The sequence below is a fragment of the Oncorhynchus masou genome, chromosome 5, assembly GCF_036934945.1.
Source record: "Oncorhynchus masou masou isolate Uvic2021 chromosome 5, UVic_Omas_1.1, whole genome shotgun sequence".
NCBI classification, from domain to species: domain Eukaryota; kingdom Metazoa; phylum Chordata; class Actinopteri; order Salmoniformes; family Salmonidae; genus Oncorhynchus; species Oncorhynchus masou.
Genome location: NC_088216.1, coordinates 59,454,958 through 59,527,046, shown reverse-complemented (window position 1 = coordinate 59,527,046; position 72,089 = coordinate 59,454,958). Strand labels below are relative to the sequence as shown.

General features: G+C 41.5%; 1 protein-coding gene and 1 pseudogene across 3 annotated transcripts; both read right to left on the bottom strand.

Annotated features, from left to right (window-relative positions):
• Positions 1-22,882: 22,882 nt before the first annotated feature.
• On the bottom strand, positions 22,883-33,352 carry LOC135539985 (glycoprotein-N-acetylgalactosamine 3-beta-galactosyltransferase 1-B-like). Of its 3 annotated transcripts, none has more exons than XM_064966266.1 (6): positions 33,282-33,352; positions 33,022-33,083; positions 32,830-32,925; positions 32,009-32,271; positions 30,566-31,230; positions 22,883-24,352 (listed from the first exon to the last, which is right to left on the bottom strand). In XM_064966266.1, exons 4-6 carry the CDS (start codon positions 32,235-32,237, stop codon positions 24,035-24,037), a joined length of 1,212 nt encoding a protein of 403 aa, XP_064822338.1. In that variant the 5' UTR covers positions 32,238-32,271; positions 32,830-32,925; positions 33,022-33,083; positions 33,282-33,352; the 3' UTR covers positions 22,883-24,034. The 3 variants fall into 3 exon arrangements, with proteins under 3 accessions (XP_064822338.1, XP_064822337.1, XP_064822339.1); XM_064966265.1 differs by having other exon boundaries at positions 33,194-33,339; XM_064966267.1 differs by lacking the exon at positions 32,830-32,925 and having other exon boundaries at positions 32,972-33,339.
• A 10,320-nt stretch (positions 33,353-43,672) lies between these two features.
• On the bottom strand, positions 43,673-59,199 carry LOC135529517 (protein OS-9-like; annotated as a pseudogene).
• Positions 59,200-72,089: the final 12,890 nt, after the last annotated feature.

Below are 72,089 nucleotides of genomic sequence, written 5' to 3'. Positions count from 1 at the left end.
GAGGTGACATTCAAAACCGCCTTGCACACTCTTGACTGCATCTAGCTGATATAGGGGGTACTTGTTAGTTCAACAGTTGCAAACGAGAGTTTGCACAAATTCAGGTATGTTTATCCCCGTTTTGTTCCGTTTAAGAAACGTTTTTCAACAAATTAGGCAGAATGAATACACCCCTGATCACGCGTAAATGCAGTTCACTCTCAAAATAGCCACGTTATATTCATTCTCTTCCCTTTGCTTGTGGACTTCAATGCATAACACATCAGTTGTATGTGACCAGGTGAAAAAACCTTTCCAAGCCAACCGCTACACACAGCCTACTGTATGTACATCGTTAGCTAAAGTAATGTCATAGTCAGCATAGTGTTGGTGTTTCATACTGGAGAGGGAATGCAAAACAACGACGCTGGACAGAGTGGAATCAGGTGTATCAAAAAGGCCGTTTATTGGTCAAAGATATCTTGTCCTGCCGTTTATCGTGCACGGACCTAACCAATGCGACTCTGTGAAGAGTCAGAATAATTAGGCTGCTCAGCCAGAGTTTACAGCAGAATGTATACACAGAATAATGCAGGTGGAGTCTCGTCGTGTTGGTCTTCTGACTGGTCCTGAAGAGTTGGAGGCGGGCCTTGCACTAGCCAGAGCGGGCCCCATTGGTGCACAGTAAAGTCCTTTGCTCTTGGCACACGACCAGTAGGGGGGGTAGAGTGTGAGTGTACAGTGCTTTGTGAGATGTGTGTGTGTCCAGGAAGCGTGGATATTGGTAATGTCTGCTTTAGGCTCAGGTGTTTCCTGTCTTTGCAGGAGTGCATGCAGGGTTCAATGTCAATGAGATAGCTTGGCACTTCTAAGCTCGTTAGTGTTGCAGGATGCTCTTTGGAGTTTTACAGGGGAGTAATATTTGCGTGATGGCAGCTGTGTGTCCTTCGGATAATCATGTTATTGCACACAGGCTCTAGACTTGGCTGAAGACACTGGGCCCAGAGTTATCTGAGGGCATCCGGTTTAACCAGAGCTTTGGTCTGCTAGTAACGCTATATATTGATGTCAGAAGGTGAATTCACCAATTTGTAAGTCGCTCTGGATAAGAGCGTCTGCTAAATGACTTAAATGTAAATGTAAATGTAATATTAGATTATTTATATAACAAAAGCCAATAAAACTAATGCGGTAGTAAACTCGCTGCAATCATGCAGTAACTTAGTGTACATTCAGTAAGCAATTACACCGGCAGGCCCTGGAGTCAATAAATAAGTAATACCAAAAGCTTACCTTGACTTGGAAGAGTTCCAGTGACGTGTTGGAAAATCATAGCCACCGAGCTAACACAGCATCCCTGTAGCAAGCTGCATTTTCTAGCTAATTAATTGAATGTGAAAAAAATGACACACTCTCGCTCCCGCTATTTCTCTCTTGCGTTTCCTTCATTTTGGAAGAAATGAATATGTTCAAAACTGTTCAAATATTGTCTTTCACTCTCTTTGGAGTCAACTACTCACCACATCTTATACACTGCAGTGCTAGCTAGCTGTAGTTTATGCTTTCAGTACTAGATTCATTATCTGATTTGTCATGCCCCGGTCTTAGTTATCTTAGTTTTCTTTATTATTTTGGTTAGGTCAGGGTGTGACATGGGGGATTTATGTGTTAACCTAGTCTAGGTGTTTTGTATGTTTATGGGGCTGTTTCCTTTCTTGGTAGTTTGTATGTCTATGGTTGCCTAGATTGGTTCTCAATTAGAGGCAGCTGTCTATCGTTGTCTCTGATTGGGAACCATATTTAGACAGCCATATTCTGTGGGTACTTTGTGGATGGTTGTCTTCTGTCTTTGTGTCATTGCACCAGATAGGACTGTTTCGGGTTTCACATTTGTTGTTTTGTATTTTGTAGTGTTCTTGTTTATCGTCTATATTAAACATGTTGAACAATAACCACGCTGCATTTTGGTCCTCCTCTCCTTCAACGGAAGAAAACCATTACATGATCCTTTGATTGGGTGGACAACATGTCAGTTCATGCTGCAAGAGCTCTGATAGGTTGGAGGACATCCTCCGGAAGTTGTCATAATTACTGTGTAAGTCTATGGAAGGTGGAACCATGAACCTCCTAGGATTTTTATTGAAATCAATGTACCCAGAAGAGGACGGAAGCTAGCTGTCCTCCAGCTACACCCTGGTGCTACGCTACAGCGTGCTGTTGAGGCTACTGTAGACCTTTGCAAATAGTGTTTTAATCAGTTATTTGGTGACATGATTATATTTAGTATAGTTTTATCTAAAAAAGTATAACTTTTTAAATGTTTTACAATTAAATATTTTTTGAAATTCACTGAGTAGGATGGTACATCCCTTCCTCCACTGAGGAGCCTCCACAACCTTGGTTGTATACACATCTTAAAAAGGTAGTTTGTAAATGTGTAGAATGTCTTTGTTTTGGGTCCACCATGGCAAGTTAACTTATCAATTAGACAGTCACAAAGGATTTTCTTCTGAGTGACTGATCAGGACATTGCACTTTCCATTCAGCATCAGGCAACTTTGATGTAAGCCTTGATCACACCTGTAGTGACCACTTCTATCCGTCACGCCCATTGTTGTGTATCCATTCTTAACTAGAAACAGCACCAGGCAAAAGTTTGGACACACTTACTCATTCAAGGGTTTTTCTTTATTTTACTATTTTCTACATTGTAGAATAATAGTGAAAACATCAAAACTATGAAATAACACATATGGAATCATGTAGTAACCAAGAAATTGTTAATAAACAAATCAAAATGTATTTTATATTTAGCCACCCTTTGCCTTAATGACAGCTTTGCTTCACCTGGAATGTCTTGAAGGAGTTCCCACATGCTGAGCACTTGTTGGCTTCACTCTGTAGTCAAACTCATCCAAAACCATCTCAATTGGGTTGGGTGATTGTGGAGGCCAGATCATCTGATGCAGCACTCCATCACTCTCCTTCTTGGTCAAATAGCCCTTACACAGCCTGTAGGTGTATTGGGTCATTGTCCTGCTGAAAAACAAATAATAGTCCCACTAAGCGCAAACCAGATGGGATGAAGTATCACTGGAGAATGCTGTGGTAGCCATGCTGGTAAGGTGTCCCTTGAATTCTAAATAAATCACAAACAGTGTCACCAGTAAAGTATCCCCACACCATCACACCTCCTCCTCCACGCTTCACGGTGGGAACCACACATGCGGAGATCATCTGTTCACCTATCATCTGTTCACCTACTCTGCGTCTTACAAAGACCAAAAATCTCACATTTGGACTCATCAGACCAAAGGAGAGATTTCCACCGTTCTAATGTTCATTGCTCGTGTTTCTTGTTCCAAGAAAGTCAAATCAAATTTCATTAGTCAAATGCGCCGAATTCATGCAGTTAAAAAAACAACAACTAACAAGTAATTCAAGGGCAGCAGTAAAATAACAATAGCGAGACTATATACAGGGGGTGTACCAGTACAGAGTCAATGTGTGGGGGCACCGATTAGTTGAGGTAATATGTACATTTAGGTAGAGATATTAAAGTGACTATGCATAGATGGTAACAACAGAGAGTAGCAGCGGTGTAAAAGAGGGGGGTGTCACGCCATGACCTTAGAGATCCTTATTCTCTATGTTTGGTTAGGTCAGGGTGTGACTCAGGTGGGAAATTCTATGTTTTCTGTTTCTTTGTTTTTGGCCGAGTGTGGTTCCCAATCAGAGAAAGCTGTCTATCGTTGTCTCTGATTGGGGATCATACTTATGCAGCCCTTTTTCCCACCATTAGGTTGTGGGATCTTGTTTTCTGTTTAGTTACTGTTGCCTGACAGAACTGTGCATTTTCGATTTTGTTATTTTGTTTGAGTGTTTTTTTTAAATTAAAATCATTAACACTTTCCACGCTGCGCCTTGGTCTACTCTTTCTACCATGAACGAGAGCCGTTACAGAAGATCCCACCAAAAATGGACCAAGCAGCGTGGCCAGAAGGAGTGGACATAGGATGATATCCTGGATGGAGAAGGACCTTGGACGCAGGCCGGAGAGTATCGCTGTCCAAGGGAGCAGATGGAGGCTGCGAGAGAGGAATGGCGATGATACGAAGAGTTAAGTCAACGACAGAAGCCTGAGAGGCAGCTCCCCAAAAATTTTTTGGGGGGACACGGGGAGATTGGCGGAGTCAGGGTTTAGACCTGAGCCAACTCCCCGTGCTTACCGTGGGGAGCGTGTGACCGGTCAGGCACCGTGTTATGCAGTGATGCGCACTGTCTCCAGTGCGCATTCACAGCCCGGTGTGCTCTGTGCCAGCGCCCCGCAGCTGCCGGGCTAGGGTGAGCATCCAGCCAGGACTCGTTGTGCCAGCTCTACGCACCAGACCTCCAGTCCGCCTCCACGGCCCAGTATATCCTGCGCCGGCTCTATGCACTATGCATCCAGTGCACCTGCACAGCCCAGTGCGTCCTGTGTCAGCGCCCCGCACTTGCCGGGCTAAAGTGAGCATTCAGCCAGAACGGCCTGTGCCAGCTCTACGCTCAAGACCTCCAGTGTGCCTCCACGGTCCAGTATATCCTGTGCCAGCTCCATGCACCCGGCTTCCAGTGATGATCCATGGCCCAAAGCCTCCAGTGATGATCTATGGCCTGAAGCCTACAGTGATGATCCATGGCACGAAGCCTCCAAATCAAATCAAATTTATTTATATAGCCCTTTGTACATCAGCTGATATCTCAAAGTGCTGTATAGAAACCCAGCCTAAAACCCCAAACAGCAAGCAATGCAGGTGTAGAAGCATGGTGGCTAGGAAAAACTCCCTAGAAAGGCCAAAACCTAGGAAGAAACCAAGAGAGGAACCAGGCTAGGAGGGGTGGCCAGTCCTCTTCTGGCTGTGCCGGGTGGACATTATAACAGAACTTGGCCAAGATGTTCAAATGTTCATAAATGACCAGCATGGTCAAAGAATAATAATCACAGTAGTTGTCGAGGGTGCAGCAAGTCAGCACCTCAGGAGTAAATGTCAGTTGGCTTTTCATAGCCGATCATTAGTATCTCTATTAGAGGTCGACCGATTATTATTTTTCAAAGCCAATACCGCTACCGATTATTGGAAGACCAAAAAAGCCGATACCGATTAATCGTCCATTTTAGTTTTTTTACATTTATTTGTAATAATGACAATTACAACAATACTGAATGAACACTTATTTTAACTTAATATAATACATCAATAAAATCAATTTAGCCTCAAGTGAATAATGAAACATGTTCAATGTGGTTTAAATAATGCAAAAACAAAGTGTTGGAGAAGAAAGTAAAAGTGCAATATGTGCTACGTAAGAAAGCTAACGTTTCAGTTCCTTGTCTTCAATATTCCCAGGTAAGAAGTTTTAGGTTGTCGTTATTATAGGAATTATAGGACTATTTCCCTCTATACCATTTGTATTTCATTAACCTTTGACTATTGGATGTTCTTATAGTCACTTTAGTATTGCCAGTGTAACAGTATAGCTTCCATCCCTTTCCTCGCTCCTCCCTGGGCTCGAACCAGCAACAAAACGACAACAGCCACTAGATCGAAGCAACGTTACCCATGCAGAGCAAGGGAAACAACCACCCCAAGGCTCAGAGCGAGTGAACTATTAGCGCGTGCTAACTAGCCAGCCATTTCACTTCAGTTACACCAGCCTCATCTCGGGAGTTGATAGGCTTGAAGTCATAAACAGCGCAATGCTTGATGCACAACGAAGAGCTGCTGGCAAAATGCACTAAAGTGCTGTTTGAATTAATGTTTACGCGCCTGCTTCTGCCTAACACCGCTCAGTCAGATACTTAGATACTTGCATGCTTGTATGCTCAGTCAGCTTATATGCAACGTAGGACACGCTAGATAATATCTAGTAATATCATCAACCATGTGTAGTTAACTAGTGATTATGATTGATTGTTTTTTATAAGATAAGTTTAATGCTAGCTAGCAACTTACCTTGGCTTACTGCATTCGCGTAACAGGCAGTCTCCTTGTGGAGTGCAACGAGAAAGCGGCAGGTCTTTATTACGTTGGACGAGTTAACTGTAAGGTTACAAGATTGGAACCCCCGAGCTGACAAGGTGAAAATCTGTCCTTCTGCCCCTGGATGAGGCAGTTAACCTAATTAACTTAATTTAACTAATTATGTGACTTCTGAAGGTAAATGGTTGCACAAGATCTTATTTAAGGGCTCCACCTTTCCATTTGAAACTTTTTTGTGTTTTTTGAAACAAGTAATTTTTTTCATTTCACCAATTTGGACTATTTTGTGTATGTCCATTACATGAAATCCAAATAAAAATCCATTTAAATTACAGGTTGTAATGCAACAAAATGGAAAAAACGCCAAGGGGGATGAATACTTTTGCAAGGCACTGTATCGTGCACCAGCTGTTATTTACAAGAATAAGTAGTCCGCCGCCCCTTGTCTTACCAGACGCCGCTGATCTATCCTGCTGGTACAGCGTCTAACCAACCAGCTGCATGTTGATAGTGTCGTTGTTCAGCAATAACTCTGTGAAGCATAAGATATTACTGTTTTGAATGTCCCGTTGGTAGTTTAATCTTCTGCGTAGGTCATCTATTTTATTCTCCAAAGATTGCACATTTGCTAGCAGAATGGAAGGAAGTGGAGGGTTATACAATTTATGAGGCTGGTAACTCTAATGAATTTATCCTTTGCAGAAGAGGTAACTCTGGGTCTTCCCTTCCCGTGACGGTCCTCATGAGAGCCAGTTTCATCATAGCGCATGATGATTTTTGCGACTGCACTTGAAGACACTTTCGAAGTTTCAGATTTTCCATATTGACCTGCGTCTTAAAGTAATGATGGATTGTTGTTTCTTTTTGCTTATTTGAGCTGTTCTTGCCATAATATGGACTTGGTCTTTTACCAAATAGGGCTATTTTCTGTATACCACCCCTACCTTGTCACAACACAACTGATTGGCTCAAACGCATTAAGAAGGAAAGGAATTCCACAAATTAACTTATCAAAACACACCTGCTAATTGAAATACATTCCAGGTGACTACCTCATGAAGCTGGTTGAGAGAATGCCAAGATTGTGAAAACCTGTCATCAAGGCATGTGTGGCTACTGTGGTATATTAATTTCTGTATTACCAAAGAGAGAGAGAGAGAGAGAGAGAGACTTCACACACCAGTCAGAGTTATACTTAAACTACACCTTTAATAATAATTAAGCTTTGCAATAGCATTTGACTTTCAACAATTCACTATCTCTAATTAATAGTTGAGAGTGTCAACATAATGGCACCAGATCTTTTATAGCAAACATCCACCCCCCTAGTCGACATGACAAACCACAGATAATAGGAACTGTTCAAAAAGAAAGACTTTTACTTGAGAGAAGAGTATCCCATCGCCAGATAGCATTCGCTATAAATTATCATTTAGTTTGGTCTCCAAGATGAGGTTCTAATCTTGTTCCTGGTCCTTCATAGTACAAAAACACCAACTCATCCAATGGCATATATCAATTGTCAACTCTAGATACTCCCATCTCAAGTAAAACCCCTACTCCTGGACAAGCTCACTGAGGGGAGTGAGCCTCTAGGTCATAAACTATCTCAAGATAAGTGCAACATCAGAGGTGACATACAATGGTTCCAGACACTGCCATACACCTCCCCTCAATGGGAAAAGGAGGGAGTGACTGGCGTACAGACAGGGAGACAAGTAATTGGTTCCACATTAATTATGCCATCCCTTCACATGGTTTAAGAATAGGTAAAGACACATTCACATAAGAAGATGATGTTCCATTCTGTCCTCTTCTCTTTCTGATATTCTGCATAGCACCAGAGATGTGTGAAAGACAAGCCTGACCTCTCCCCTCTCTGGGCCCCAAGTGACTGAGCCCTAGCTGAGAAGGGAAAAGTGCAACTGCCAACACTATAGTCCAAAGGGATACATTCTAATGACAAGTATCTCACATAAGCATATTATGCAAATAAAACATCTTATCTATGTTACCCAACTAATTCTGAATCATCCACCACACTACTTTGAAGAATCTCAAATATATTTTGATTTAACAATTTTTTGCTTACTACATGATTCCATATGTGTTATTTCATAGTTTTCTATAATGTAGAACATTGTAAAAAATAAAGAACAACCCTGGAAAGAGTATGTGTCTCCAAACTTTTGACTGGTACTGTATAGAAATGTAATTACATCCAACACAATGTTAAAAAACAGAATGCTTCCCATCACAAGATCACACAACTAGATGTGAGCTTGATGTGATCCCAACACTGCCACCAATGTAATGAAAGAAAATGAAAGCTGCAACAGGGAGTCTAACCAGAACTTATATGTGGAAAAGTGAACTCTAACACCTGTTGCCTTGAAAGTCTAGTAGGCCTCTGGGCAGAGGCAGTAGGCCTACAATGCTGGCATATGCTTTGTTACAATAGCCTAAGTATATAACATGATTGACACAACTGTAATAATCATCATGAAATGGCCTTGGAAGTGCCATAAGTGGAAGCCAACATAATTCCTCATTTTACGTTAACTTGTTTAACTGCATTGATATGGCTCTTTTTGATCACAGTCCAGACTTGTTATCGTTGCAAATACCATGCAGTTGCACCAGGGGAATTTAAACCAAAGATTTTATGTTGCAAGTGTTTGGTTTCTCTACATTTATTGATTAATTTATTTCCCATCATGAAAATGTAACCCTATTCCCCAATCAAATATGTTCATCGATACCACACACAAAAACACAGACAACTACAGCTTTTTCTCCAATCTGTTGGTTAACCCTACAAAGCTGACATAGCACCAGTATCCCAAAGTATTAAGCGAAAACAAGCATAGAAAACAGCATTGGCATTAATAATAATACTAATAAATGTAAGGCTACTATTACATTCTAAGTATTTTGGTGACAAACTGGTTGATTAACAATATTGGGTTGTTATTTTCTGAAAGGCAGTGTAGAACACCTTTGCCCAAAATGCATTGCTCCAATAAATAATAAAATATTGTTCTGAAGTTTGCCCCCCAAAAATGTATTTTCCTATGAATGATGTCGCACCCGTTTTATTTGTATTTTCCTACGAATTAAGTCACACCAAATGTGTGTATTTTCACACAAATTAAGACCCACAAAAACATACCAAAATCTGCTGAAATACGTTTTGCACATATTTGCACAAATTGAGTGTGAGATTGTCTTGCAGATAGAATGGTTGTTTTTATTGGGAATATTCAAATTAATATTTTTCAATATTACTTTTTTTTTAGACAGAAAAATATTTCTGTTTTGTTTCTGTTTTTTCTCCCATTCTTCTCTGCAGATACTCTCAAGCTCTGTCAGATTGGATGGGGAGCATCGCTGCACAGCTATTTTCAGGTCTCTCCAGATATTTTTGATCAGGTTCAAGTCTGGGCTCTGGCTGGGCCACTCAAGGACATTGAGACTTGTCCCGAAGCCACTCCTGCATTGTCTTGGCGGTGTGCTTAGGGTAGGTGTCCTATTAGAAGGTGAACTTTCGCCCCAGTCTGAGGTCCTGAGTGCTCTGGAGCAGGTTTTCATCAAGGATCTCACTGTACTTTGCTCCGTTCTTATTTCTAATTTGTCTCCCAGTCCCTGACTCTGAAAAACATCCACACATAATGATGCTGCCACCACCATACGTGAGGAGGAACTCTTTGCCATAGAGTTCAATCTTGTTTTCATCAGACCAGATAATCTTGAGTCCTTTAGGTGCCTTTTGGCAAACTCCAAGCTTGTTGGCATGTGCCTTTTACAATGGAGAGGCCACTCTACCACTAAGGCCTCATTTGGTGGAGTGCTGCAGAGATGGTTGTCTTTCTGGAAGGTTCTCCCATCGCCACAGAGGAACTCTGGAGCTTTGTCCGATGGTCACTGTCAGCGTGACCATTGGGTTCTTGGTCACCTCCCTGACCAAGGCCCTTCTGCCCTGATTGCTCAGTTTGGCCTGGCGGCCAGCTCTTGGAAGAGACTTGGTGGTTCCAAAATTGTTCCGTTTTAGAATGATGGAGGCCACTGTGTTCTTGGGGAACTTCAAGGCTGCAGACTTTTATTTTGGTACCCTTTCCCAGATCTGTGCCACGACACAACCCTGTCTCTGAGCTATACGGACAATTCCTTCGACCCCATGGCTTGGTTTTTAATCTGACTTGCACTGTCAACTGTGGGACCTTATATAGACTGGTGTGTGCCTTTCCAAATCATGTCCAAGCAATTTAATTTACTACAGGTGGACTCCAATCAAGTTGTAGAAACAGCTCAAGGATGATAAATGGAAACAGGATGCACCTGACCTAAATTCTGAGTCTCACAGCAAAGGGTCTGAATACTTATGCAAACAGGTATCTGTTTTTTTATTTTTAATACATTTGCAAACATTTCTAAAAACCTGTTTTTGCTTTGTCCTAATGGGGTATTGTGTGTAGATTGATATAACACATAACACATATGGAATCGTGTAGTAACCAAATAAGTGTTAAACAAATCAAAATATATGTTATATTTGAGATTCTTCAAAGTAGCCACACTTGACTTGAAGACAGCTTTGCACACTCTTGACATTCTCTCAACCAGCTTCATGAGGTAGTCACCTGGAATGCATTTCAATTAATAGGTGTGCCTTGTTAAAAGTTAATTTGTGGAATTTCTGTCCTTCTTAATGCGTTTGAACCAATCAGTTGTGTTGTGACAAGGTAGGTGTGGTATACAGAAGGCAGCCTATTTTGGTAAAAGACCAAGTCCATATTATGGCAAGAACAGTTCAAATAAGCAAAGAGAAATAAGAGTCAATCATTACTTTAAGACATGAAGGTCAGTCAATCCGGAAAATGTCAAGCACTTTGAAAGTTTCTTCAAGTGCAGTCGCAAAAACCATCAAGCACTATGATGAAATTGGCTCTCCTGAGGACCGCCACAGGACAGGAAGACCCAGAGTTACCTCTGCTGCAGAGGAAAAGTTCATTAGAGTTACCAGCCTCATAAATTGCAGCCCAAATAAATTCTTCACAGAGTTCAAGTAACAGACACATCTCAACATCAACTGTTCAAAGGAGACTGCGTGAAGCATGCCTTCATGGTCGAAATGCTGCAAAGAAACCACTACTAAAGGACACCAATAAGAAAAAGAGACTTGCTTGGGCCAAGAAACCCTAGCAATTGTCACGCCTGCTCTGCTGCCCTTCATTACGCACACCTGTCACCATCATTACGCACATCAGAGCTCATTGGACTCACCTGGACTCCTTCCCTTAGTTGATTGCCCCGTCTATAACTGTCTGCTTCCCCGTTTGTTCCCGGTGTCTGCATTAATGTCGTTATGTGTTAATTTCCAGACACTGTCCTATCATGTTCCATCCATGTCCGTTGATAATTCAACGTTCACTCTCTGTACAAGCTTTTCGTCTCTACCAGCATCGATCCTTACAGCACTGGACATTAGAATGGTGGAAATCTGTCCTTTGGTCTGATGAGTCAAAATTTGAGATTTCTGGTTCCAAACTCTGTCTTTGTGAGATGCAGAGTAGGTGAACAGACAATCTCCGCGTGTGTGGTTCCCACTGTGAAGCATGGAGGAGGAGGTGTGATGGTGTGGGGTTGCTTTGCTAGTGACACTGTCTGTGTTCTATTTAGAATTCAAGGCACACTTAACCAGCATGGCTACCATAGCATTCTGCAACGATATGGCATCCAGTCTGGTTTGCGTTTAGCCTCTCTAGGGGGTGTGGATGCTAGCGCCGCACCTGGCCAACATCCAGTGAAATTGCAGAGGGCCAAATTCAAAAACAGAAATACTCATTATAAAAGTTAATGAAACATACAAGTGTTATACATGGGTTTAAAGGTAAACTTCTTGTTAACCTGTTGAAACTCTGGGGGCGCTATATCATTTTTGGATAAAAAGACGTGCCCGTTTTAAGCGCAATATTTTGTCACAAAAAAATGCTCGACTATGCATATAATTGGTAGCTTTGGAAAGAAAACACTCTGACGTTTCCAGAACTACAAAGATATTTTCTGTGTGTGCCCTAGAACGTGAGCTACAGGCAAAACCAAGATGAAACGGCATCCAGGAAATGAGCAGGATTTTTGAGGCTCAGTTTTCCATTGTCTCCTTATATGGCTGTGAATGCGAGAGGAGTGAGTCAGCCCTTTCTGTCGTTTCCCCAAGGTGTCTGCAGCATTGTGACGTATTTGTAGGCATATCATTGGAAGATTGACCATAAGAGACCACATTTACCAGGTGTCCGCCCGGTGTCCTGCGCCGAAATTGGTGCGCAAAAGTCAGCTGCAAGCATTTTTCCACAGAATTCAGAGAAGAATGCAGGCTTCCACGAACGATATATCAATGAAGAGATATGTGAAAAAACAACGTTTGCCATGTTTTGGTCGATATTATGGAGTTAATTCAGAAAAAGTTTGACGTTGTAGGTGACTGAATTTTCGGTTCGTTTCGGTAGCCAAATGTGATGTACAAAACGGAGCGATTTCTCCTACACAAAGACGCTTTCAGGAAAAACTGCACATTTGCTATGTAACTGAGAGTCTCCTCATTGAAAACATCCGAAGCTCTTCAAAGGTAAATGATTTTATTTATTTGGTTATCTGGTTTTTGTGAAAATGTTGCGTGCTAAATGCTACTCAAAATGCTAAGCTAGCTTTGCATACTCTTACACAAATTAGTGAATTGCTATGGTTCAAAAGCATATTTTGAAAATCTGAGATGACAGTGTTGTTAAGAAAAGGCTAAGCTTGAGAGCAGGCGCATTATTTTCATTTTATTTGCGATTTTCAGAAATCGTTAACGTTGCGTTATGCTAATGAGCCTGAGGCTTTAGTCACGATCCCGGATCCGGGATGGGGAGTTTCAAGAAGTTAATCCAACCACGGTGTCAGGTTTCAAAAAGGCTTCACGGCGAAAGCATACCATGGGATTATCTGAGAACAGCGCCCAGCAGACAAATCATTACAAACAGTTCCCAGCCAAGTAGTTACACAAGTCAGAAATAGTGATGAAATGAATCACTTACCTTTGATGACCTTCATGTGTTTGCACTCACAAGACTCCCATTTACTCAATAAATGTCTGTTTTGTTCGATAAAGTCCATGTTTATATCCAAAAACCTCCGTTTTGTTAGCGCGTTTTGTTAAATAATCCACTGTCTCAAACAAGATCCGGTGAAATTGCAGAACGTGAAACTCAACAAAACAGAAATTCTCAATAATAATAAATATACATAAAAGATACAAATGTTATACACCAGCTTAAAGATAAACTTCTTGTTAATCCAACCGCTGTGTCAGATTTCAAAAAGGCTTTACGGCGAAAGCAAACCATCGGATTATCTGAGAACAGCGCCCATAGTCCCTCTGAGACTATCACAGTGCAGGTGCATTTATACGGAGACTTGATTACACACAGGTGGATTGTATTTATCATCATAAGTCATTTAGGTCAACATTGGATCATTCAGAGATCCTCACTGAACTTCTGGAGAGAGTTTGCTGCACTGAAAGTAAAGGGGCTGAATAATTTTGCACGCCCAATTTTTCAGTTTTTGTTTGTTAAAAAAGTTTGAAATATCCAATAAATGTCGTTCCACTTCATGATTGTATCCCACTTGTTGTTGATTCTTCACAAAAAATACAGTTTTATATCTTTATGTTTGAAGCCTGAAATGTGGCAAAAGGTCGCAAAGTTCAAGGGGGCCGAATACTTTCGCAAGGCACTGTATTTATTCTCACAGTTTGACACATTGATGGCAACACACACAATACATAGCGTGTCAAATGTAATACCCACGGACACAGATAAGACAGAATACTGTGAACAAACGCACACACATTACGGCACACATAAAATACCTGCAACAGAACAGGGAGATAGAATACCTCGGTCTTCATTAACAACAAGATGCATTACGGCCCTATGCAAACAATGGCTCACACACACACACATGCAGTGTTAAAGTGAATGATTTCCCCTATGTAGACAGGTCAGCTTCCATTTGGACAAAATTCAACACACTCATTCCTTATGGGACAGTTGCAGCTGCTTGTTACAATCTTATTTTAACTGTCTTTTATGTTTTTATCTCCTTTCAACTAAACTAACTGTAATCCCATTATATTTTGATAGCCACATAATAATCACAATTTTAAAATTATGTTGGTATTACTGAAGTGTTCACCTTGAGATGTTCTAATGATGACACAAGTACCAAAAGTACTTGTTAAATTGTCCAATTCACACACTTATCAAGCGAACATCCCTGGTCATCCCTACTGCCTCTGATCTGGCAGAGTCACTAATCACAAATGCTTTGTTTGTAAATTATATCTGACTGTTGGAGTGTGTCCCTGGCTACCTGTAAATAGCATTTTTAAAAACTAGAAAACTGAGCTGTCTGCTTTGCTTAATGTAAGGAATTTGAAATTATTTATATTTTTACTTTTGATACTTAAGTACATTTAAAACTAGGTGTCTTTCACATTTAATTGAGTAATTTTCTATTGCGGTATCTTTACTTTTACTCAAGTATGACAAAGTATGAAAATACTTTTTCCACCACTGCATATATACAAAAGTATGTGGTCACCCCTTCAAATTAGTGGATTTGGCCACACCCATTGCTGACCGGTGTATAAAAATTGCACACCGCCATGCAATCTCCATAGACAAACATTGGCAGTAGAATGGCCTTACTGAAGAGCTCAGTGATTTTCAACGTGGCATAGGATGCCACCTTTCCAACACGTCGGTTCGTCGAATTTCTGACTTGCTAGAGCTGGTCCGGTCAACTGTAAGTGCTGTTATTGTGAAGTGGAAACATCTAAGAGCAACAACAGCTCAGCCGCGAAGTGCCTACACAAGCTCAAAGTTTGGTGGAGGAGGAATAATGGTCTGGGGCTGGTTTTCATGGTTCGGGCTAGGCCCCTTAGGAAAATCTTTACGCTACAGCATACAATGGCATTCTAGACAATTCTGTGCTTCCAGATTTGTGGCACCAGTTTGGGGAAGGCCCTTTCCTGTTTCAGCATGACAATGCCCCCGTGCACAAAGCTAGGTCCATACAGAAATGGTTTGTCAAGATCGGTGTGGAACAACTTGACTGGTCTGCACAGAGCCCTGTTCTCAACCCCATCGAACACCGTTGGGATGAATTGGAACACCAACTGCGAGTCAGGCCAAATTGCCCAGCATCAGTGCCCGACCTCACTAATGCTCGTGGCTGAATGGAAGCAAGTCCCCACACCAATGTTCCAACATCTAATGGAAAGCCTTCTGAGAAGAGTGGAGGCTGTTATAGCAGCAAAGGTGGCACCAACTCCATATTAATGCCCATGATTTTAGAATGAATGTTCGACGAGCACATGTCCACATACTTTTGGTCATGTAGTGTGTTACACAACATTGTGATTTAAACTTATTATGAAAGAGAACTAATAATGCAGAATGGGATAGGGGTCTCTCAGGGAAAACACACACGCGCAAACTAATAAACCAAGGTTAGGGAGCTCTCAGAGGTAACTGTCTCACACAGCACCGAATTGATAAAAACACATAAACCAATAAACCAAGGTTAGGGAGCTCTCAGAGGTAACTGTCTCACACAGCACCGAATTGATAAAAACACATAAACCAATAAACCAAGGTTAGGGAGCTCTCTGAGGTAACTGTCTCACACAGCACCGAATTGATAAAAACACATAAACCAATAAACCAAGGTTAGGGAGCTCTCTGAGGTAACTGTCTCACACAGCACCGAATTGATAAAAACACATAAACCAATAAACCAAGGCTTAGGACGTGATTGAAGGTGACGTACGTTATTTGATGAGGAGTGTCTTGCATTTATTAAACATTGTTAATTTGTAGAAGAAAAATACATAATTGGTTAAAGAAGAGAGAATTGAAAATAAAGTGATTGGGGAGCTCTCTTAGGAAATGCAGGTGGTTCAGTAATCCTGCGTTAGACTGATTTATCAGTTCAGTAACATGGTTACCTTGATTAGGGTTTGACCGTGGGATGGCAGCTGTAGAAAACATGTGTGGTTAGCATGCTCTCTCATCATGTGTGTGTGTGTGCACATTCGTCCATGCCTGTGTGTTTGTGAACAACTTCAGGATGGTATCCTTCGGATATATATTCCTGCGATGGAGAGAAGCTTACTTGTTCATATAATTACACCCTGTCACTCTGCCCTAAGGGTAAATGGATTTAAACCCAGGCATAATCCATATTCTGAACAGAGTATAATTACGTTAGTGAGGGAAGGCAGCAGGGCGGTTATGGATGGCAGTTGTCAGTTGTGGTAGAAAAGCGGTGAGACCAGTCATCAATGTTGTTGGTGTGTGGAAGTGTTTTTGCTCCCTGTTATGTCTGACAACCTGGTGACAATGTGGGAACAGCAGCCTCCTGTCCTCAGGAAACACAATACATGTAGAACTGAGGAAGAGAGTGCACACACACACTCACAAAGACAATGTATCATACAGGTTCCCAGACTCACAAAGAAAGGGAACATGTACTTTCTCTCTCCATCTCCAAAGACAATTTACACACACGTGCTGTTTAGCGTGTTGGTAACACATCTCCCCCGGCAGAAGTCATTCAGGTATTATTTCCAGCCGCCTCTAAAGTAATAAAACTCTTGTCAAACACTAATGCGCTTAGGGCCTGAGTGACTGTTACATAAATATAAAATTGAATAGACTTAGCAGTGAGAATGGAAATGCAACACGGCACTGTATCATGCAGGTAGTCTATCAACATACTTTAGGTAGTTGGCAGCCTTTTTAGGCATTATCATCCAACAATGCACTGATAAGTAACATTGAACAATATGTCTTGTTCAAAACATAATTAGGAAAAAGTTAGTCTCAGTTCCCAATGACTCATAAGTAATGACAAATGTTTTCAATGAACCCGCCCCCCCAACCCCGTTGTCCAATATATCTGCCACATATAGAGACAGAGACATCAGAACCAGAAGCACAGACACATCCACCCACAAGACGCACCCCTCCCCCCCACGCACACACAGACTCATCAAACCTTTATGTGAAGTGTGATAAAGATGATAAAATGTTATTTCAACAGACATACAATCACAAGGCTTTAGAATGGTTAGCTGCACCATTGTTCTCAATGCGAGGAAAGTTGGGTGCACACTGGAGAGACTCATGCTGCCACAGTCAATGGTTCAATCAACTGCCCTCAATGGTCTGATCAAAAGTGGTTCCTTCCATCTCAAGACTGCAGAAGGCTAGAGTCATTACTGCTCCCACCATTCAATCATTTGCTCATTTGCCTGGAAATGTCAGGGCCATGCACTCAAAATATTGACACCCTTTCACTTCGTTGAGACAAATCCGAATAAACATTGATGAAAAGATTGAAATATTGATTTCATCAAGCTGAGATTGTTTCTTATTTTAAAAAACGGTGCCCTCAAACCCACACTACCTCTCCCTCTTATCTGAACACAGTAAGAGAACAGAATTCAACAATAATTTTCTAGCAGCATTCTTAACCAACTCATTTTGAGACTGCAAATATATGCAGTGAGCTCTATTGTACCTGTAAGGCTCTATATTGACCCCATCAATCATGTTTATTCATCATCCACTGACATCAACATAATTAGAATGATTTCTGGGTACAAAATACTTTTACTCAGAGGTATGATATTTACTGAGAGGATAATACAGGATGCATAAAAAGACGTTTAGGTTGACAGCATCTGTTCAAAAAATGGACACTTTTAAATGTGTAATTTAACAATGTCTCTTGACACATCCAGATATTGAATATAGTGTACTGTAAATGCAATGGCTTGGGACTGATGGAATGCAGTAAACCACAGCATTACCAGTGCAATTGAAAAAATGTAATGGGTCTGGAAAATCGTATTGCAATTTTCACTTCTGTAATTCTCAAGTTAACTGTTAGTTATTCAAACAGTAGCCTACCATTGTGGTAAAAGGTCATGAGCATTGCTAATTGCTGTGGTTATAATCAAATGTCATGCACCTGTTACTAAGTATGATGAGAGAGAGAGAGAGAGAGAGAGAGGGAGGGAGAGTGGGAGAGAGAGTAGCTGGTTGAACCCCGATTGGCAAATGTGTGCTCTCCTGTACCTATAATAATTGAGCAGATATTAGGAGAGAGATCGTGGTGGAATTTTGATAGGCAGTGGACATTTCATTGTCCTTGTAGAACATAGGAGGGCTACATGTTGGAAGCATCAGGTCCTCTGTCATCAACATAAGATTGAACAAATATCAATAAGGTAAGAATTTTTGATTAACATACATTCTTGAGAAAAAAAACTTTTACTTTCAGTAATTATTTGACCGTTTTGTATTTCTTTTTACATGTCAAAAAGACAGTCAAATTCATGTCTTGTCAAAACATAGACATTCCTTCTAGACCTTTTTGTTAGTCTACAAGTAACTGTCACTAAGCTATAGCCTATATATGCCCATGCATTAAATATGTCTAAATGAGTGAGCAGGCAAAGTGTACGCAATAAACGTTCTAGAGCACGGCAGTAGACTATATACATAATACTGTATGTATATGACTAAAAGTAAGATATGCCTACATTGCATTGATTGTTCAGGTCTTTTGTTGCCAAACGTCAATAAATGTGTTCTGATATTTAGTGAATACTGTGATCTGATAGCATCCAGTGATGTGATTTTTTTCTCTCAGTATTTATTAGTGCAATATAATTGGGGGGGCTTGGAAAATACTTCCCGTACTTTGTATAATAAATTCAGCTATTATGTCATGTTGAGAAATAATTGCTAAATATAAGTCTGGATTATTTTTTTTACCATTACTTATTTTAAAATGGGTCCATTTTACAAAATGCATACATTAATACAAAAAATGTCCCAGTACAAATATTTGCCTATTAAAAGATACATTTTACGCATCCCGTTTCTCATGGTTGGCATTTCTCCTACAGTTTACACTGTATTCCACCTGGACAGCATGATGGGAAACAGCTGGGCACTGGCCATTTGACTTTACTGGTTATCCTCATCTCATGTCCAATGGAGTCAGACTGTGGAGAGGAATTCTACAACTCAAAACTGCAGGTATATACTGCTCTAGTGTCTATATTAAACAGTTACAGTTCATATAATTAAATCAGTCAATGCAAATTAATTAATTAGGCCCTAATCTATGGATTTCACATGACTGGGAATACATTTATGCATCTGTTGGTTACAGACACCCTTGAAAAAAATGGGCCTGAGGATCTCATCACAGTATTTTCGTGCATTCAAATTGCCAAACGATAAAATGCAACTTTATGCTTACCTATATCATATACCTATACCATAACCCCACCACCACCATTCACAACGTTGACATCAGAAAACCGCTCGCCCACGTGACACCATGCACCAGGTCTGCGGTTGTTAGGCTGGTTGGACGTACTGCCAAATACTCTAAAACGACATTGGAGGCGGCTTATGGTAAAGAAATTAACATTCAATTCTCTACCAACAGTTCTGGTGGACCTTCCTGCAGTCAGCATACCAATTGCACGCTCCCTCAACTTGAGACATCTGTGGCATTGTGTTGTGTGACAAAACTGCACATTTTAGAGTAGACTTTTATTGTGCCCAGCATGAGGTGCACCTGTGTAATGATCATGCTCTTTAATCAGCTTCTTGATATGCCATACCTGTCAGGTGGATGGATTATCTTGGCAAAGGAGAAACACTCACGAACAGGGATGCAAACAAATGTGTACACAAAATTTGAGAGAAATCAGCTTTTTGTATTTATGGGACTTTTCAGGAATACTTTAGTTCAGCTCATGAAACCAACACTTTACATATTGCATTTATATTTGTGTTAAGTATATGTATTAAATTTCTATGGATATGTCTGAGGTTTTGCCCTTTCCTCACAGTTGAACTGGTTCATGTAGTAGCTGGTCTGTATATTAATTTCACAAAATAATTCTAAATCATCTGAGTTCTTTAATGATACAAACAATCTGCTCTCCCAGTTCAGACAAGACTACCTCAGCGGTGATTTAACTCATTCCAAGAGGTACAGCGACATCGACTATGACACCTTTGTGGGTCTGATGGGTAGGAGAAGTGAAGGTAAGAGTCTGGGATTCCAGGGTCCAAAGAGAGCCTTTGTATTCTGTCACCGGTAGCAGGTTCTTCCACAGTATACATGTTATGGATGACCGTGTGCCCACCATCTAGAAATGTTATCAACTTTTTAACATTTTATTTGTGCGATAGACAGTAGGTTTATCTAATTCAGCAAGTCTGTGACTAAAACGTCTGAAAATGAATTAATATGTAGCATTGTGCAGTGGTAACATACTGTAATATGTGATCATCTTATTTCTAGGTGTAAATGTTCTACGGCCACAAACAGTACAATTTTATGCAACGCCTTTTGATGAAAATGTTCCATACAGTGGGGCAAAAAAATATTTGGTCAGCCACCAATTGTGCAAGTTCTCCCACTTAAAAGGCATAATTTGCAAATAAATTCATAAAAAAATCCTACGTGATTTTCTGGATTTTTTCCCCCTCATTTTGTCTGTCATAGTTGAAGTGTACCTATGATGAAAATTACAGGCCTCTCATCTTTTTAAGTGGGAGAACTTGCACAATTGGTGGCTGACTAAATACTTTTTTGTCCCACTGTATGTAATTATGTTTTTAAAGAACCAAACTCTTTTTCTGTAGCAGACATGGATGGTGTCTTTCTCGGCCTCCTGGGTCACAGGAGCTCCAGGTCAGGTGAGTAACTACCCCCTGGGCAAAACACTGATTCACCCAGTTTTACATATAAACAACAAAAACCTTTAATGTAATTGAATCAACGTAGAAAACTGATTGGATTTTTTAAAGTCATCAACATAAGTATTTTTTCACCCAACTAAATCCAATGACATGAATTGTTCTGTTGATTTCACATTGAATTCAGGTTAGTTGACTACCAAATGTAAATCAAAAATAGACCTTTAACTGATGTCTGGGCCCAGTGGGTAGCTACTGTACACTACACAGAGCAGTTGCTGGGAAGAGACGGAAAGCAAAACCTGGAGACAGTTTGCCCTCCAGTGACACTTTGTGGAATTACCAAATGCCAAAGTAGATGACTATTGAACGCTGGGGAACGTGTTTCATAACTAAGCCTGTTTATCTTGTTGATCTGTGCGTGGTGATAGCCATTCCTCAGCACTGAGGAGAGGAATACCCACAGCCAAGAGGAGGAATTCTCATCAAGAACGGGAGACTGAGGCACTAAGGAGTTTTACATGAAATGACCACACCAAACATTACAAAAACAACACTTAAGTCATCTCAGTGATCGAGACCCATATACATGTTAGAGACCATTATGGTCTAATATGGAGTGAATTGAATATTCATAAATGAATTCTCTAACAGAAAGCCTCCAAGATTGTACCAGTTATCAGCCCTGTGCAAGCTGGAATGTTGTGCTACTGCTTAGTGCTGCTCTGTCATCTTACTAGATCTGACCACAGTTTTGTTCTCCATTTTTTCTACTTACCATCTCTCTGCTTAGATTTGCACCCGGTGTGTAGGGTCCTGCTTCGTCTACTACGCCGGACTGTATTCACATCATTCATCCAGAGTTCCTCTAAATAGGATTTACTAAGAAACCGTAGTCTTGCCGTGATGCCACTATGCTTATTTCTCACCACCACGAGAGGACGATTCTGTAAACATACATGTAACATATTGCAAACTAATGTAATGTTAATTCTATATTTTACAATATGTTACCTAATGTATTACAACCATGTCTAAGTTATATCAGATTAAGGGTCATATACCGTACCAGCCTTTGGTAACCCCTAGAGCACCTCTGTCTGAGATATCATTTCACACACAGTCAATAAAATCAGCCTCTGATGAGATTAGACATACACAGCTGAGTAAAATTATGCCTTTGAGAACATACTGCAAAGTATGGTTATGACACAAGCATATGGTCACTGCCAACATAAACAGATACAGTTCTATACACACAGTTCCCTTTTACAGGAATGTGAACTATATAGCAGATTGTAGGATTGGGTTGCTTGTACCAACACACACACAGTTAAGAACAAATTCTTATTTATAATGACAGCCTACCGGGGAACAGTAGGTTAACTGCCTTTCTTCAGGGGCAGAATGACAGATTTGACCTTTCGGTTACTGGCCCAACGCTCAAACCACTAAGCTACCCTCCGCCCCAATGAATGGTGACATTATACAAGATTGATGCCTTTGTGGTTGAAGGAGTGGAGTAGACCTGCCCCGCACCTTTCACACTGACGCATGTGACTAACGTCATGCACCGTTTCCCCCCCCATAAAGTACATTCAGACTTGACAGCTCCAGAGCTATTCAAAGTCTAGGACATATGCCAGTTGGGTGACTAAGATCTCTGAAGTAAAGAACAGGACTTAGTTATTTGATCAGCGTTGTGAAATGACGGCTCGTAAGGTGAACAGGAAGTAGATAGGACAAGAAAGTGAGGAGGATACTTCCAAGTCATTCTTGTTTGAAACAGGTTTAAAATACAGAATAAAATCTTACAGCATACATGCTGATTTGGTTTACTGTTTAAGTTACAATGGCGTCTGCCATGTGACAAATGTCAATACATCTATACAGGCCCTCTGTTTGTATAAATGGTGTCTGACCAATATACAGCACCACGTACAGGATGTTAAGTTAACACGTCTATAAAACAGACATCAACCAGTGAAATACAGGGCTATAGTCCCATTTGAACTGAAGATGAAAAGACAAGACACCCTGTGAGTTTGGTTTGAGGTGATCAATGAGTCACTTTGCTCAAAAAGTATAATATACTAAAAGCATACAGAATAAGAATATGGTATCATAATACAATGAAGACTCATAAAAATTAAAACAAATTCAGTCACCGACATCAGTTAATGACATCACACACACACACCAAACATTGTCATTTCCCAGAAAACTCTCCCCTAAAAACTCTTGAATCATCCTATCCATAACATATTTAAATCAAACAAATAAACACAATATTATCCAATCAAACAGGGTGCAAAAACTGTTCTCTAGAGATCGGCTAACTGAACATGCACAGGTAGGTTCAAGCGACATGTCCGTCTTGTTTTTAGTCACAGTGCAGTTTCAAAATGTGCAACTAACGTTGCACACAATCATGCTTCACAAGGCACAAGCTACTGGGGCTGATTGAGAGAGAGTCTCCCAGGTTTAAAGTGACCCTCTCTCTCGTTACCACTCTTCAACAGTATGTCTGAAAGACCTGGTCTTCTTATACAGACAATATTTTATACAGGTATAAATAAAAACACAAATCTAAGACCAAGTTTGATTTTCAACTCCTAGTAGCGTAGGTTGATTAGGGTAGGGGAAGCTGATCCTAAATCCTTTCTGATAAATCTAGTTCATCTAGTCAGCTCAATGTTCAAGCGAGGGCTGTGAGGACTGGTCAAACTGGTTAGTGGGGAGTAGCAAGATGAACCAGTCCAGTAGGAATCTCCTATAGGAACATTGACCCAGGACCACTCACCAAGTCATCCTTTAATTATTTGACGATGCCTTAAGAGTGGTCCAAGAACTGAAGGAATTAAAAGAGGTATTTGAAACAACAATCATGTTAAAGATCTTAAAAAATTGAAGGGCTGTTGACATTTCAACATGGAGGCTGTGTGGTAAACACAAGGACAAAAAGAAAAAAAGGGGATGGTTGGTGCCAGTAACAACCCAACCAACAGCCAGTCACACATTCTTCAACACTGACACAATCCTTCACAACAGCACACTTCTTTGGGAGGCACCACAGTTGAATCTTTTCACCTCTGTAAAAATGTGTGCAAGTGCGTCCATACAGATGCATATGCACACATGCACGCTCAAAAGCAACCATTAACACACCTCGCTCTCAGATACACAAGGCTGCTACTGCTTGTCAACCTGTGCAGCAGCAGGTGGATCCTTCTCTGCTGCAGCAGGAGGCATCACTTCCTGTTTCCTGTCTGTCCTGGACGGACTCTCCACCTTCGCCAGTGGCCCCCTCTGGTTGGCCGGCTGCTCTTTGGAGTGTCCACCCTCTGACCTGTCCCACGCCTCATTCTTGTAGCCCAGGGGGGCCGGGGGCTGGTAGCGGTACCTGTAGCCAAAGGCACGCAGGTGGTAGGCGTAGTACTCCAACAGGTACATGAGAGACGCGTCCACATAGTGGAAAGACACAGACAGGTCCGAGCAGCAATTTGGCCCCTACGGGACAGTACAGAAGACCAGGGTTAGTGCCAGGATGGGGAAAGGAAAAGGGGGGGGGGGGTACAGACAGTGAGAGAGGCCCAAGGCTCAATTTAGCATTACAACAACAAACTGGACAGGGGACAATGATTCATCTAACAGTTTAGTAGTAAAACTAAAATGTAGTAGTCGTATCATGTCAGTAAGTCAAAAACAGTGTGACCCTGCAAGGAGCTAAATTATGGGGTGTTCAATCAAAAATGGATCTTTTGACCAATGGATAAAAATAATTGTTAAGATACTGCTAAGAAAGGGTCCAAACCTCATGTCTTTATCATAATTCGTTCAACATTTATTGGAGTTTTTACCCTTGTAGAATGGCCAAGTTTAAGGAGACTAAATCCATGTAGGCCAGAGATACATTTTTATTTTAAAAAAATAAGAAAAAATAAAAAAATTCAGGAAAATAGTATTGCGTCAGCAAGGCTGGATGCTGTGCGATTGAGACAAGACATTTTCATGTTTTAGTATATACTTTTCATATTAAATGAGAAATTCCTGTCCCCCCCCCAAAGATTTCTCAGAAAAACAAGCGTCTCTGAAAAGTCAGAGCATACCGCAAGCTTTTAATTTTTCCAAACGATTTTACATTTAAACTGAACAAAAATATAAATGCTACACGTTAAAAGCTGTTACTGAGTTACAGATGAAATAATGCATTTATTTCAATTGACAGATTACCTTAAGGCCTACTCTATGGATTCACTGCTGGGAATACAGCTATATTTGGAAAGTATTCATAACCCTTCACATTTTGTTACGTTACAGCCTTATTCTAAATAGTCCCCTCCCCCTCTTCAATATACACACAAAACCCCATAATGACAAAGCAAAAACAGGCATTTAGACATTTTTGCAAATATATTTATCTTGACTAGCCTCCTAGTCCATGCAGCTGAAAAACATCCCCAAAGCTGCCACCACCATCCCTCACCTGTAGGGATGGTACTGGCCAGGTGATGAGTGGTGCCTGGTCTCCTCCAGACGGGACACTTGGCATTCAGGCCAAAGAGTTCAGTATTGGTTTCATCAGACCATAGAATCTTGTTTCTCATGGTCTGGGAGTCCTTTAGGTGAATGTTGGCAAACTCCAAGCAGGCTGTTCTCCCTTTTACTGAGGAGTGGCTTCCATCTGGCCACTCTACCATAAAGGCCTGATTGGTGGAGTGCTGCAGAGATGGAACTCTGTCAGAGTGACCAACGGGTTCTTGGTTACCTGCCGGACCAAGGCCCTTCTCCCCCGATTGTTCAGTTTGGCCGGGCAGCCAGCTCAAGGAAGACTCTTGGTGTTTCCAAACTTCTTCCAATGAAGAATGATGGAGGCCACTGTGTCCTTGGGGACCTTCAATGCTGCAGACATTTCGTTGGTACCCTTCCCCAGATCTGTGCCTTGACACAATCCTGTCTCGGAGCTTTATGGACAATTCCTTTGACCTCTTGGCTTGGTTTTTGCTCTGACATGCACTGTCAACTGTGGGACCATAGACATGTGTGTGCCTTTCCAAATCATGTCCAATCATTTGAATTTACCACAGGTGGACTCCAATCAAGTTGTAGAAATATCAAGGATGATCAAAAGAAGATGCACCCAAGCTCAATTTCAAGTCTCATAGCAAAGGATCTGAATACTTATGTAAAATAAAGTTTATTTTATACATTTGCAAACATTTCTAAAAACATATTTCTGCTTTGTTATAAGACCCGTCCCGCCTTACATATATAGGGTCCTTGACTACAAATTAACAATATAAATACACACATTGAGTTTTAACTACTGTGGAACAATATTTTCTAGTCTAGGCCTCTTATAAAGAAACTGTCTGAGAAATGTGTGAGTTCAGGGTGTCTGTGAGAAGAGCCTAAAAGATAAAAGATATATATTCCACTATAAATCAAAATTGGGGAGTGGACATTTAACTTCTACACAAACAGAGTTTCAGTGTTATCTAAAAGTGTAGCTGTGGATGCATGGGCTTGGTCTCATGAGTAGAAGGTAATGATGTAGGCAGTGACATCACTAAGGCTGGACTTCAGGTTTAATAAAATAACTTGGGACTTGACTATTTTGCAGAACATACGTTTTATGTTCCTGTTGTCAACTTTTTTATTTTACCTTTATTTAACCAGGCAAGTCAGTTAAGAACAAATTCTTGTTTTCAATGACTGCCTAGGAACAGTGGGTTAACTGCCTGTTCAGGGGCAGAACGGCAGATTTGTACCTTGTCAGCTCGGGGATTTGAACTTGCAACCTTCCGGTTACTAGCCCAACTTCTGTCTGTAATTGAATTAAACGTTTTTGAATTATTTAATTAAAGATAGTCATAATGCTAATTTCACCAATGAGCCAGTGATTGACAAGGAAACGAACCCCAACACTATCACAATTCCAGTGGGTCAGAAGTTTACATACACCAAGTTGACTTTGCCTTTAAACAGCTTGGAAAATTCCAGAAAAAGATGTCATGGCTTTAGAAGGTTCTGATTGACAACATTTGAGTCAATTGGAGGTGTACCTGTGGATGTATTTCAAGGGCTACCTTCAAACTCAGTGCCTCGTTGCTTCACATCATGGGAAAATCAAAAGAAAAATCAGCCAAGACCTCAGAATTATTATATATATCTTTTTTTTAAAGACCACCACAAGTCTGGTTCATCCTTGGGAGCAATTTCCAAATGCCTGAAGGTACCACGTTCACCTGTACAAACAATAGTATGCAAGTATAAACACCATGGGACCACATAGCCATCATACCGCTCAGGAAGGAGACGTGTTCTGTCTCCTAGAGATGAAGATACTTTGGTGCGAAAAGTGCAAATCAATCCCAGAACAGCAGCAAAGGACCTTGTGAAGATGCTGGAGGAAACAGGTACAAAAGTATCTATATCCACAGTAAAACGAGTCCTATATTGACATAATCTGAAAGGCTGCTCTACAAGGAAGAAGCCACTGCTCCAAAACCGCCACAAAAAAAGCAAGACTACGGTTCGCAACAAAGATTGTATTTTTTGGAGAGATGCTCTCTGGTCTGATGAAAGAAAAATAGAACTGTTTGGCCATAATGACCATCGTTATGTTTGGAGGAAAAAGGGGGAAGCTTGCAAGCCGAAGAACATCATCCCAACCGTGAAGCACGGGGGTCGCAGCATCATGTTGTGGGGGTGCTTTTCTGCAGGAGGGCTGGTGCACTTCACCAAAGAGATGGCATCATGAGGGAGTAAAATTCTGTGGATATACCGAAGCAACATCTCAAGACATCAGTCAGGAAGTTAAAGCTTGGTCACAAATGTGTCTTCCAAATAGACAATGACCCCAAGCAAACTTCCAAAGTTGTGGCAAATTGGCTTAAGGACAACAAAGTCAAGGTATTGGAGTGGCCATCTCAAAGCCCTGACCTCAATCCGATAGAACATTTGTGGGCAGAACTGAAAAAGCGTGTGCAAGCAAGGAGGCCTACAAACCTGACTCAGTTACACCAGCTCTGTCAGGAAGAATGGGCCAAAATTCACCCAACTTATTGTGGGAAGCTTGTGGAAGGCTAACCGAAACGTTTGATCCAAGTTAAACAATTTAAAGGCAATGCTACCAAATACTAATTGAGTGTATGTAAACTTCTAACCCACTGGGAATATGATAAAAGAAATAAAAGCTGAAGAAAATCACTACTATTATTCTGACATTTCACATTCTTAAAATAAAGTGGTGATCCTAACTGACCTAAGACATAGAATTTTTACTAGAATTAAATATCAGGAATTGTGAAAAACTGAGTTTAAATGTGTTTGGCTAAGGTGCATGTAAACATCCGACTCAACTGTACATACTACCTCAACGAACCGGTGCCCACATACATGGACTCTGTACCGGTATCCCCCTGTATATACTGTCACTATTGTTGTTTTACTGCTGCTCTTTTAAACTACTTGTAACTTTTATCTGTTATCGTCTATTTTTATTTTACCTGCATTGTTGGTTGGGGGCTCGTAAGTAAACATTTAAGCATTTCACTGTAAGGTCTACACCCGTTGTATTTGGCGCATGTGACTAATCAAATTTGATTTTAACAGCGATAAACTAATTTCTTCACAGAATTTGAGAAATAAGCTTTTTTGGCATATAGAAAAATTTTCAGCTCTTTATTGAATCTTATGAAATATGGGACAAACACCTTACATGTTGCGTACATATTTTTGTTAAGTGTAATTCTGCTTGTCAGGTTCAATTTTGCGACCCGCGGAAACAACTTCACAGATGACCACAACAACAAAAAAATCAGTCTCTGCAGGAAGCAGCACTGCTCTGTCAACAGAGCGCTGTGTTTATTATCGAATGTATTAGGTTAGGAAATCCAATGTTTTAATATGAATGTTAGAGAGACCCCACTGAACAATCCAGAACATGAAGAAACAATTTGTCTTAGTAAAATGGATTTTATAACATGAGAAAGTGAAATTGCATCACTAAAGCATCACACCCACTCTGGGCAGTGATTGTACACCCTCAAATTACACACTTATCTAGGAACACAATCAGTCCCCTGTCCTTCCCTCATCCCGTTCAACCTGTTCCAGTTTTGGTCAATAAGGATATCTCATGAAATGCTGTACAGAAGACCAGGTACAGTACTAAAGCAACCAGTCACATAGTCAGATCCTACTGACAATGAATAGCCTACACATGGCAAAGCAAGGAATAACTGGTAGTTATTTTGTACTTATTTTTTTAACCCCTTTTTCTCCCCAATTAGAATCTTGTCTCATCGCAACAACTCCCCAACAGGCTCTGGATGTGAAGGTCGAGTTATGTGTCCTCCGAAACATGACCCGCCAAACTGCACTTCTTAACACTTGCACACCAGCCGCACCAATGTGTCAGAGGAAGCACCGTTCAACTGACAACCGAGGCCCGCCTGCAAGCGCCCGGCCTCCGCAAGGAGTCGCTGGAGCGCAATGAGCTAAGTTAAGCCCCCCCGGCCAAACCCTCCCCTTAGCCGGAGAATGCTGGGACAATTGTGCACCTCCCTATGGGACTCCCGATGACAGCTGGTTGTGATACAGCCTGGGATCAAACCCAGGTCTGTAGAGATGCCTCTCGCAGTGCAATGCAGTGCCTTAGAGCACCTTGGGAGGCCCAACTGGATGCTTTTTAAACCATATCAAATCCCAACTCAGCAGGAGTTGCTTTTCATATTTGTATCATGATAAAGCTAAGGTGAATGATAGCCTTAAAAAGGCTTTACCCACCTTATTAACTGGCCACATTAGCAGGGATAGCAACAGCACTGGCAAAACTGGTTTCACTAGGACATATCTGGTGCTAGGCTGGGTCTATTCAGTAAATAGTCCATGACGTCTACCACTAGGGCTGTGACGTCATGGAATTTTGGATGACTAATTGGCCAGCCAAATGACCACAGTTACCATAATAACCATTCAAATAGCACAACATATACACACACATACATTTTCTTCACTCCTGACCGCATGCGTTGCCTTAAAAATAATATATTTGTATTTTAAGTGCTTTTCACCATACCCAAAGTAACTTTACATGCACAAGAAAATGTGCAGGATAAAAAGCAATACAATTACATTAAAATCAAATGAATAGAACGGGCATCGCCATTCAAGTCAATGATGGCATAATGGGTGGACTGGCGGCCATTACGAGTGTACCCATAGGAGCAATGCAGGAAGTAAAATATGTGCTGTGATCTATTGATTCAACTGACATTACAAAAAAAATGCATTCAATTGCATGAGCCACATCAGTTTAACATTCTACATTACCATGGAAATTATTGCATCACATTACTGTCACATTTCCAGGGTTATAGGATCTAAGCCCGTTCTATTCCCTCATAGCTATTTCATTCTATTATACTTTGGGGTTCCATGGTTGCCATGGCGCCACGAGGAATCCTAGGCAGAGAGCTCCTGTACAATTGTAAATATGGTAGTTTTAGGTCTTTTTATGGGATTTTTTAAACTAACTGTTTATGACTTCTTGAGTGTTAGAGCTACAATATCCAATGGTTTAGATCCATGGAGTTGCTGGACACATGGCAAGTCCGAATGTTACTGCAAATAAATGCATATTGCCTAATATTGAACTAAATCACATTTAAGCCTCTAACTTATTATTCAACACAACAACAGCCTCCAGGTACTTACCTCTGAGATGGGGTAGTAGCAGTAGCTCCAGTACCAGAAGCTCTTGGGGAACTTGGAGGTGAGGTGCTGCTCAGGGACAAAGGGGTGGAAGGTCTCCCTGAGGACGGTGTCTCTTGCATCCCCGGCCACCACCCCCACCTTCTCCATGCACTGGCCCATGGCCAGGTCCTCCACGTGGGTGGTGTGAGTGCACACCTTGGTCTTAAAGCCATCCACGAACCTCTTAAGGGCCTCTTTGCTCAGCACGTAGCCTGCCCCGCCGCTCATGTAGCCCTGCTTGGTGTAGGGCTTAAACCTGCGTCCAAAGTAGATGGGCTCCTCTGGCGTGTGGTTGGCCAGCACCCAGCGCAGGTTGTCCACGACAACATAGGTGTCGTCGTCAGCCTTAAGGAACCAGTCGGCCTCGTCTCCATGGTTCTCCAGGGCGTAGTGGAAGGCCCGGATGGTCTTCCAGTAGAGCTGGTCGCGGCCTTCCTTGGTGCCCAGCCCCACAGTGGGGAAGTCAGGGTCGTCCACAGAGCTCATGAACACCACCACGTTACAGTGGCGGCTCCAGGTGTTCTTTACGTGACGGGCCTTCTTCTGCAGGTTGTTAGGCCCTGTCATCACCCAGCAAAGGATGCGCACCTTCTTGTACAGCTCGTCTGCCATGTGGCTGTCCTCACCTGAAGGGGGGGGGCATTTACTTTTTTGCACTTGATTATCCATCAGTCTGCATGTCTTCAGATCCAACTGCTCAGAAACAAAGACCCCATTGTTCTAAATAACATGGATGATAAATGCCTTTTTCCCCATTTAAAGCGTATTTAGGAATATATGGAAATACCGCCTAAAGGCACAGCATGATCTAATGACCAATTAGGTTACTGTTGCACTCTGTATGAAGATAAACAGTAGAATGATGTCTGAACATGAAACTGCTAATGTTTATTCTAAGAAGACAAATGCATAACAATTAACATTGCCCTGGGCTATTGTAAATATGTACATATGTAAAATTGTGTTGAGTCACGATTTTACATTACCATATTCACACTGTTGTTTCTAGAAGAGTGCACAAACAGAACATAGGCCTATACAGTAGTAAAATGTGTAAAGCAACCCATGGTCATATTTACTTCTTCAACCCAACCCTAACACTTTGTTCCAAAGGTGGCTTCTGTTAACCGATTGACCAGATAACCAGGAACTACCATCCACTTCACAGCCTCAACTGAAGTCTTAACATGCTTAACAGATAAGGATGTGCTAAGCACATAAGTACATGAGTCATGACTCTTTATAAATGCATTTATATTTGAGATCTCAACCATAAATGTATGTAACGTTACCAGCTCAGTGGCTCTATTTGACATCTGTCAAGATTAGAAGATACATACAATCATGACAAGCTTAGTGTTAACCCCTGGCTGTTAAAACTACTCTCTCCTTCTGGCACTGTACCTTTGTGGTGGGGGTGGTTGAGATTGAAGAGAGCCGACCTCTCCTTCTTCCAGTTCTTGCTGTCCTCCTCCAGCTCACGTAGCTGAGCCGCTGTCTTCTCCAGGCCATCGGGCTGAGAACGTGTTGAGAAGGTCCTCTCGAACCACACCTGACGTAGGAACACATAGAGCGTACAGGTCCCCACCAGGAAGCCTATGAGGAAGGCAAAGCGCGAGCCCAGCGCCTTCATGACGAACTCAAACAATGTGCCTCAAGCTGAATCCCTATTTCAAGAGTCAAGACAAACAAGAGAGGCAGGGCGTGTTAACTTTGAGCTGGGTTTCCCAAACTCGGTCCTTTCCCCCTCTGGGTGTACATTTTGAGTGTACATTTTGATTTTTGCCCTAGCACTACACATCTGATTCAAATAATGAATTAATCAAACTTTGATTATTTGAATCAGCTGTGTAATGTTAGGTGCACGTTTGGGAACCCCCCACTGTTTGACAGGCATGTACAAATGAATGCCATCTATGCTGGGCACTATGCAAAGAAATGGGTGGGTGATTAGTATATGGTGTGTACATTATTGGAGTAGAGAGAACTCATCATTAGTTCATTTAGCTGACTACTTTCATTGTAGCGAGATGTATGATAATGTAAACAGCAAGCCAATACATGTTAGATGTGATCTCAAATAAAAATACAACTACGCTAGCTACATAGCTGACCTTGTCACACTTTGTTAACTAACAAACAAAGTGTGGGAGGGTCAGGCTGTTGGCTACTAACAATACGTCTAGCGGAAATGTCAAGAGAAATTGGTGGTTAGAGGCCCTTACCACTAACGTTACTTGAACACCATTGCGGAAAAGTCCCTCTCTTGGGTCCAGTTGAAAAGTGGGGAAACTGTGGCGCGTGTCATGTTAGGGAGCCATCTGCTTACGAGTAAAACACAATCTTGTCAAAAACAAATAACGTTACCACTTGGCGTTGAAGGGATGAAAACGGTCTTCTCTTGGAATATTATTTACTTAGCTAGCTCTGTGGGTTTGGTAGCTAGCCGCATCTCACTTCATCCGTATCATCCAGCCAACTATGGATTAGAAATAGCGAAACGAGACATCAATTCCAACTGTCATCCGAAACCAATACTGATTCTCTAAGAGTATCCGGTGTCTTTCATATTATGTCAAAATAAACTACCTTAGCCACAGGCTCAACTTCGATGTAAAAGCAGTATGATCTTATTGAGGTGTAAAACGCTTCTTTACGGTGGCTGTATTGCACTTACAGGAAACGCCAACATTAGCTTCTGATGCGCAGGCCCACAACACGAATCTGAAGTCATTGACTGCTTAATCCTTTGCCTTGTCTTGCCTTAGTCCCCGCCCTTTAAATACTGTTAAGTTTCTATTGGATCATTGCATGTACACGGAGCAGGCACAACCAATCATTGGATGGCATCAGAGCACTTATTCGGGTGCTAGAGCTGTAGCAAAAAACAGTAGGCACGTTCGTTTTGCATGGCCCGATGCCCCGGGTGAGTGGAGATTACACTTTACGTACCAATGTAATTGTTCTCTAAACTGTAAAGGTCTCTAAACTGTATAAACTCCACTCAAAACGAACTAGCCCAATGACTAGACAAAGCCATCGATGAGGTGACATCATTCATTCCTATGCGAATGGTGTCAGGGAACGATACTCTGCCCAGACATTACTGACGCATACCAGATCTTACAACGCCTGGATAAGTATTTTAAGTATCAGCTAATCACATATGTTATAGCAGTCTGTCAGTCGCTGACGTAGCACACAGCCATAGGTTGATGCATGCAACGTCTGAGCAAGGGGAGCGTTGCAGGCTAACTCCGTGCTGCCTCCTCTCATTGAATAACTAAAGTTGAAGGCCGAATGGGGAACTGCAGGCTGCCATGAGCAACTTTTTGTATTTATTTTACTAGGTAAGTGTAGAAAAGGCCCATGGAGTTCGTGGAATAATCCTTTAATTCATTGCCATTTACTCAGCTGGGCCAGGGGCGCTTTAATTAGGTCAGGTGGAAATGTCCGACAGATCTCAACTCCATAAAAGGAGGAAATTGCCATCGCCTGATCTCGCTGCTTTCTCTTCCTTAACTCCATCTGATCCAGAAGTTTTGTGCGTCCATGAATCCACGACTCTGTTACCTTTCATCTGAACTATCTGTTGCGATCCGGAGATGGGCCATCAGTTATTGTTTATAGTTATTACCGCGGAGCGCGGCTTGGAGCGCACGCTTCAAACATATTGTGAATTGTCAATGATCACGGTCCTACGGATCCTCATCGGCCAATAATGCAATCGATATGGTTCATATGTATTTCAATTAATTATATGTACACATGAAAACAATTGAAAGAGTGAAATGAGAAACGTCATTGTTTGCTAAGTGATCGACTTTGATAATGGGATTATAGATTGAATAACCATTCACTGTTTGTATTTTTTCATGATTTATGAAAAATAGTTACGAGCCGAAATGACTCACGGATGATTACTATTGACTTCTTAATGAACTGGACTGTTGAACTCCCTAAATTATGTTAATAATGAATGATATGATCTTTGATTGGATACATGTTATTTGTTTCCTTTGTGATGCAGCACAGACTACTCTGTACATATACCACTTTATGGTTAAAGGAATTCCTGCCTCAGTCTCATCCGTTCCTCTGACACGTGACCACCTGTTCACCTTCACTGTCAGTCATCCTACCTTTCCAGCTACCCACACAGATTCCACTAATCTTTCAGTAAATTTGTAAATAAGCGCGCGCTAAATAGCTTTTCAATCGGTGACGTCATTTGCTCTGAGACCTTGAAGTAGTAGTTCCCCTTGCTCTGCAAGTGCCGTGGCTTTTGTGGAGCGATGGGTGACGATGCTTCGTGGGTGTCAGTTGTTGATGATACCCTGGTTCGCGCCCGGGTATGGGCGAGGGGACGGTCTAAAATTATACTGTTACAATAGCTTCCACAAACTACTGACTTTAACAAATAGTAGAAAAAGTGTTAGGGTTGTTGACAGAAAAATAAGTAGTTTCCTCAAACTTCATATAGGCCTATCACTTGAAATTACTGAGAGAATTCCTCAAAACATCAATAAACACTATGGCATATCTTGCCCAAGTATTTTCTAATGGTCTTTATTTTAAATTGGCAAGGTATGAATATACAAAGATTTTACAATGCAGTTCAGACTTTTAGGGAGGGTGTTAATTTGGTGAATTTAACATTGAACAAAATTGAATCTGTTTGATATCTTCACTCAATAACACCCCCCCCCCAACAAGGAAGTGTGTGTGTATAATGATCTTAACGAAATATAAACATTTTCCCCTCACATGTTCAAGCTAAATTATTTAGATTTTTCTAGCTCAGTTTGAGCATGGCGCGTGTAACACCAGGGTTGTGCGTTTGATCACTGGGACTACCTACAGTGGGGAGAACAAGTATTTGATAAATTGCCGATTTTGCAGGTTTTCCTACTCACAAAGCATGTGGAGGTCTGTATTTTTATCATAGGTACACTTCAACTGTGAGAGACGGAATCTAAAACAAAAATCCAAAAAATCACATTGTATGATTTTTAAGTAATTAATTTGCATTTTATTGCGTGACATAAGTATTTAATCACCTACCAACCAGTAAGAATTCCGACTCCCACAGACCTGTTAGTTTTTCTTTAAGAAGCTGTCCTGTTCTCCACCCATTACCTGTATCTGTTTGAACTCGTTACCTGTATAAAAGACACCTGTCCACACACTCAAACAGACTCCAACCTCTCCACAATGGCCAAGACCAGAGAGCTGTGTAAGGACATCAAATCAAATGTATTTATATAGCCCTTCGTACATCAGCTGATATCTCAAAGTGAGGGACAGAAACCCAGCCTAAAATCCCAAACAGCAAGCAATACCGGTGTAGAAGCACGGTGGCTAGGAAAAACTCCCTAGAAAGGCCGAAACCTAGAAAGGAACCAGGCTATGTGGGGTGGCCAGTCCTCTTCTGGCTGTGCCGGGTGGAGATTATAACAGAACATGGCCAAGGTGATCAAATGTTCATAAATGACCAGCATGGTCCAATAATAAGGCAGAACAGTTGAAACTGGAGCAGCAGCACGGCCAGGTGGACTGGGGACAGCAAGGAGTCATGTTAGGTAGTCCTGAGGCATGGTCCTAGGGCTCAGGTCCTCCGAGGGAAAGAGAGAATTAGAGAGCACACTCAAATTCACACAGGACACCGAATAGGACAGGAGAAGTACTCCAGATATAACAAACGGACCCTAGCCCCCCGACACCATCTACTGCAGCATAAATACTGGAGGCTGAGACAGGAGGGGTCAGGAGACACTGTGGCCCCATCCGAGGACACCCCCGGACAGGGCCAAACGGGAAGGATATAACCCCACCCACTTTGCCAAAGCACAGCCCCCACACCACTAGAGGGATATCTTCAACCACCAACTTACCATCCTGAGACATGGCCGAGTATAGCCCACAAAGATCTCCGCCACGGCACAACCCAAGGGGGGTGACTCAACCCACTCAAGTGACGCACCCCTCCCAGGATGGTATGAAAGAGCCCCAGTAAGCCAGTGACTCAGCCCCTGTAAGAGTTAGAGGCAGAGAATCCCAGTGGAAAGAGGGGAACCGGCCAGGCAGAGACAGCAAGGGCGGTTCGTTGCTCCAGAGCCTTTCCGTTCACCTTCCCACTCCTGGGCCAGACTACACTCAATCATATGACCCACTGAAGAGATGAGTCTTCAGTAAAGACTTAAAGATTGAGACCGAGTTTGTGTCTCTTACATGGGTAGGCAGACCATTCCATAAAAATGGAGCTCTACAGGAGAAAGCCCTGCCTCCAGCTGTTTGCTTAGAAATTCTAGGGACAATTAGGAGGCCTGCGTCTTGTGACCATAGCGTACGTGTAGGTATGTACGGCAGGACCAAATCAGAGAGATAGGTAGGAGCAAGCCCATGTAATGCTTTGTAGGTTAGCAATAAAACCTTGAAATCAGTCCTTGCCTTGACAGGAAGCCAGTGTAGGGAGGCTAGCACTGGAGTAATATGATCACATTTTCTGGTTCTAGTCAGGATTCTAGCAGCCGTATTTAGCACTAACTGAAGTTTATTTAGTGCTTTATCCGGGTAGCCGGAAAGTAGAGCATCGCATCACTGTTTTGTCCGAGTTTAAAAGTAGAAAGTTTGTAGCCATCCACTTCCTTATGTCTGAAACGCATGCTTCTAGCGAGGGCAATTTTGGGGCTTCACCATGTTTCATTGAAATGTACAGCTGTGTGTCATCCGCATAGCAGTGAAAGTTAACATTATGTTTTCGAATGACATCCCCAAGAGGTAAAATATATAGTGAAAACAATAGTGGTCCTAAAACGGGACCTTGACGGACACCGAAATTTACAGTTGATTTGTCAGAGGACAAACCATTCACAGAGACAAACTGATATCTTTCTGACAGATAAGATCTAAACCAGGCCAGAACTTGTCCGTGTAGACCAATTTGGGTTTCCAATCTCTCCAAAAGAATGTGGTGATCGATGGTATCAAAAGCAGCACTAAGGTCTAGGAGCACGAGGACAGATGCAGAACCTCGGTCTGATGCCATTAAAAGGTCATTTACCACCTTCACAAGTGCAGTCTCAGTGCTATGATGGGGTCTAAAACCAGACTGAAGCATTTCGTATACATTGTTTGTCTTCAGGAAGGCAGTGAGTTGCTGCGCAACAGCCTTTTCTAAAATTTGAGAGGAATGGAAGATTCGATATAGGCCGATTAGTGTTTTATATTTTCTGGGTCAAGGTTTGGCTTTTTCAAGAGAGGCTTTATTACTGCCACTTTTAGGGATAAAATTGTAGACCTGCACAAGGCTGGGATGGGCTACAGGACAATAGGCAAGCAGCTTGATGAGAAGGTAACAACTGTTGGCGCAATTATTAGAAAATGGAAGAAGTTCAAGATGACGGTCAATCCCCCTCGGTCTGGGGCTCCATGCAAGATCTCACCTCGTGGGGCATCAATGATCATGAGGAAGGTGAGGGATCAGCCCAGAACTACACTGCAGGACCTGGTCAATGACCTGAAGAGAGCTGGGACGACAGTCTCAAAGAAAACCATTAGTAACACACTACGCCGTCATGGATTAAAATCCTGTAGCGCACGCAAGGTCCCCCTACTCAAGCCAGCGCATGTCTAGGCCCATCTGAAGTTTGCCAATGACCATCTGGATGATCCAGAGTAGGAATGGGAGAAGGTCATGTGGTCTGATACAAAAATAGAGCTTTTGGTCTAAACTCCACTCGCCGTGTTTGGAGGAAGAAGGATGAGTACAACCCCAGGAACACCAACCCAACCGTAAAGCATGGACGTGGAAACATCATTCTTTGGGGATGCTTTTCTGCAAAGGGGACAGGACGACTGCACCGTATTGAGGGGAGGATGGATGGGGCCATGTATCGCGAGATCATGACCAACAACCTCCTTCCCTCACTAAGAGTATTGAAGATGGGTCGTGGCTGGGTCTTCCAGCATGACAACGACCCGAAACACACAGCCAGGGCAACTAAGGAGTGGCTCCGTAAGAAGCATCTCAAGGTCCTGGAGTGACCTAGACAGTCTCCAGACCTGAACACAATAGAACATCTTTGGAGGGATCTGAAAGTCCGTATTGCCCAGCGACAGCCCCGAAACCTGAAGGATCTGGAGAAGGCCTGTATGGAGGAGTGGGCCAAAATCCCTGCTGCAGTGTGTGCAAACCTGGTCAAGAACTACAGGAAACGTATGATCTCTGTAACTGTAAACACAGGTTTCTGTACCAAATATTAAGTTCTGCTTTTCTGATGTATCAAATACTTGTCATGCAATAAAATGCAAATTAATTACTTAAAAATCATACAATGTGATTTTCTGGATTTTTGTTTTAGATTCCGTCTCTCACAGTTGAAGTGTACCTATGATAAAAATTACAGACCTCTAAATGCTTTGTAAGTAGGAAAACCTGCAAAATCGGCAGTTCCTGTCAACATGACTGTTCCTGTCAACATTTTGTTGACAGGAACAGCTGAGCTCCAATAACTATTTCTGAGAAATAACTTCTCAAATGAAAATAGGATAAGTATTTTTGGGTTTGCTGTACATGGCATCAAACCAAAAAAAATCTGAAACATAAAATAACAGTTTTAAACATTCATGACAGTTGACAAAATGTACAACTTTCCAGAACCATTTCTCAACTTTTAAAGTGCTACAAAATGTATATGGAATATGATGAATGTTTCATCAAGCATGTCAATTCTACAATGAACAATTGAAGAGTTGTATAAGCTTCACTAAATTACACTGGTTCTCATTTAAATATTCAAACTGTGGTTCAACCTCTAAACCACAACAGCATGTGGTTCTCACTCTTTTTCAGGTTTCCAAATCGGCATTCTTTTTCAATAAATGTAGAATGACTAAACAATAAAATATAACTGGTGAACAGAACCCTCCTTTTGCAAACATACTGTATCATTTTGTGACGCCAAGTGTAAATACCAGGTGAATTCCTCCATTGCATCACTCCCGGCAATAATTTCCTCACACTGTAGAGCAGCAGATAAAAACACAGTGGCGTAGTTATAAGCACTGCTGTGTGGCTACACAAGGAGAGGGCATCATACTTCTGTAGAAATGTCAAGTTAAACCCCATTCAGTCCAAGCCTTAGATACATTTTCACAGGTGCATATTGCCAAGTCCATTGTGTTTTTCCCACCCTCCTCTCAACCCAACTAGCAACAGACATTGAAATAATGCCCCTTTTCAGCCATCACATTGAGGAGAGAAAACAAAACCTGACACCATTACACCACCACAGCTGAGACATTTGGATTGGTTTGTGCAAGGCACATAAGGGTGCCTGATAGGGACAACACATTTCTAAGTGTGGGAACAGGTGTACTTGTGGACACTGGTGCTTCCAGTGGGGCCCAAGGGGCAGCTGAGACTTAGCAGTGAGTTCAGAGTTCTGACAAGGGCGAGGGACACTCCCCGCACCTAGCCTCAACAGGTGCTTGGTTCCCACGATGCGAGTAAACATCTCCCCAGAGCTCATAACTCCACATCGTCTGAGACCGGTGCAGTACTGGTGTACTGGGCCTCTTCTGGTCTCTCCCCATACAAATTTGTAGTTGTTTTCCAACTCCTGATGTCTCTTTTGCTCCTTGTAAACTTCATCTGTTCCCCCTGTCTGAGAAACATCAAGGAAAGAACAAAATAATAGCACACATTTACTCTTTGAAAATGTTGAACTGCTTAACTCTTCCACTTGCTTATCTTGGTTTTGATAGCACTCTTTGAACCCAATTAATGAAGAAAATGTCTTTACAGATATCTTTCAACATATTCACTACATGACCAAAAGTATGTGGACCCCTGCTCATCGAACATCTAATTTCAAAATCATGGGCATTAATATGAAGTTGGTCCCCCCCTTTGCTGCTATAACAGCCCCCACTCTTCTGGGAAGGCTTTTCCACTAGATGTTGGAACATTGGTGCGGGAACTTTCTTCCATTCAGCCACAAGAGCATTAGTGAGGTCAGGCACTAATGTTTGGGGTTCCAATTCATCCCAAATTTGTTTGATGGGGTTGAGGTCAGGACTGTGTAGGCCAGTCAAGTTCTTCCACACCGATCTCAACAAACCATTTCTGTATGGACCTCGCTTTGTGCATTGTAGCATTGTCATGCTGATACAGGAAAGGGCCTTCCCCAAACAGTTGCCACAAAGTTGGAAGCACAGAATAGTCTAAAATGTCATTGTATGCTGGAGGGTTAAGATTGCCCTTCACTAGAACTAAGGGTCCTAGCCCAAACCATGAAAAAAAAAACCCAGACCATTATTCCTCATCCACCAAACTTTACGGTTAACACTATGCATTGGTGCAGGTAGTGTTCTACTGGGATCCGCCAAACCCAGATTGGTCTGTCGCACAGACAGATGGTGAATCGTGATTAATCACTCCAGGGAACGTGTTTCCACTGCTCCAGAGTCCAATGGTGGTGAGCTTTACACCACTCCAGCTGACACTAGGCATTGCGTATGGTGATCTTATGCTTGCTTACGGCTGCTCGGCCATGGAAATCCATTTTATGATGCTCCAGACGAACAGTTCTTGTGCTGACGTTGCTTCCAGAGTCAGTTTGGAATTCGGTAGTGAGTGTTGCAGCCGAGGATGGCAATTTTTACACGCTACATGCTTCAGTGGTCCCATTCTGTGAGCTTGTGTGGCCTACCACTTTGCGGCTGAGCCATTGTTGCTCCTAGACATTTCCACTTCACAATAACAGCACATATAGTTGACCGGGGCAGCTCTAGCAGGGCAGAAATGTGACGTACAGACTTTTTGGAAAGGTGGCATCCAATTCAATTCAATTTCAATTCAAGGGGCTTTATTGGCATGGGAAACATGTGTTAACATTGCCAAAGCAAGTAAGGTAAACAATAAAAATTAACAGTAGACATCACACATACAGAAGTTTGAAAACAATAAAGACATTACAAATGTCATATTATATATATATATATATACAGTGTTTTTACAAGGTACAAATGGTAAAGGACACAAGATAAAATAAATAAGCATAGATATGGGTTGTATTTACAATGGTGTTTGTTCCTCAGTGGTTGCCCTTTTCTCGTGGCAACAGGTCACAAATCTTGCTGCTCTGATGGCACACTGTGGAATTTCACCCAGTAGATATGGGAGTTTTTCAAAATTGGATTTGTTTTCGAATTCTTTGTGGATCTGTGTAATCTGAGGGAAATATGTCTCTCTAATATGGTCATACATTGGGCAGGAGGTTAGGAAGTGCAGCTCAGTTTCCACCTCATTTTGTGGGCAGTGAGCACATAGCCTGTCTTCTCTTGAGAGCCATGTCTGCCTACGGCGGCCTTTCTCAATAGCAAGGCTATGCTCGCTGAGTCTGTACATAGTCAAAGCTTTCCTTAATTTTGGGTCAGTCACAGTGGCCAGGTATTCTGCCGCTGTGTACTCTCTGTGTAGGGCCAAATAGCATTCTAGTTTGCTCTGTTTTTTTGTTAATTCTTTCCAATGTGTCAAGTAATTATCTTTTTGTTTTCTCGTGATTTGGTTGGGTCTAATTGTGCTGCTGTCATGGGGCTCTGTAGGGTGTGTTTGTGAACAGAGCCAGTCAAAAGTTTGGACACACCTACTCATTCATGGGTTTTTCCTTTTATTTTTCTTACTATTTTCTACATTGTAGAATAATAGTGATGACATCAAAACTATGAAATAACACATATGGAATCGTGTAGTAACCAAAAAGGTGTTTAACAAATCAAAATATATTTGAAATTCTTCAAAGTAGCCACACTTCGCCTTAACAGCTTTGCACACTCTTCACATTCTCTCAACCAGCTTCATGAGGTAGTCACCTGGAGTTCATTTCAATTAACAGGTGTGCCTAATTTGTGGAATTTATTTCGTTCTAAATGTGTTTGAGACAAACAGTTGTGTTGTGACAAGGTAGGGGTGGTATACAGAAGATAGCCCTATTTGGTAAAATACAAAGTCCATATTATGGAAAGAACAGCTCAAATAAGCAAAGAGAAACAACAGTCCATTACTTTAAGACATGAAGTTCAGTCAATCTGGAACATTTCAAGAACTTTTCAAGTTTCTTCAAGTGCAGTCGCAAAAAACATCAAGAGCTATGATGAAACTGGCTCATGAGGACCGCCACAGGAAAGGAAGACCCAAAGTTACCTCTGCTGCCGAAGATAAGTTCATTATAGTTACCAGCCTCAGAAATTGCAGCCCAAATAAATGCTTCAGAGTTCAAGTAACAGACATAGGAAACTGCGTGAATAAGGTTGTCATGGTTGAATTGCTACAAAGAAACCACTATTAATGGAAACCAATAAGAAGAAACTTGCCTGGGACAAAAAACACGAGCAATGGACATTAGACCGGTGGAAATCTGTCCTTTGGTCTGACGAGTCCAAATTTTAGATTTATTGTTCCAACTGCCGTGTCTTTGTAAGATGCAGAATAGGTTAACGTATGATTTCCACATGTGTAGTTCCCACCATGAAGCATGGAGGAGGAGGTGTGATGGTGTTTTGCTAAATCACTGTCTGTGATTTATTTAGAATTCAAGGCAAACTTAACCACCATTGCTACCACAGCATTCTGCAGCGATACACCATCCCATCTGGTTTGCACTTAGTGGGACAATCATTTGTTTTTCAACAGGACAATGACCCAACACAGCAAAGCTGTCATCAAGGTAAAGGTTGGCTATTTTGAAGAATCTAAAATAAACAAATCTAAATGTAACACTTTTTTGGTTACTACATGATTCCATATGTGTTATTTCATAGTTTTGATGTCTTCACTATAATTCTACAATGTAGAAAAAAATAAAAAAAATAAAGAAAAACCCTTGAATGAGTAGGTGTGTTCAAATTTTGGACTAGTACTGTATGCCAGCAGTGACAGTGGAAAATAAAATCTAACGACATGAATCCAGCATATTGAAGCTTTTCTATAATTTCTCTTCATATAGGACTGTCAGTATGCTGATATAGCCTACAGCGGTTTTAATCTCCCTTGAGCATTGAACCTCAAATCTCCAAAGGTACTGAATATGGGATGGAACAAGAAATGAATATACACAGAATGTAGATGTTTGAACTATGAACACATAGACCCATGCCCAGTGAGTGGAGCCTTTGGCGGAGAGCCCAGTTACCTGGCAGTTGGGGGGCCAGGCTGGGGCTGCCCCTGGCTGGGTTGTTGGCCTTCTGGCCTCCCTCTGTCAGGTGCTCTGCCTCTGTGTCCCCAGGCCTCTTTGTCCTCTAAGCGGTTCAGCAGCTTGTCCAGAGTTGTCTCAAGAGTGCCTGAGTGTGGTCAAACTCCCCCTTCAGACCCTCTGTGTCCAGCTCCTGCTGAGCCTAGAACACAGAGAGAAGCCCATCAAGTCAAAGGAAGACAGCATCATTGAGCCTGTCAAGTAAATATGACTGAAATAATATCAAATATTAAAGATGTCCCCTAGTCATTTTTTAACTTTTCCTCCTGAAAAGTGATTTCCCAAGAATAAATACAGTAAAGTACACACTAAAGGGTAACAAAATATGGGCATTCAAGGAGTTGGTTTGACAGGAAGTCATGATGTCAACTGGCCTCCCCCCTTGCTTGAGCAGCAATGGAGAACAAAAGAGGAAAGGTCTACCTGGACCACCTATTGAGCTGTGCCTTTTAGTTAAGGAAATCAGGTGTTAAATGAGGTGAAAATGAGACAAAATAATACTGTTCATTTAGATGTCCATCTATCTCACATGTTTGGCCCATAATGTGACTGAGCACTCAATAACTTTAAACAAATCCTTCCAGACAATCACCTGTTCTACTACATAGAACCATTTACAGACTGTACACGTATCTGGCATCTCTAGCGTCTGTCCGCACCTCATCTATGATGTTGTCAAACTCCTTTTGCATTTCCTTTTTCATCTCCTCGATGTTGGCAGAGGGCACCGAGAGGCCAGCTATCTCTTCATCAAACTGCAGCAGGAGACGCTCTTCTTCATCCTCATCCTCGGCTCCATGTCTCTCCTTTTGCTTCCTCAGTACCTCTCTTTCGGCTTCATTTTGTGCTTTCTGAAAGGGAAGTCAAATAACCATATTGAAATTTAAATACACAAAAATGTCACTGCATTATGAATCCACGGCTATGGGAAAAAGGTAACTGTTCCATAGCCTGGCCTGAAGGCGGCCCCAACCTTTCTGTTGCTCTCTTTTAAATGCTGCACACATTTCATCAGGCCTGCAGGGTCTGTGATGACCTTGAAGTTGAATGTTTCATCTCCAAAAGCTGCGAGGAATCAAAAACACCTGATAGAAATTAACCAAAAGGATGACACTTCAAAGCATCAGATGTGATATTGTAGTGAGTAGTGTTTTTAAATGCCAACATAATACATTACCATCCTCTGTGACCTCATTATCTGTGAGCTGATTATCAAAGGCATCCTCTCCCGCCTGTCAAAACAGAAAGCGGTTGGCACCATCCTGTGGAAGACTAAAGTTGAAAGATATTATGATCACTGACTGTGTGTACCTGATGCTCTGAAGTGTGTCAGTTGCTGTGGTACCCCCTGGATTTGCTGTGGTACCCCCGGTCAAAATCTCATCAAGAGACTTCAGCTCCTCTGAGATCTGCTCCACTTTATGTTTTGTGTCCGCTGAACATGAGAGCAATAGAGAGAAGCAAGGTTACATTATTCCTCAGGGCTTGTGAAATAAAATATTTAGCCAGGCTTCATATCACGATATATGAAGAGTAAGCAGCCTTCCACAGACCTCGATCCTGCCTGATTACTCACAGACTTGGGCCTTGACATAGTCCATGTACTGCTTGGTGCTGGGGGCTGGCTGGCACACAATGCCCTGGGGCTTGGCGGTGGAGGGCGGACACAGGAAGGGGTGCTGGCAGGTGCGGGTGGTGTGGACCGTCAGCACGTAGCGACAGGACTGGGGCTCGTCCACACGGGCCACGTAGTCACCCGACCCCTTCTCACACACAAACTGAAAAACACGGACCACAAAAGATCAGGGGTCACAGATTGTCAAGGAGTCACACCAGTCATATCTGATGTGTTTGCAGTTTTACATATTTATTCAATATTTATTTAATACAAAACAGGTTGTTCAGGTTATTGCAATCTTAAAAAAACGTCTCTCACCCTGACTTCAGTCTCCCTGGGGCTCCCGTTCAGGTCACATTTGGAGTCGTTGACATAGCTCTGACTGTGGTAGCGCTTCAACCTGTGCTGCTTGGAGGCCTGGGAGGGAGAGGGAAGGATAGAGAAAAGGAGCTTTATTAGTGTGTGTATTACACTGGTATACACACACTCGTTGGTATTGATGCAGTACAGCAGGCTGTAATTTCAAAAGAGAAAGATCATTTTTTACTGAAGATGGTATTTGCCAACTCTTACACTACATGACACCACAAAAGTATGTGGACACCTGCTCGTCGAACATCTCATTCCAAAATCATGGGCATTAATATGGATTTTTTTAAATATATATATATTTTTTATTGAATATCCAAAACATACAATATACTTGTAGTGAAGCTGCTCAACAATTACACCACACCAGTCATCCAACAGACTCCCATTCGGAGCGACACGCAGAAACATCTAGGGTCAACACCCTGCTCAAGGACACGTCGGCAGATCTCCCACAAGGTCCCCCCAAAAAACGGGGACCCTCCGCTCTCATGTTCAGCGGACACAAAACATAAAGTGGAGCAGATCTCAGAGGAGCTGAAGACTCTTGATGAGATTTTGACCGGTGATGAGGGGACAGTGGATGAGCAGACAGACGAGGAGTCAGCGACAAGACCCCCCCCCCCCACTATTTACATATGTGTGTGTCCGTGTCTGTTTTATTTGAATGAGAGTGTACACATGCATATACACAAACATCAGCCTTAAGCAAACCGGCATTAGCTGTAAAAACACAGCCCCTCAGTTTTATATTGACTATTTTTTTCACTTTACCTTTGACCATCATTCTATCTCCCGCCCAGCAACTCTACTCTCACTTGTCTCCAATTCCACATCCCAACCCTCAGCTTCCCTCAGCCCATCCCACCTATCTCTGATGGCCACCCTCTTCGGATTTCTATGCAACATATCTCTCAAATATGCTGTGATTATTTTTTACGTACAATTTCAATCTAATCGCATAGAATCCACAGATTGTGAGTTGAAGATAAATACTTTTACTAAGAGTATTAGTAATTGACTGACCCGGTCTCTCCAGATCTCCTAACAGTACTGTTTCTAGGGTCAATTTTAGATCAATGCTATGCATTGTCAGCCATTCCTGAACCTGAGACCAGAAACAGGCTACCTGAGGGCAATACCAAAATAAATGGTCTATTGATTCTGTATCCTCACAACAAAATCTGCAGAGCTTCAATGATTTTATGCCCCAAATGTTGTTATATATCAAATCATATACCCTGTACCATGGAATCGGTACATCAAAAATTTCTTCCCAACTATTTTGCAGTCTGTATGGCACAAGTTATCTTGTTTTAATAATAGTGAAATCAGACCTTCCTGCAGAGTACCTGACAGACTACCATTTCTATAGGAGTAGTTAAAACAATCTAACAATGGAGCTTTTAGTATTTCAAAAAAGGCTTGATATACCTCTACCGGTATGCCATCGAGCCCTGGGTTTTTTTCCAGACTGAAAGGATTTAATAGCCTCAAAGTTTTCCTCTAAATTGGCTTTCACACTGATTTTTCTGTACATTTGTTTAAATGTTCCATTTTTTTGTATTATTTGGAAATAATTCCTTACCGTAATCTTCATTCAGTGGGAGAGGAGACCAAAAAGAGAACATCTTGCTTAAAATATATAGCTTCCTCTTTCAAAATATCATTCGGAGAATCATAGATGACTCCGTCTTCAGTAACGAATTTCTGCAAATTATTTTTGTTAGTGTTCCTGTGATGGAGATTGAGGAATAATTTTGTGCATTTTTCTCCATATTCCATCCAGTTTGCTTTATTTTTGTAATAGATTACATTAGATCGTTCTTGAATAAGTTCAAGTTATTTTTGTTTGTCCTCCTATCTCTGTAGTATTGTTTTTATTGCCATCTACCTGTACAATTAGTTCATGTATTTCCCTTGTTAGTCTATTCTCTTTAGCCAGAAACTGCTTTTTTATTATTGATGAATACTGAATTGAATGACCTCTGAAGGTACATTTAAAAGGTATCCCAAACAATAAGTGGGTTTGCTGTTCCTATATTCTACTGGAAAAATTCAGTTATAAATGATTTTGTCTTATTTTTAACTAAGTTGTCCTCCAGTAAACTTTGATTAAATTTCCAATATCCCCATCCACGTAGAAATGTTATAAGAGTTATGTGAAGGCCAATTAAATGATGATCCAATTGCATTCTGTCTCCTATTAAACTTTTTTAACCTTTGAGGCAAGAGAGAAATAGATAATTCAAGCTAAGTCATCATGAATACTTTAAGTCTCCTCCATGTATATCTCATTAGGTTGGGGATTTTAGTCTCTAAATATCCACTATTTCTAATGTGTCCATAATGTGTGATTTCCTTAAGGGCACAGTGATAATAGTTTGTAGAGTGATTTCCTTTATGTTCCAATGAGGTACTTAACACTGTTTTAGTCTCCTACCATAATGATTTGATCATTATTTTCAAAGAAGTATGGATCATCCCGATTTGGACCACAGATTATGAGACAATTCACTTTCATTTAAAAAAGGATCTACCTTCCTTGCGAATCATTCCTAACTATTTGCACATTCAGATTGAAATTGTTGCTAATTAATATCACACTTTTTGAGTTCCTTTGTCCATGACAGAAATAATTAAAAGTTACTGCCATCAGAGGTATTATGACAGTCCAAACTAGAGCTTTGAAATGTCTGATATTTAGATAATTTAAAAAATAGGTTCTAGCAATATGTTTTATTCCCTTGCCTGTTTGCCTGTAAGCCAATGCCACAAATGTTTGAAAATTGAGACAAGATATTATGTGTGTCTTATATCTGAGTAAGTTGATGTGTATGATATTGGATGTGATTTAGTGAGAGTGTGTACGATGTCTGTATAAAAGTAAGACTATGTGTGACAAATAAATAATAACTCAGCCAATTTGCATGTTTGAGTGTCTATGTGTGTAACATGTAGTGCGTATAGCCTTAATATTCATGATGATAATTGTAATCCAGAGAAAAAAGAGAGGAGAAAAGAGAGAGTGAGAAGAGAGCGAGATTAAGTGTGCATGTATTAGTCCGTATGTGTAAGTGAACAGTAATATGGAGTTGGTCCCCCCTTTACAGCTATAACAGCCTCCACTCTTCTGGGAAAGCTTTCCACTAGATGTTGGAACATTGCTGCAGGGGATTTGCTTCCATTCAGCCACAAGAGCATTAGTGAGGTTGGGCACTGATATTGGGCGATTAGGCCTGGCTCGCAGTCAGTGTTCCAATTAGAGGTAGACCGATTATGATTTTTCAACGCCGATACCGATTATTGGAGGACCCAAAAAAAAGCCGATACCGATTAATCGGACGATATTTATTTATTTGAAATAATGACAATTACAACAATACTGAATGAACACTTATTTTAACTTAATATAATATATCAATAAAATCAATTTAGCCTCAAATAAATAATGAAACATGTTCAATTTGGTTTAAATAATGCAAAAACAAATGTTGGAGAAGAAAAAGTGCAATATGTGCTATGTAAGAAAGCTAACGTTTCAGTTCCTTGCTCAGAACATGAGAACATATGAAAGCTGGTGGTTCCTTTTAACATGAGTCTTCAATATTCCCAGGAAAGAAGTTTTAGATTGTAGTTATTATAGGAATTATCGGACTATTTCCCTCTATACCATTTGTATTTCATTAACCTTTGACTATGGGATGTTCTTATAGGCACTTTAGTATTGCCAGTGTAACGGTATAATCTTTGCTCGCTCCTCCCTGGGCACGAACCAGCAACACAACGACAACAGCCACCATCGAAGCAGCGTTACCCATGCAGAGCAAGGGGAACAACTACTAGAAGGCTCAGAGCGAGTGACGTTTGAAACGCTATTAGCGCATGCTAACTAGCCAGCCATTTCACTTCGGTTACACCAGCCTCATCTCGGGAGTTGATAGGCTTGAAGTTATAAACAGCGCAATGCTTGACACACATCGAAGAGCTGCTGGCAAAACGCATGAAAGTGCTGTTTGAATAAATGTTTTCGTGCCTGCTTCTGCCTAACACCGCTCAGTCAAATACTTAGATACTTGAATGCTTGTATGCTCCGTCAGATTATATGCAACGCAGGACACGCTAGATAATATCTAGTAATATCATCAACCATGTGTAGTTAACTAGTAATTATGATTGATTGTTTTTTATAAGATAAGTTTAATGCTAGCTAGCAACTTACCTTGGCTTACTGCATTCGCGTAACAGGCAGTCTCCTTGTGGAGTGCTACGAGAGAGAGGCAGGTCGTTATTGCGTTGGACTAGTTAACTGTAAGGTTGCAAGATTGGATGCCCCTGAGCTGACAAGGTGAAAATCTGTCGTTCTGCCCCTGAACAAGGCAGTTAACCCACCATTTCTAGGCCGTCATTGAAAATAAGATTGTGTTCTTAACTGACTTGCCTAGTTAAATAAAGGTATATAAAAAATACATTTAAAAATAATAAAAATTGGCAAATCGGCGCCCAAAAATACCTATTTCCGATTGTTATGAAAACTTGAAATCGGCCCTAATTAATCGGCCATTCAGATTAACCGGTCGATCTCTAGTTCCAATTCATCCCAAAGGTGTTCAGTGGGGTTGAGGACAGGGATTTGTGCAGGCCACTCAAGTTCTTCCACACCAATCTCTACAAACCATTTCTGTATGGACCTCGCTTTGTGCACGGGGGCATTGTCATATTGAAACAGGAATGGGGCTTCCCCAAATGGTTACCACAAAGTTGGAAGCACAGAATCGTCTAGAGAATGTCATTGTATGCTGGAGAGTTACGATTTCCCTTCACTGGAACTAAGGGGCCTTGCCCAAACCACAAACAGCCCCAGACCATTATTCCTCCTCCACCAAACTTTACAATTGGCACTATATATTGGGGCAGGTAGTATTCTCCTGGCATCTTTTTTTATTTCACCTTTATTTAACCAGGTAGGCTAGTTGAGAACAAGTTCTCATTTGCAACTGCCAAATCCAGGTTCGTCCGTCGGACTGCCCAGATGGTGAAATACGATTCATCACGCATTTCTACTCCTCCAGAGTTCAATAGCAGCGAGCTTCACAACGAACAGTTCTTGTGCGGACGTTGCTTCCAGAGGCAGTTTGGAACTCTGTAGTGAGTGTGGCAACCCGAGGACAGATTTTTTTTATTCGCTACGCACTTCAGCGGTCCCGTTCTGTGAGCTTGTGTGGCCTAGCACTTCATGCTGAGCCGTTGTTGCTCCTAGACATTTCCACTTCACAATAACAGCACAGAGTTGACCGGGGCAGCTCTAGCAGGGCAGAAATTTCACAAACTGACTTTTTGGAAAGGTGGCAGACTATGACGGTGTCACATTGAAAGTTACTCAGTGGATATTATGGATATTGAATGGCTGTTTGCTCGATTTGTATACACCTTTCAGAAACGGGTGTGGCTGAAATAGCAGAATCCACTAATTTGAAGGAGTGTCCACATACTTTTGTATATACAGTGTATATTCTCCTGAGCCCCCCCCCCCCCCCCCCCCAAAAAAAAAAAAAAACAAGGACAAACGTACATTACAGTCAATGGGTATAGTAGTTAGAAAACATAGTTGCGGCATCTGGGTGTCCACTACAGAGGACATTTCTTGATGAGAACTGATGTCCACTAGAAAGGACAAAATGAATTGCTGGGCCTCTGGAGGATATCAATTTATAGACCATGGACATCCTACTAAATTACCAAATTGCATAGAACATCACAGTGTGAGTCTCAGGGGAGAGTCACTTAAGCTGAAGGAGTCAAGTCAACAGGCTCACGATGTTCTTTCCCTCATGTCATCAACCTGAACAAGGTACATGCTGTGTTCCAAAACTAACAAGCAGCCCGTACCTTCCAAGCACTCACTCCAACTCTACTTGAACTACAGTACAATGGTTGAAAAATAAAACAAGAAACAAACCGAAACAGCTTGAGATTTTTCTGTAAAAATAAATGATATTGGTTCATGCAACATGCTCATTTCATATTTGCCAGCAAGTATACATCGAAAAACTCTTTAGTCCTATGTATGAGAAGAGTACACTACAGTAGCACAACAAGGTATGTCAAAATGCTATGGAGGGGAGAGGGGAGGTAAGCTGCATGCAACAGACAAACAAACATTTTACCTTGGCTGTTTCATTGTTCCAGTCAAACTCTGAATCATAGTAACCTGGGAAGAAAGCATCCCCTTTGACACCTGTGTCTGTGGAGAGATAAAAACAGACCCGATAATTAGAGGCATGACCAAAATCTAAATAGATAAAGTAGCGTCAGGTAGGTGACACCATGTGATGCAGCAGCACTTGACAGACAGGTCAACACCAGAGTAAGTAACGAAAGTAAAAAGGTGAAAGTGTAAACAGTGAGTACAAACAAGAAGGATCCAGCTGTTGCTACTTGTTCTGTTAACATTTTTCTTGGCCTAAATAGTTGTTGAAAGTAAGTCTTACCCTCAAGATGTTACTGTCTAATGTGTTGTCCATAGCAGAACTCATATGTCCACCAGTCTTTCGTCTGCAGTCATAAAGAATGACAACGTTTTACTTCATATTACATTTCATATCCATGTTGAGTGGCCTTCCAATGCTAGATGAAATAGAATATAGACTGCTTTATATGGAGAAGTTGCATTCTGTTCCCTTCCTCTTACAATCACATGATCATCAACCAGACATCTAATTCTCATATGTGTATATAGTCTGTCCAACTCAAACTCTGGTAGATTACAAGTCCAACCTTCAGATTGACCTCTTCATCAATATACAGTAAAGTGAGGTAGCATGTCACAATTTGGTTAGGGAATGCAAACTGACCAATCAGATAAGCACGATTTGAGATTTAACTATCAATACAAGTTGCACAACTCCTTGCAAAAGCATCCGCCTGGGCAAATATATGCCCTTTCATTTCCTTTAAAGCATCACTTTACTTATAACTGTCTGCAATAGTTCTGGTGTAGAGAGGCCTGAAAACAGTTTAGATGTTGATGCAATATGAAGCACTGCCGTCTCTACGCAGTGATTTTGTATTCCTCCCCTTAGTCTTCTGTGGTTTGTGTCTGACCTTCACGAGGCAAGGGGCAGTGTGCATAGGCTTGAGCAAGTCTGGGATGCTTGGTCCGCTGTAGCCTTGGGAGTCAGGCTCAGAGGCTCGGTCCTGATGAAACCTCACTGTCTGGGCTGGAAGGCGGCATTCATACATCTGCTTGTATTTGCTGGACACAAGCATGATTTTGTCTATCTTAGACTGCAATGTGGGAAACATGACAATGTTAGATAAAACAGACTGTATTACATCAGTTACTCTTGTATTCTCCTGTAACATTACTTGGAAAATAGCAAGCTAGTTAGCTAATGTTAGTTAACTAGCTAAGCAAGAAGCCTATCTGACAGCTGTCAACTTGAAACTGCGTTTTCTTCTAAACGATAGGGCCAGTTAGTTACATATTAGCGGGTAGCTCAACAAGCTGTATAGGGTAGAGCCCTGCACAGACATGAATTGTAAGCCTGAGTTCTACCCCTGCCAGTGACATTTAGGCCCTACCCAGGTCCGATTGCTTCTGCCAAATTTAAGGCCCGGTCCAAAATCATAACTTCCTCCATTAGTAAATCCATTAGCTGCTCCTCTTGGTCTTTCACTAGCTCCCTGCGTGCAACTAGCTCTGCATGCGCTCTGCTCTTGGCGGCTCTGAATCTGTGAGTAACCATAGCAACAGCTCTGCTTGGGATACTCTGCTCGGACTGCTCTGCTCAATGAGAGAGCAGTTAAATATTAGCTACTTTGTCACTCTAAACTCCGACAACTCAAGGAACATTATTTTCTGTGAAATCTCTTCCATTTAATATTTGACTCGGTTGAAGCACTTCTGACACTGTGTTACGATCTTAGTTAGATATGACTGTACTGAGCAACAGAGCTCAAGCAAATGGCTCAGATTCTAAATGTTTGATACATTTTGTGATACCCGAGACCTACCCGTACCCTAGTTCAGGGTTCATACACATTGACAGATGAAATTGCATGACTTTTCACCAAATTTCCATAACCAACAATAGGCAGCATCTATGTACATTTACAAAAGTAAGCGTAATGTGGTATTGACACTGCGAGGCTGCTCTCTGACCCCATGTACAATCCCCTGTCATTGAGCAAGGCACTTAATCTGTTAGGCAACTGTATAAAACATGTGGTTAACCCTCAGTCTGGAGAGCTACTGGGTGTGCAGACTTTTGATCAAGCCCTGCATCTCAGGGCTAGAGGCGCCACTACAGATCCTGGTTCAATTCCAGGCTGTATCACAACTGGCCGTGATTGGGAGTCCCGTAGAGTGACGCACAATTGGCCCAGCGTCGTCCAGGTTAGGGTTTGGCCGGGGTAGGCCATCATTGTAAATAAGAATTTGTTCTTAACCTCACTCGGGAACCTCACTATTTTTACCTCCGGATGAAAAGCGTGCCCAAAGTAAACTACCTGCTACTCAGGCCCAGAAGCTAGGATATGCTTGTAATGAGTAGATTTGGATAGAAAACACTCAAAACTGTTAAAATAATGTATGTGTATATGGCAGGCGAAAACCTGAGAAAATTCCATCCAGGAAGTGGGATTGTTTTATGTTTGTAGTTTTCCATTGACTGCCTATACATATTCCAATGACCTAGGACTCCAATTGTACTTCCTATGGCTTCCACTAGATGTCAACAGTCTTTAGAAATGGTTTCAGGCTTGTATTCTGAAAAATTAGGGAGTAAGACCACTCTGAATGAGTAGACACGGCAGTGTCCCAGAGGTTTTTGTGTGCGCCTTTCTTGTTTTCCTTTTATAGTGACAAAGCTTTTGTCCGGTTGAAATATGATTGATTATTATGACTAAAAGCAACCTAAGGATTGATTCTAAACATTGTTTGACATGTTTCTACGAACCTTACCGATACTTTTTAGATTTTTTTGTCTGCCTGTTGTGACTGCCTTTGAGCCTGTGGATCACTGAACAAAACGTGCGAACAAAACTGAGGTTTTTGGATATAAAAGAGGGACTTTTCGAACAAAACTAACATTTATTGAGTAAGTGGGAGTCAGGTGAGTGCAACCATATGAAGATATTTAAAGGTAAGTGATTAATTTTATCGCTATTTCTGACCATATTTCAACAATATATGGTTCCTACTTGGCTGGTAACTGTTTGTAATGATTTTTCTGCTGGGCGCTGTTCTCACATAATCACATGGTATGCTTTCAACGCAAAGCCTTTTTAAAATCTGACACCGTGGTTGGATTAACAAGAAATTAATCTTTAAACTGATGTATAACACTTGTATGTTTTTATGAATTTATTATTATTATTACAGTATTTCTGTTTTTGAATTTGAATTTCACTGGATGTTGGCCAGGTGGGACGCTACCGTCCCACACCCCTAGAGAGGTTAACTGACTTGTCTAGTTGAATAAAGGTTAAATAGAAATAAAAAAGTATGTGGAAGGGTCTACAGACAATCACGGATTACAAAGGGAAAACCAGCCACGTCTCCTCCAGGACAAGCTAAACACTTTATTCGCCCACCATCGACGCGGCCCGCTCCCAAAGACTGTGGGCTCTTGATCTCCGTGGCTGACGTGAGTAAGACATTTAAGTGTGTTAACCATCGCAAGGATTCCGGCCCGGACGACATCCCTAGCCGCGTCCTCAGAGCATGCGCAGACCAGCTGGCTGGAGTGTTTGACATATGCAATCTCTCCCTATCCCAGTCTTCTGTCCCCACTAGCTTCAAGATATCCACCATTGTTCCTGTACCCAAGAAAGGAAAGGTACCTGAACTTTGTGCTAGTGAAACGAGACTGTTTCACTAGCACAGGCTGGAATATGTTTCGGGACTCATCCAATGGCATTGAGGAGTTTACCACACCAGTCACCACCTTCATTAATAACTGCATCAAGGACATCGTCCTTACAATGACCGTATGTACATATCCTGACCAGAAGCCATGGATTACAGGCAACATCCACATCAAGATAAAGGCTAGATTTGCCGCTTTCAAGGAGCAGGACACTAACCCGGACACTTATAAGAAATCCCGCTACGCTCACCGGATGGGCAAACTATCCCAGATTACAAAGCGAAACTCAGACGCGAGCCTACCATGTGTGAGATCACCAGCTATTCTGGATGACTGTGTGATCACACTCTCCAGAGCTGATGTAAGACCTTTAAAAAGGTTAACATTCCCAGATGGATTACTAGAACATGCACTGACCAGCTGGCAAGTGTCTTCACTTACATATTCAACCTCTCCCTGACCCAGTCTGTAATACCTACATGTTCCAAGGTAAGGTACCTGTCTAAATTAATATTTCCCCATAGCACTCACATCTGTAGCCATGAAATGCTTTGAAAGGCTGGCCATGGCTCACATCAACACCCTCATCCCAGACCCACTCCAATTCACATACCGGCCCAACAGATCCACAGATGACGCAATATATTTTACACTCCACACTGCCCTTCCCCACTTAGACAAAAGGAACACCCTATGTGAGAATACTGTTCATTGACGACAGCTCACCGTTCAACACCATAGTGCCCTCAAAGCTCATCACTAAGCTAAGGACCCTGGGACTGAACATCTCCCCATGCAGCTAGATCCTGGGAGGTAGCCCCCAGGTGGTGAGGGTAGGCAACAGCAAATCTGCCAAACTGACCCGAACACGGAGGCCCCTCAGGGGTTTGTGCTTAGTCCCCTCCTGTGCTCCCTGTTCAGCCACAACTGCATGACTCCAACAAAATTAAGTTTGCCGACGACACAACGGTGATAGTACTGATTGTTAACTTAAAATGACAATGACTAGGTTCCAGTTTAATAGCGTTTACTAAACCATATTTCAACAATATATGGTTGCCATTGCACTCAGGCCAGATCCATCAACAGTGAGACTACCGCACAGGCGTACTAATAAACAGAGTGATTGCACCATAATAACAGAGATATAAGGATACTTAAAATGTGAACTTAATCTCCCACTTTTCTTTAAAGACAAATAAAACGTCAACAAAATAATTAAAATAGCCCAACTATTATTTAAGTTACCATTACAAATGGGTTGTGTGCCACTTTCCATTTTCCATTTTTAGTCAGTCAGCAAGCTGTTCCTTTGTGGCTGACCACAGAATCCACTGGCTTCTCTGTACTTGAATAAATTCCTTGATGCTGCTAATCTCAAGACAAAGTCTTTTCTCTGTGACAGACTTGGTTGACTTGACAGCATCAACTAAGGAGTAGTTGTCAGTGACACAAACTACGGGTAGAAATGTGCCATTTTGTCTCACAGGTGGTAAACTCTGAGTTGCCAGAAACTCTGAGTTGTGCCTCCATCTGTAAGGTTCCCTAGGGAAGCATCACTGAAGACAACTAGTTTCAGAGAGGCATCTTTTCCAACATGCTGAAACTTGAGTCACTTGTTGTGATTTCAGTTTACGAACAACTTTGTTTGCCTCATGAATGGTTTGTACAGTGTCGTGTTTTGTTGGATGCCAAGTTGCAGCCATCAAACATTACATCAGGTCTACTCTGTCAAACAACCCATAGACTTTTACCTATCTTTGACCTAAATTGATCAGCTTCAATTCCATTGAGAAGGGAATTCCTTTGTATGGCTCTTGAAGAAACCATGTGCATGGGTTGAAAATTCTTGATATAGCTTTCCTGTTGCATCAGTATTGTTCCCTCAACTATAATAAACTCTATGCCAACGTAACAAAAACTATCATACTCCTCACGGCTGACCAGGAAAACAGCTTTGAGGTGTGGAATAACAGTTGTAGCAAAGGTCTATGAGCCACCCCTGATAAAGTCATCAACATGACAGGCAAGTACTCCAGTCACAATGCAGTCTTGATCAAGCCAATAGACTGCAGGATCCAATTGTGACATTTTTCCACCTGTACTCAACATTGTTGCCTTGACTTTGTTATACCTGTAGATGAATGCATCTGCCAGGCCATACATACACTTTTTTAGTTTCCAGTGTTCCTTCGCTCTTAGCTTCAGGCAGAAGTCGGATGTGAATGTGCCTTAACAGCTATGTTGCCTGCATAAATTCAGATTTGGTCTATGGTGTCTATTCTTTCTGCCAGAACACTGTCACCAGAAATCAGTGACTCTGAGGCGCATGTTGGTGAGTCATTTGGGAGTTCTTAAGCAGTCAGCTCCTCAACCTCTAGCCACTTGATGCACTTTTGGAACTATTCCAGGTAAGGATTCTAAGGGTACACACCCACCTTGTTGAGACACATTTTGGCCAATGTCTTTGACTTCCTCAAACACTCAATTTGTCCTCCAATTACTGAGCTCATCTAGTTTAGAGTCAAATGACACAGCCTTTGTTTCAAGTACATCATCATTTTGAATGTCATTCTGTTTTTCTCGACTTTCTATTGGTTCAATTCTGAGATGATCTACAAATGATAGGTCAGATGATCCTGTTGTACCAGAAAGTGTAGCTGGTTCAGAGTACTGCAAGTTGTACCAGTTCTGGTGTTTTCCTTTGGCTTTTCCTGCTCGTCCAATGACGGTTGGTGTATGTGGAATACCATTTTCTCTGTCTATGTATTTAACAGTGTGTTCAGTTTTCAGATTGGAACAACCATGTTGTCTTAACACGTGTGGCTGTTGAACGTTTTACTCATTTGAATGCTCAACAGTATTACCTGTTTCATGGTTGAAGGTCTCTGCTCCATGTCCTGTGTCAGTTTCAGTGTCCATATCATTGGATGCGACATCTGGTAAGTTCCTGTCTGTTAATGTGTCCTTTTTTGTCATTTTCATTAAGAGGCTGATTCTCAGCAAGAACCACTCCATCGTGTTTGTCATTTACTTTGCGCAATCTTGAGTGATGCACCCTGACAATACCTCACAAATATCCCCACACAATCTTGGCTAATGACTACTTCTGGTCCTTTCCACTCGACAGTCAACTCTTTTGTAGTACACTTTGTTTCCAGTCTCGTACTTCTCATCTGTGGGTCGAAGCTGTTTACACAGAGCACTCTCTGAATTCTCTCTGAACACACTGCTTCAGTGAACCCTTTTCTCGCTGCATGTAGTGCTGAAAGTTGTTGTCCCACCCATGCACTCACACTGGTCCCTTCTAGTGCTGGAAGCTTGTCAACCAGTACAGAGGGAATATTAGGGTTCTGCCCCAACACTAGTTGGTATGGGCTGTAGCCATGAACATTGTGCATTGAGTTTTTTTGCCATCAAAGTCCAATCTAGGGCTGTTATCCAGTCACATCCATTGTCTTGCTTCACTTTCAGCATAATCTTTGAGTGTTTGATTTTGTCTCTCCAGAAGTGCATTGCTCCATGGACTGCATACAGCAGTTGGCAAATCAAATCAAATGTTATTTGTCACATGCGCGGAATACAAGAGGTGGTTACTTCCATGTTGAATTTCTCAGCCATTTCTCTTATTTCTGAATTCTCCTACATTGTCACTATACAATTTCTGGGGCGGGCCATGCACACTTATCCAGGAATTAATTAAGTGCTTGACGATTTCACTGGGTTTCTTTGTATTCACAATGCTTCCAGCACTAAAGCCTGTGAAGTGGTCGATTATGTAAAGGTACCACACACTTGGTCCTAGCTCATGTGGATCTACAGCGATTGTACTTGGAAGCCAGTGGCAAACCAGCAGCTGGTCTGGACTTAGGTTTACTGTATTTCTGATATGTCTCTCAACTCTTAACTATCTGCCGTAGAATGGAAATACTCTCATTTCTTTTCCCAGAAATGGTGATTAATTTCTGAAGTCTCAACTGTAGCATGTCCAAACTGTTTTTTAAATTAACAGTACTTTGTGTTTTTCTTCTGTGTTCATGTTCTCTGTGACTGTCAGAATCTCCATGTGCTCGGTGTCTGCCAATCTCATTTTTACATGGACTCTGTGTGATGTCTTTGTCTAAAATGTTTACACAATAGTCACTGGTTGTTTAAATATCACTGCCTTGTCATTTTATGTCTAGTACAGCCCCTGCCTTCTTGAGGGAAGCTTTGCTTAATAGTAAGGGGATATCTGCAGGGACCAACTCTTTTTCATTGTGACACTTAGTCTGACACATTTTTGTTGGTATCTTGACTATCTTGGTAGAATGGACGATTCTCCCATGTCCAAATTTGAAAACTCTGTTGCTTGGTGTGTCAATCATGTTTTGTACTTTCAGATTTAGTTCACTGATATAGCTATCAAGCCATTTTGCACCACACACTGTGCGTGTACATGCAGTATCAATCACAGCAGATCCTAAGGGTTCAACTATAAAGACCTCATAATCAGAAGCAAATTCATTTAAAAACAGTGTAATGTTACTGTCTACATTTTCCTCTGTTAGTTTAACTTCTTATGGCTGCAGGGGCAGTATTGAGTAGCTTGGATGAAAGGTGCCCAGAGTAAACGGCCTGCTCCTCAGTCCCAGTTACTAATATATGCATATTATTATTATTAGTATTGGATAGAAAACACTCTGGGGGAAAAAACCTGAGGAGAAATCCAAACAGAAAGTGAGAAATCTGAGGTTGGTAGGTTTTCAACACAGTTCCCATGTTCCCATTAAAATCCCCTTGAGATATTAATGAAGTTGCACTTCCTAGGGCTTCCACGAGATGTCAACCGTCTATAGGCATTTGAATGAGGCTTCTACTGTGTTGTGGGACTGAATAAGAACAGAATGAACAGGTGTCTGGCAGTTAGCCATTTTCTGGTCACGCGCATTTCACATGATATCCACTTGCGTTCCGTTGCTCCTCAGGTCACAAAGGAATTCTCCGGTTGGACCTTTGTTGAAGATATATGATAAAAACATCCTAATGATTGATGATTCTGAACTTAGTTGGAAATGTTTATTCGACCTGTAATATAACTTTTTGAAGTTTTTGTCCGAAGTAACGCTCGACCAGAACGAGCGATTGGATATGTATACCAAACGCGCTAACAAAAGGAGGTATTTGGACATAAATAACGAACATTATCGAACAAAACAAACATTTATTGTGGACTTGGGATTCCTGGGACTGCATTCTGATGAAGATCAAAGGTAAGGGAACATTTATCATGTAATTTCTGGTTTCTGTTGACTCCAACATGGCAGCTAATTTGACTATTGTTCTGAGTGCCGTCTCAGATTATTGCATGCATTGCATTGCATTGCATTATTTGCTTTTTCCGTAAAGTTTTTTTAAAGTCTGACACAGCGGTTGCATTAAGGAGAGGTATATCTATAATTCCATGTATATAACTTGTATTATCATCTACATTTATGATGAGTTTCTGTTGAATCGATGTGGCTATGCAAAATCACTGGATGTTTTGGAACTAGTGAATGTAACTCGCCAATGTAAACTCAGATATGTTTATATAAATATGAACTTTATCAAACAAAACATACATGAATTGTGTAACATGAAGTCCTAAGAGTGTCATCTGATGAAGATCATCAAAGGTTAGTGATTCATTTTATCTCTATTTGTGCTTTTTGTGACTCCTCTCTTTGGCTGGAAAAATGGATGTGTTTTTCTGTGACTTGGCTCTGACCTAAGATAATCATTTGTGGTGCTTTCGCCATAAAGCCTATTTGAAATCGGACACTGTGGTGGGATTAACAACAAGACTACCTTTTAAAACGGTATAAGATACATGTATGTTTGAGGAATTGTTATTGAGATTTCTGTTTTGAATTTGGTGCCCTGCACTTTCACTGGCTGTTGTCATATCATCCCGTTAACGGGATTGCAGCCCAAAGAGGTTTTTAACTTGTTCATTTTTATGAAGGCAGTCTTTAACCTAATGGTAAGTGGGTTAAATAATAATAACTTGAAAGCTAACACTGCATCTGGGAGAACCACATGGTGCTTGCGCATCCTCATGTACCTCTTTGAAATAAATGATGTAGTCTGTCATTGCAACCGAAATCAAATCAAATCAACGCTGAAATGAAATGTCTCTAGTTACACAGTCAAAATTTGAATATGCCTCGTAGGCACGTTCTTTTTCTTGTTTAAGAAACACAGAATCCAGTGCACTGATCAAAGTTCCCATGCAGTCATCCTTGTTGAAATCCTCAACGGATATTTCCAGTGCTGTATCTCGCGCTCTTCTGTCAAGCGATAATACCACCACAAGTGCTTGCTTTTTCTCATCCAGATTAGAAACCCGTGTCCAGATTCCAAATACATTTTTTCAACTTTCATACAACCTCTTCTCATCGAAGCGATCTGGCATATTGTAGTTATTAGCTATCCTCTGCTACCAATGTTAACTTAAAATAACACAATGACTAAGTTCCAGTTTAACAACGTTTACTAAACTGTATTTCCACAATACATGGTTGCCATTGCACTAGGTCAGCTCCATCAACTGTGAGACTACCGCACAGGCGTACTAATAACAGAGTGATAGCATCGTAATAACAGAAATATAGGGATACTTGAACTTAACACTGATTACCGAAGAGGATGAGACAGCCTATAGGGAGGTCATCAGATACCTGGAAGTGTGTTGCCAGGACAACTACCTCTCCCTCAACGTCAGCAAGACAAAGGAGCTGATCGTGGACTACTGGATATGGAGGGCCAAGTACAAGGGCCAAGCACATCCCCATTCACATCGACAGGGCTGAAGTGGGTAAAGAGCTAAGTTCCTCGGTGTCCACATCACTAATATGCTAACCACACCGCCCGCGTTTTGCACATCAGTGTTGCAAAATAAATGTACACACGTTATTCAATAACTTCACGCAAATGATCACGTGCATCTGCATAGCCAGGCACTAAAATAGAACCTGATTCTATTTGACACGTGAAGCCCTGCAAGTCCCGCCTCTCCCATCTCCTCATTGGTTTTGTGTGACTCAGATTTGGTCAAAATTCTACAAAGATCCAGGAAAAAAAGGACATTGGGTTGTTATTTTACCTGTTCTGCACAATGTTTATACCTCAATACAAATGAGCTAGCTACAGCAAGCTAAATAGCTATACCTTCATGAATGTTTCACGTGTTTCGACCTGTTCCCAAATTAATAGTTAGTTCAGAGTTCGTTTTGATATTTCAACCTGCATGTCCTGATCACGTCTGGTGTAGATGGACAAAATCAACATGCAGTCAGCATGTAAGTGTAGCGTGGTTTGTTCTGCATTGTGTACTTTTAATTAGGACGCTGCCACAACTGGAGGTCTGCTAGTGATATTTATTTTTTATTTTCCCTGCACAGGAAGAGAGAACACACATTATGTTAACCCTTGGCTCAGTCCTAGCTCTCAGGCACCTTGCTAGCCGAAGGTCAGGCAAAACGAGCGCCAAAAGGAAATAACAGGTGCTGCGTGCACACATTCAATGCACAACAGCACAACATACAATACAAGTCAAATGATACAGAACATAGTTCGGACAAAATAAAAGATATACCTGCACACGAAGAGACAAAACACTATGTTAACCCTTGGCGCAGTCTTAACTCTCAGGCACCTGCGCAAGCACATGGACACTCACTCAAACACTGTCCCAAGTACTCACAAGTTACAATAGATACCCTAGTAAGCGAGTTTTGTGAAACTTGTTAACATTAATCTTTATATTATCCACATTGTAGCAAACTTATGTTTGCATAACAGTACAATGTGTAACATTACCACGGTTTTATATTGAACAATTTCGCAGCCAAGGACAACATACCGAAGGTCAGGCAAAAAAGAACAATAAGGGGAGGGGGTACGGAAATACAGATAACCCACGATGGGCCAAACCAAAATATACAAAACTTTTACAATCACATGTACAATATTGATATGAACAAGTGATGGTACACCAAAGAAAAACATTAGCTATGCAGCTGTAATTAACTAAAAAAAAAAATACACAGAATTATTATTATTATCAAATTATTAACATCCCCTCTTGACCTGGCCTATTTGAATTGGTCCTTGTGTGCAACTTGGTGCATAATCTAGGGGAACAACATCACACTGCTACATAAGGATCCATCCTTGTCCAAACACACCAACACAGTCGTGAAGAAGGCATGACAACGCCTCTTCCCCGGGGGCTGAAAAGATTTGGCAGGGTCCCTCAGATCCTCAAAACAATCTACAGCTGCACCGTTGAGAGCATATTGTCTGCATCACCGCTTGCATGGTATGGAAACTGCTTAGCATTGACAGCAAGGCGTTACAGAGGGTAGTGTGTATTGCCCAGTACATCACTGGGGCTGAGCTCCCTGCCATCCAGGACCTCTAAACCAAGAGGTGTCAGAGGAAGGCCCTAGAAGTGGTCAATGACTCAAGCCACCCAACTAAGCTACCTGGGGCGGTGTGGTTAGAGCGTTGGGCCAGTAACCGAGCTGACAAGGTAAAAATCTGTCCCTCTGCCCCTGAACAAGGGTGTTAACCCACTGTTCCCCAGTAGGCCGTCATTGTAAATAAGAATTTGTGCTTAACTGTCTTGTCTACTTAAATAAAGGTTTACATTTTTTTTAGCTAACATTGATGTTGACAGGCACGCTAGCTCACACTAAACCATGGAAACAATTGACATCAAACTTTATCGGTACAGCATTATAATGTCATTATTAGGCTGGACACATTACATTTTTAATGTATTTTTTTCTAATAAAAAGTAGTTAATTGCATCTACGGTGGAGCCCAGTTTCATAATATTATAATTCACCCTGCCAGCTCCTATTAGTTCTATTGAGCACTGTGGCACCAACTCGCCTTCCAAACATTCTAATCCCATGTTGTTGTACTGTCTCACAATGGCAGCTTCGCTATAGTTGGCCATGGAGACCTGCTCACGTTGTTAATAGTTATAATGTAAACAACAAATTACTAATGTTACTCTGAGGTCGTCCCATTGCTTACTATAGGGAAATATGTGCATGTATGTCTATTTCGCCAAATATCTCGCAATGTGTATATTTTGATGTATATATGTCATTGTCATCAAACGCTAGACCAGAAAGTCAGAAGTTGACATTATTTTCCTATTTTATTTACTCGTTATGCAGACATAAGCACACTTGGCACCATTGAGGTGCGTTTATTAACTTTCTACACGAGTTGTTATTTTTCAGTTTTGTCATAGATTTTTCAGTTTTGTCATAGATTTTACCACTACAGATTGTAGTGGTAAAATAAAATGGGATACATGTTATGGTGCCATTTAGGCTAAATGGGATTCGAAGCTTCACTCCAGTCAAAACAGGCTCTGCGAACGTTCGATTCCATTCATTTACTACGGGCTCGCGCTAGTGTTCCAGTTTAGACAACGTTCTAAAGCCTTTTGACTCGTTCTATTGTCCAGCCCATCTTTATTAAACAATAGCTGTAGCATGTCAGCCGACCACCTGACGCCTCTGACTAATATTAGTTAGTGACCTGTGCATAATCGTTGAGACCATGCATGCTAGCTAACGTTAGCTTCTTAGCAAAATAAACTATTTCACGCCTCACTTGCCCCATAATGACTGGATTGGGAATAATCTGTATCCCATATTTCATCTCGTTTAATTCCTCCAGATTCAAGAAACCCGAGACGGATAGCAGACATGTCAAAAAGAAAACGTACAATCCCCTCAACCACCTAATCAGTGAAGCAGCCATGATGGATAGTTAGCAACATCAAAGATAATTTATAACTAACCCACGACAGTTCACCTGTGTCGTATACAGTGTAAGTAAATGAAGCATAGTAGGCCAAAATAGTAAGGAGGTAGGCATAGCCAAGCACGAGCTAGCGAGATCCTATTGGCGCGTTGTAGCATTATTTTGCATATTTCCGTTAAGGAACGCCTCACCTGTGAAGTGCGCATTTGCACAAACTCAATTCAGCCTTGCACTCCTTCTAAACAACACATTTTGTTTTTAAAAGTTGGCAAAGCGTTATGTCCATAACTTAAAGCACTGTGTTCGTAACAGATTAACGTAAACTCACCCCATTCCGTACAAATGTGCGCAACCGCGACATTCAAATGAGGCTGCAAATAAAACTAATGGGACTGTTGACTTCAAAATCGGGGGTGTGAACTACGTTTCAATTCATGCGTTGATAGACATGGTAATAGCTCTATAGTATTGGAGAAAAGTTGAAAAAACTGACCCTCCGTTACATCGTGACGTTTCATGCCGTAACGTACAGCACGCGTAAAGCAATTAATTATGTTTTACAATCTCTCTCCACCAGGTGTAGCACTTCTCTCATCGTTTAAAAACAAGAAATGGACAGTGACGGGGTAAGGGGGATACCTAGTCATTTTTTGCGTCGTCACTATTTTATTTATTTTATTTCACCTTTATTTAACCAGGTAGGCAAGTTGAGAACAAGTTCTCATTTACAATTGCGACCTGGCCAAGATAAAGCAAAGCAGTTTGACACATACAACGACACAGAGTTACACATGGAGTAAAACAAACATATAGTCAATAATACAGTATAAACAAGTCTGTAAGCGATCATGACTCTCAAAATACAATGTTTACCTCTGAAGATCAATTTAGCACCGCCCTAAAAACCCGATTCAAATTCGACACAAACCTTCAAATAGTTATGTAATGACACATCATATAATCTCTTTATAGTGTTTTATTTACATTTTAGAGCCGATAAGGTGATAAATTGGATCGAGTGGGAAAAAAAGCAGTTTTCCCACACGTGATCTCTCCTCACTATCAGGCATTAGTTTCGCTTCCCCACCCGCCATTTTTAAAAAGACCCGACAGAGCTCATTGCCTTCTTGAATTATGCAGAAACTGGCTGCGTGGAGGTCATGTCATTTATTTTGTTGGAAAGGGGAGAAATTGTGCTTTACAATGGTATTAACATTACAGTTGGTCTGGAAGTATTACGTTTTTGGGGCACTAAAATGAGGTCAATTGTATGGACCAAGGCAATGTACAAAAGTGAGTGAGTTTACGTTATAGTTTTGGGAACAGAAACATGTATTAAGATCAGATGTTTCATCGATGAGAAAATGTGCAGAATGTCGGCCAAGGTTCACCTAGTTCTATTCTCTCCCACTACCAGCGACTGGACTTTCTCTCACTACCACATTTGGAGGTGAGAAAATGTTCAAAACGGATGCTTCTGCTTTATAGCCCCTTTGACATGTCTGAGTTACCCATTCTGTCTGTTGCTACATATGTCAGAGATCTTCTGTTATTTATGTGGGTCGTCACTAGTTACCGCAAAGTCATAAGCCCCGCCTATTTCTAAAATGTATCTTAAAATGTGACGTTAAACGTAACCCTAAACTTAGCTTTAGACCAAAAAGTACATTTTTGTTTTCAACCATTTTTACGATATAGCCACTTTGTGGCTGTGTTATCTAATGGAAACATTTTTTTTTGTCCAAAGAAATGAAACGTATGACATGGTTGTTGTGGATAGGACAAAATGGACATAAAATACCACTTCATAGGTTAGTTTACATGTCAATCAAATCCATTACGTTGCCCTATTGGATAATTTAAAAAAAATCCAGAATCCCTCCTTTTGGTCCGAATAATAAAAGCCTGTATAGGTCATTTTGTCAACAAGGCAGCATGATGCATCGTCCAGAAACATACATCTCTTTCCCATTAAGTAAATGTTTGAATTTTCTGGAATTCATTGGGAAGGCAGATAAAGCAAAAGCAACCATTTTTGCCTGAGAACACAGAATCCTACAAGTTACTACACGTGCTTAATTACGTCACTTTTGTTTTGAATGGGGCACCAGGCTCATGCCCGGGAGGTAGCCCGGTTTCCCAAATCGAATGCAATCAAGTGTGTCAGACAATGCAAAACGCCCGTGTGAGATTTATAAAACACCCTCATTGATTTGGTTTCAGATTCTATAGTCATGGCCAAAGGTTTTGAGAATGACGCAAATATAAATGTTCACAAATTCTGCTGCCTCAGTTTGTATGATGGCAATTTGCATCTACTACAGAATGTTATGAAGAGTGATCAGATGACTTGCAATTACTTGCCAAGCAAATTAATTGAATCCCCAAAAACATGTCCACTGCATTTCAGCCCTGCCACAAAAGGACCAGCTGACATCATGTCAATGATTCTCTTGTTAACACAGGTGTGAGTGTTGACGAGGACAAGGCTGGAGATCACTCTGTCGAGCTGATTGGAGTTCGAATAACAGACTGGAAGCTTCAAAAGGAGGGTGGTGCTTGGAATCATTGTTCTTCCTCTGTCAACCATGGTTACCTGCAAGGAAACACATGCCGTCATCATTGCTTTGCACAAAAAGCGCTTCACGGGCAATGATATTGCTGCCAGTAAGATTGCACCTAAATCAACCATTTATTATCAAGAACTTCAAGGAGAGTGGTTCAATTGTTGTGAAGAAGGCTTCAGGGCGCCCAAGAAATTCCAGCAAGCGCCAGGACCGTCTCCTAAAGTTGATTCAGCTGCGGGATCGGGGCACCACCAGTACAGAGCTTGCTCAGGAATGGCAGCAGGCAGGTGTGAGTGCATCTGCACGTACAGTGAGGCGAAGACTTTTGGAGGAAGGCCTGGTGTCAAGAAAGGTAGCAAAGAAGCCACTTCTCTCCAGGAAAAACATCAGGGACAGACTGATATTCTGCAAAAGGTACAAGGATTGGACTGCTGAGGACTGGGGTAAAGTCATTTTCTCTGAATCACCTTTCTGATATTTTGGGGCATCCGGAAAAAAACTTGTCTGGAGAAGACAAGGTGAGTGCTACCATCAGTCCTGTGTCATTCCAACAGTGAAGCATCCTGAGACCATTCATGTGTGGGATTGATTCTCACCCAAGGGAGTGTGCTCACTCACAAGTTTGCCTAAGAACACAGCTTTGAATAAAGAATGGTACTAACACATCCTCGAGAGCAACTTCTCCCAACCATCCAGGAACAGTTTGGTGATGAACAATGCCTTTTCCAGCATGATGGAGCACCTTGCCATAAGGCAAAAGTGATAACTAAGTGGTACAGGGAAACAAAACATCAATATTTTGGGTCCATGACCAGGAATCTCCCCAGACCTTAATCCCATTGAGAATTTGTGGTCAATCCTCAAAGAGGCGGGTGGACAAAGAAAACCCCACAAATTCTGACAAACTCCAAGCATTGATTATGCAAGAATGGGATGCCATCAGTCAGGATGTGGCCCAGAAGTTAATTGACAGCATGCAAGGGCGGATTGCAGAGGTCTTGAAAAAGCAGGGTCAACACTGCAAATATTGACTCTTTGCATCAACTTCATGTAATTGTCAACAAAAGCCTTTGACACTTATTAACTGCTTGTAATTATACTTAGACTGAATTAGCTAACTTTGAAAATTAATATTTGTGTCATTCTCAACTTTTGGCCATGACTGTATAGACCAGGCCAGGTCATCACTAGTTACCACAAAAGCAAAGTCAGAAGGCCTGCCTACTTCACCAATCAGATGAAGGAGTGTGATGACGTTTTCCCTTCCAAACCAATCGGACAAGGGAGTGTGATCATGCATTTTCCCATTCGCGGGAAACGCCTCATTTTCGAAATGGTATATCTGGAGTTCAAGTTTTAGGACCAAATAGAGGTGGGGAGAGAGAGGACCCTGTCTTTCAAAGATTATTTTAAAAAATTCCAAATTACTTCACAGATCTTCATTGTAAGGGGTTTTAACCCTGTTTCCCATGCTTGTTCAATGAACCATAAACAATTAATGAACATGCACAAGTGGAACGGTCGTTAAGACACTAAAATCTTACAGATGGTAGGCAATTAAGGTCACAGTTATGAAAATGTAGGACACTAAAGAGGCCTTTCTATTGTCTCCAAAAAACAACAAAAGATAGATGCCTAGGGTCCCTGCTCATCTGCATGAACGTGCCTTAGGCATGCTGCAAGGAGGCATGAGGACCACAGGTTTTGTCTCACCAGGGGTGATGGTAGGATTTGCGTTTATCGTCGAAGGAATGAGCATTACACTGTGGCCTGTACTCTGGATCGGGATCGATTTGGAGGTGGAGTCTGGGGCGGTGTGTCACAGCATCATCGGACTGAGCTTGTTTTCATTGCAGGCGCCTCAATGCTGTGTGTTACAGGGAAGACATCCTCCTCCCTCATGTGGTACCCTTCCTGCAGGCTCATCCTGACATGACCCTCCAGCATGACAATACCACCAGCCATACTGCTCGTTCCGTGTGTGATTTCCTGCAAGACAGGAATGTCAGTGTTCTGACATGGCCAGCGAAGAGCCCGGATCTCAATCCCATTGAGCACGTCTGGGACCTGTTGGATCAGAGGGTGAGGGCTAGGGCCATTCCCCTTCAGAAATGTCTGGGAACTTGCAGGTGCCTTGGTGGAAGAGTGGTGTAACATCTCACAGCAAGAACTGGTAAATCTGGTGCAGTCCATGAGGAGATGCACTGCAGTACTTAATGCAGTTGGTGGCCACACCAGACTGTTAATTTTCATTTTTGACACCCCCCCTCCCTCTATTTCTGTTAGTCACATGTCTGTGGAACTTGTTCAGTTTATGTCTCGGTTGTTGAATCTTATGTTCATACAAATATTTACACATGTTAAGTTTGCTGAAAATAAACGCAGTTGACAGTGAGAGGATGTTTCTTTTTTTGCTGAGTTTAGCTGAAGGCGTGTTGAGTATAATTAGTGAGAACGATCAGTAGACAACAGTGAAGTCCAAGAATGGATTGTTGGAACACCTATTGTCTGTCTTTAACCTGTTTTGGAGACTGGTTTTTCGTTATTTATCTTCCCTATTGAACATACTATTCTCCATCTTAAATATTATCATTTATTTAGATATTGGAGTACCTGAGGATGAATTAGAAACATCTTTTCACTTGTTTGGACAAACTTTACCAGTAACTTTTTGGATTTGTTTGTATGCATGTTGAACGAGTGGATTACTGAGATCGTTGGCGCCAGCTAAATAGACTTTCTTGGATATAAAGAAGGACTTTATCGAACAAAAGGAGGAAGATCTTCAAAGGTTTAGTGATTTATTTAATAAATATTTGTGATTTTGTGACGCCTGTGCTGGTTGAAAAAGTATTTTGGTGTGGGGCGCTGTCCCCATCTGCGTTTTTTATTTTTAATGTCGCACTCTGCAATTTCACCGGATGTTGTCGTAGGTTCAGGTGCCCAAAAAGGTATTTAAAAGACTGAGTTTTACCTCCTTGTAAAAAGACCCCGATGAAGGTAATTTGAGACTGATATGTTGGTGAATAAGATCCATTAAAATGTTTTATCTGCTCTACCACGCACCACTCTGGTAAAGTTAAACAACTTCTCTCATACTCAGCCTTCTGAAAAAAGCTTCTCCCAACCAGGTTTGACACCTACTCCTGTTGCCTGCTGCACTGCTGCTTGGATCCCACCCGGAGATCTGTTCCTCATCTGCCCTTTCTCCCCATGTCTGTTACAGGTACCCCCGCCACATTCCCCCCACGTCAGCTCTCCCGAGCTTTCGCTCGCTTCCAGCACACACGCACATACACAAACACAAACACTGCAGACTTTGGGCAAATCTGAATTTTATGTAAGCTAACTAACTTATGTGAGCTTACTCAGAAACGCTTTAATTACCTTGGATATAGGCCTACTATTCATTTATTTTATCACAGACTTTTACAGCCTACTTGACTCAGAGCTACTCTCTCAAGGGCGAGTGACTCTTTGAACTTACAATGGCTAGCAGACAATGTTTGTTCCCACACTTGCGAGACTGACTCTCTATTGGTTACACGGACTCTTGGCCTCCCATCCTATTCTAACCACCTCTTGCCAGCTTTTTTATTCATGCTACTTGATGAAATTGTTGTACAATATGATCTTGTTACCATCTGATGCACATTCAAATGTCATACAAAATCAACACTGCAGAGTTCCCCTCTACCGTGCCCTGATTGTATTACTGATGATGATATCTTGAAATGTGCATGTACACACTAGCCCATCTACTGTTGCTAGCCCCAATTCTGACTTGTGCTCTATCTGTTTCACTGATTTCTGCTCTCGTAAAAGCCTTGGTTTTCTGCACGTTAACACTAGAAGCTTATTACATAAAATGTATCAATTGAAAGTGTGGATTCACAGCTCCAATCCAGATGTGTTGGTCATTTCTGAGATGTGAGGTTAAATTCACACAGGACAATGGATAAGACAGGAGAAGTACTCCAGATATAACAA

Coding starts and splice junctions, on each gene's coding strand:
- LOC135539985 (XM_064966266.1), bottom strand. CDS start 32,237: ATGAAGGCGCTGGGCTCGCGCTTTGCCTTCCTCATAGGCTTCCTGGTG. Junction 31,231..32,008: donor CAACCACCCCCACCACAAAG/GTACAGTGCCAG, acceptor CCCCCCCTTCAG/GTGAGGACAGCCACATGGCA. Junction 24,353..30,565: donor GCTACTACCCCATCTCAGAG/GTAAGTACCTGG, acceptor ACTGTCCCGTAG/GGGCCAAATTGCTGCTCGGA.